Source organism: Eleginops maclovinus, chromosome 12 (genome assembly GCF_036324505.1).
Source record: "Eleginops maclovinus isolate JMC-PN-2008 ecotype Puerto Natales chromosome 12, JC_Emac_rtc_rv5, whole genome shotgun sequence".
Taxonomy (NCBI): domain Eukaryota; kingdom Metazoa; phylum Chordata; class Actinopteri; order Perciformes; family Eleginopidae; genus Eleginops; species Eleginops maclovinus.
This window is the reverse complement of record NC_086360.1, coordinates 3,779,030-3,851,118: the sequence shown is the minus strand read 5'-3', so window position 1 is coordinate 3,851,118 and position 72,089 is coordinate 3,779,030. Positions and strand designations below refer to the sequence as shown.

The following is a 72,089-nucleotide window of genomic DNA, read 5'->3' as shown; positions in this document are numbered from 1 at the left end:
CTTTCCGCTTCAGTTCCAAAACAGCTTGTTTTCTCTCTTCTCCCTCTGGATATTTTTCAGCAAAGGCAGTGTGTTTAATTTGGAAATGTCTTGCGACATTTGATCTTTTATTGTTGGCAAGTTTCTCACCACAAATTAGGCATACTGGTAAGCCACTCTCGTCTGAGGTAAATGCAAATGAATCTGCCCAGGCATCATTAAATATTCTATTTTCTTCAGATATTTTTCTCTTCTTAGATTTCTCCATAGCCTACCTGGGGTTGAAAGTCTCGATAGATGCACAGCGTTTGGGCGGGCTAATAGGCTTCCGACTTCCGTGCGTGACGCATATTTTGAGCAACGAAAACTAAAAATAATAATAATAATGTAGTGAATGTAATATACATAATTCACCTCCTTCTTAAGTGTGGTTCTACACACTGTTGTTTCATGCCTGTAAGTATGACCGTTGGTATATGCTTGAAAGTACGACTGTAAAAAGGGATCGTGGTCCCTTTAATTAATCTGTGTTTACGATGACGTGAAGCCCCATGCTTGTTGGTTTACAGGACAGCGCCATCTTGTTTTTGTTCATTTTTACTGTGGGATTAAACGAGACACGCATTCGTGTGCTCAACTGTAATGAACGTCTCCTGCGTTTCAATACGATCTCCACAATAACATATTAATACAATAAAATAATTTTATTTGAATATTTCACGATCACAATAATGTTCAAATTTAGAACTACAATAAAAACGGACTAACAAAAATAAAATGCACTTCAAGCCGCACAGAGCCGCAGCATAAGGATGAAAGAGCCGCATGCGGCTCGGGAGCCGCGGGTTGCCGACCCCTGCGCTACGTATAGCGAAGGCAGGCAAACCCAATAACATCGGCGAAACATTGCTACTCCCTGCAGCTAGAGATATGTGTTGAGTGATACTGGGAGAAGCAGCTGCTGCTAAACTTGACGTGATCCTTATCTCTGACAATACCATCCAGGGACGAATATCAGACATGACTTGTGATGTCAAAGAGCAGGTCCTGGACGGTGTTCGTGAAAGCCCCTTTCACGCTATTCAACTAGATGAGTCCACTGACGTCGCACACTGTGCTCAATTGATGGTGACGTTCGGTTTATCAAAGAGCTCAGGGTGCAGGAAGATTTTTTGTTTTGCGTTCCTCTACCCGCCCGCACAACAGCTAATCCCCTTCACCGCCACCTACTTGTGTGAGTTTCGGTTTTCCACACTGACCCTGATAAAAAACAAATACAGATCAAGGCTGCAGGTGGAGGACGACTTGCGTTTGTTTCTCTCGGCAGCGCAGCCCCGCATCGAACACCTCTGCGCATCAAAAGCGCGGCCTCATTGTTCCCACTGATATGGACGATTAAATTGAAACTCAAAGTTGTGTTGTCTTGAATGCATAAATTGGTTGGGCCATTGGGCCTTGTAGCGCAAATGACGTGAATGGCGTCATTTTGTTTGTTGGTTAAATCTGAGGCTGTTATGTGGCTGAAAACGTAAAAAAATGTGATGAACATATGAATCTGCTCGATCTGATAACATGCCCTCAATGCAGTTGACTGCTAAATGTCATGTGTTCCGTGAACAACCAGCATTGTCGTTCATTGATCAGAGAGCTGTCAATTGTGCTGATTTTGTTCAAGAGGCGCATCTCCTTCAAATGTGCCCTTAAATATTTTCATTTGATCAGTTTTGAATGAAACTCGTCATTGCCTGGAACACACACAAGATGGCATTTACTGCAGAGGTGTGTGTGGGTTAGGGCAGGCGGACGGGATTTTGGGGAAGGTGGGCCTCGGTTGTCCTTTCCTATTCTAGGGGAGGCTCACATTCACAATTTGAAAACCCTGTTCTATGGAGTATTTTGTATCAGCTGACTTCCTTCTTCGCTGCTGTCATAATATTTCCAGTCACTAGAGGTCAGTGTAGTCTTCCTCTATCACTTCTTCTGGTGCTCAACTGTGTGTAAGTTTGATAAAACCTTCTAGTATGGAGGAGGCCCCTTCTGACCTAAATCTATGAGACTTTAACCAGTAATAACTGTCATTTATTTGGCTGGTAATATCAGGACCAGGAATTCAGTGACAAGAACCAGTTCCCAACCACATTCATACATATTTAGTTGGAGAAGCAATTCTCACATGCACTGATGAAAGAAATATGTTTGGTTGAATTGAAAAAAGCTAATCTAGAGAGATGCTCTTTAATATTGATTCCAAATAGGTTCAGAATGCTCAAAAAACCCTCATTCAGAGAAGCAAAGACAGCAAAGAAGCCTCAAAGGGGTCTAAAGAACAGAGTTAGTTGGAAAAGGGTCACAATCTACTTCTATCCATCTCTATTAAAAGGGCATCATCACACTGAGGGGTGTAGAAACTTCTCTGAACTTATAATAAGTAGTTACTCCATACTCCCAGCACAACATGTGATCTTGATAACCTTAAATAAATAAATAAAATACAGATAAAAAGTTGTGACATTCAGCTAAAATAAATGGAAATAGTGTGTTACTGCGGATATTTCACCTTACTTTATGTTGATTTAAGAATTAGCTATCCATTTTCCAATGCTCAACAAATGAAATACAGGTTCATTCTATTGAAGTTAGGTTTTTTGTACAGTTTAGGTGCTGTGGAGTTCGTGGTGAAGCAGACTGGAAGGGTGACACTCCAATTTCTTGTTGTACCGAGGACCCATGTAACACCCTCAATCCCGCCAACTGGCAAGAGGTAAACCAAGCGTCAACTGTCGCTGTATATCACATGAACTGTATTATCACTGAATAACAGCTGCCTCTCCAAAGGGTCTCAAGATAGAAACACAATAAGGTGTTGCAGTAATGACATATTTTATTAGGAGTTAAGATTGTAAGAAGTCCCTTTACAAAAAGCAATGGGTTTTTCCCCTTGGATTTTGGATTATTGCAGAAAATAAGATCACAGGTTTTTTTCAGCTTCACATATTAAAACCACTTTTTATGATTTTTAATGCAGTAATTGACAGAAGTAAAAAGCCAACGTTAGGCTATAAACCATTTAAATAATTTGCATAACTGTGCATCACCACCGTTAAGCTAAAAGCCGCTAACGTTAAGTATTCATTTAGTCACTTGTTTTGTTGTGTATATATAGAAGCTTCAGACATTCATGAGTATAGTATTTATTCATGTTTTGACTTAAAACAAACATGTACATTTCTTCAACTTGCGCTGACTACAGATCTTATTCCAGGCATCTAACAAAAAAACCTTGACCTCGAGACAGGTGCTCAGGATGTGGTCATCTGCTAACTAATTTCTGACTTTTAAGACCTGTTCCTGCACCCTATAGGCCTCCTCTCTGTAAGCACTGTGTTGCTGTAAATACTACGCCAATTGACTTTGTATTGACTCTTTTGTCTTGCAGGGTTGTTTTGTGAAACTGAGGGACTGGTTTGCCAGAAACTATGTCAGCACGGGCGCAGGCGTTGTCACCCTGTTTATCATACAGGTACGGTACATTCAGTCTTCCTCAGTATGGACAATGACTGCCATATTAGAAGCAGTAAGCTCTGTACATTAATATCTAGAAGCTGCTTAATACTCTATGTGTATGAGAAATATTCATTTCAAGCAGGCTTCACTGAAAAAATGGAAACATTGACTTTAATTAAATGTATTATGTCAACAGATTTCACATAACTGTAGTAGGTTAGTTAAAAGCAATAATATTAGGTTTAAATAACAAATATTTGGCTCAACGTAATATTATTGCTTTCAAATAACCTAATGGGAAATCTGTTTATACATTACATTTAATTTAAGTCAATGTTTCAGTTTTTCTTTAGTGGTTTTCTTTGCTGATATCCTCTCTAAGCCATCCATCTCTTTTGCTTTGGCGGACATGCTAGCAAACAGTTAGCATTCATTTAGACTCATGTCTCTTTTTGCTTAATGCTCAGCTATGTTCACAAGCTAGTGTTAGACTGTTAATGCCTCCTGTTTTTGCTAGGCAAAAGGTTTACTGACTTTATCAGAGATTCCAGTTATATGATGTTGACGAGAACAGAAAGACTGAACCGAAACAGTTTGCTGAAAGACACTAAAATGCTCTATACAGATGAGAGGAACTGCTGCTTTATAATTATCGGTGTCACTTAAAATGCAATATAATCACACATAATAATGTGATCTATTGTCAAAATAAAATATTAAAGAGAGCAGATTTAAGGGTTCACATTTGCACAGTGCCTAATGTTCTCTTATCCACAAAAGAGTCTACAGTATAATTCTTCCTAGTTTTCTTTTTAGCTTTTCATGTTTGGTGCCTTGTAGTTCAACTGTTTTTTCTTTGTCTTCCTTGCTTACAGTTTATTTGCCTGTCCATCACCATACCTCTCTTTTGCCACATCAGTCGAAGTGGATTGGGATACAAGTGAAAAGAGGCAGTAAATACTTTTACAATTTACAGTGACTTTCTGCATGTCAACCCGTTGTTTTTCTTCTCTATACACTTTTAATTAATTAGTTGCCAACAGAATAAAAAAGCCATAGTCCTTGAACAGGGATAAGCTGAAGGGTGGAAGCTTATCAAACATATTGACAATGTCCTATGAGGTGACAGAGCATTGAGTGTGATATATATGAAAGCAGGAATATATATACATTTATTAATGTAATGCCATGATTTTGCTTGACTTGTTCGCACACTGAAGAAACTGAAACGTTGACTTTATTTAAATGTATTATGTCAGCAAATGTCACATACCTATGAGGTTGGTTAAAAGCAATACTATTAAGTGTAAATAAAAAATATTACGTTCAACTTAATATTATTGCTTTTAACTAACCTCATAGTTATGTGACATTCGCTGACATAATACATTTAATTAAAGTCAACGTTTCAGTATTTACAAGAATACAAATATGTTCCCCTAATTTATGCTAGATTCTATTTTATTCACCACTTTGGACACATGTCCTTTGTAGAGCATTTTAAGCTATGGACTTAAGCTCAGACATGTCTTGGACATTTTGAACTCTAGAACATTCTGCACTTTATTGCCTATTTTTCACTCACCAGCAAACCCTTTTATCAACTTTTGAGTTTCAACATTTCTTACAATGTTTTTGATTATCTGCTTTCACTTGTTTTGAGGATCTGGAAGACAGTTAAACTTTTTCAGCCCTGATTTTCTCTGCTTAATCAATCACATACTGATTAAAGGTGTTTCCATTTTTCTGATGTTCAATCTTTGTTCTCTCTGTTCCAAACATCTTCTCAATGTAAGAAAGTCCTAGCATTAGGGTACGCTATTAAGCACAGGTCAATTTGTAGTGGCAGAGAACTGATTTAAAAAATGTTTTGTTCAATTGGTCTTTCATAGATAGATAGATAGTCAGACAGACAGACAGACCGACAGACAGACAGACAGACAGACAGGCAGGCAGGCAGACAGACAGACAGACAGACAGACAGACAGACAGACAGACAGACAGACAGACAGACAGACAGACAGACAGACAGACAGGCAGGCAGGCAGGCAGGCAGGCAGGCAGGCAGACAGACAGACAGACAGACAGACAGACAGACAGACAGACAGACAGACAGACAGACAGACAGACAGATAGATAGACAGATAGATAGATTTGCCCCGTTTGCTTGTTTCAAATAAAAAATAATATTACATCTAAAGATTTTCCCTTACATCTTTTTGCAGTGTATGCAGGGAAAGTCAAACACAAAAAACGGAAACCTTAATTAAATGTATTATGTATTAAATTTCACATAACAAAAATATAAAGTTTTAGTTATAATTATTATGTTCAACTTAATATTATTGCTTTCAACTGAGTCGTACAGTTATGTGAAATTTGTTGACATAATACATTTAATTAAAGTCAACGTTTCAGTTTTTTTCAGTGTACACAGATTCAGTGCAAGCATCTCCCCAGTTAAGCCACAGAGTTACGTCAAGCCAGATACATAGATCTCTGTGCCGATTATTCTCCATCTTTGCATTTGTCTTGCTAGGTTTTTCAGGGCCTCTGTGTCCTCCACTTTCAGGTGAAACAAAGCAGGTCTCATGGGTAAGTAGGCCATTGCACAGCTGCCTTCAGAACATCAGAACATAGCTGTGCACTGTGGATGTTGCCACTGGGCCAATTGTTCCCTTAAGATATCAGACATGTGCAAACATAGGACGTGTCTCAACAGGAAATTGGATCAATGAGCAGGTGAGCACTTTCGTCATCATATTTATTATCTGGTATCTTGTTTTTGTTGGCCTCATTCCTGCCTACTTCCTGCATACTTTAACATTTTAGCATTAGCTTTAAGAATATAAACACAAAACTCTTGCGATCTCTGAGTTCTGAGTATTGATAGCCCTGTACTTGAATGATAAACTTCTTTTACATATCTACTGGAGACTGATATTAACCAAGCCCCCATGGAAGTGGACCGGCTGATGATGCACATTTTCGTAGTGGCCAAAGGGTGGTGCTACAACTTCTGTTCTTGTCAGTGTCGCCATTTGGGCCCAAAAACCCTTTCGCCAATTCACTTACATTGGGAAACAGATGTCTACGTTAGTGCTCTTTAGCTAGATCAAATGTGAAATGATTTTATAGCCCTTATTTAAACAATTAGGGTCTTATAGTTGTTAAATGGGCTGAAAGCCAAAGTTATTTTCCCTCTCCTATCATTTGACTGAGCCAAGAGCGGGAGATGCTTTTTGGCCCCGCATGTGGTACTTTTGAATCTGCAGTCCCTCCACCTTTAGCTTCATGCGGCAGTGAGCAACTTTCAAAAGAATGAATGGGCCCAGCCTCCGACGAAGTATCCAGTTCTCTTTATACATCCTTGATATTTACAGAAGTAAAGATATCTCTGTCTGTGATGGGTTGTTCTTTTGTCACGTGACAGTTCGGAACAATGTTGAAAAGTTTAACTACCCACCTTTTCAAGAAATGAGCGCACCTTAAATGTGGCATGTGCACAGCAAACTAACAAGATGCAACATTGTGAATATCTATAAAGGAACTTTAATTTTCAACCCAAGATATCAATACTACAAGTTCAAATAATGACATATTATTTAAGTTTGAGAACCAAACTCCTTCTTTTTAAATTGTACAAATCACCTGATTGTAAGGAGAAGCAACATTGTCATTATGAACACATTGGGAGTATTCAGCTAAAAAATAAACACTGCTGAGAGCGAGGAATATACAGTATGTTGTTGATGCAGCGTCCAGGTGGACAGCACTGATTGAAATACATGGTAATTAGAACAGATTTACATAGTAATAAGCCAACTCACTCTCTATACCCACAGGCACTTTGGCCAAATGATCTCTTGATTGACAGGTGGATATATGACGGTGGGCAGTTGAGGGTTTTTTTTAACTTGAAAACTGCCCCCGCTGAATCACATCAGAGATTTATGTGTATATGAAATCTGATTATATTCAGAACAGGGCTGACATTGTATATGTATATACCTTTATTTAATGAGGTTGGAAATACAAATTATTTTTACATAAAAAATCCAATGCTAATCAAAGATGAATTTTCAAAAATGTAAGTCAGGGGTTTTGATGACTGTTAGCCAACATTCATCACCACCAGATGTTTCTTAACTATTTATATACTTTAATACAGGGTGCATTTTCCTTTTTAGTAACCCATCAGATGTGTTAGCAGCACACAGGAGATACAAAACATGACCTGAGAATATGTGGCGGTTTTGGGGAGCAATTACTGTGTGTGTGTGTGTGTGTGTGTGTGTGTGTGTGTGTGTGTGTGTGTGTGTGTGTGTGTGTGTGTGTGTGTGTGTGTGTGTGTGTGTGTGTGTGTGTGTGTGTGTGTGTGTGTGTGTGTGTGTGTGTGTGTGTGTGTGTGTGTGTGTGTGTGTGTGTGTGTCTTTCAGAGCAATGCTTTGCTTGATGCATTCAAATAGCTTCTGGGTCAGACTACCTGTCTGCTTCCTATGTTTGACTTACAGAAACAACACTGAAAATTCAATCATAAAGACAAAAGTATTGTAATGAAAGAGAGGAAGTTCAATATAACAAAATAAAACAAATACGTATACTTATTCTCACATATGAACATACTTAATGCTAATTTACCCATCTACATTTGGAGTTTTGTTTAGGTATGACCTATTTGCAGAAGTTAATATTATCATGTACAAATAACAAAGAGAAGAAAATAGTTTAATTAAATAGAATTTATGTTTCTGATTGAGAGTCAACCTGTAAGATCATTACAACTACTGGTTAATTAAAAAGAGTCCGTACGTAAAAGTCCATGAAAGTATGTGCAGTTTATATTTATATATGCAGTATATACAGTATAAGGATTATATAGTAAGAAATTGAGCTTCCAGAGTTAAGTGGGGTGTTTAAATGGTTTGTCCAAGAAACCATTTGTAAAATTAAGTAATTTTGCCAATATGTTTAATTTCTTTTTATCTGGGCTGTCCTCATGGCTCATGTTTTTATTAAATCATTATTTCAGGAGGCCCTACGGGGGGGGTGCTCTTTATGTGTCACCCTCTCGTCAGAGATCTAAAAACAGAAACAGAAACACGTGAAGGATCACCGTCACCTCCACCTACTTTTAATATTACTTCCAGATTACGCAGAAAGCATTCAGGGTAAACAACAGATGAATGCTGTTCAGTTCAGATTGGATTCTATTTCATCGAGTCAAGCGTGTGTTATTACATCAATATCTTCAAAATGACAAGGAAATCAGTGCAATTGACTGGAAATAATGAAGACGTATGAGAACAGGCTCTAATGTCTTACAATCTGACAGCTTTAATTAAAATGCTTGGCCAAAACAGAAAATGCACATTACCAGCAAATAAAAGAATGCAAGAATCCATTTATTCTGCCAAACTCTCTTTGGTGCTTCTTATTTCACTGACTCACAGGCTGGCCATAAATATACAGTATCTACCTGGATTCTTTTTCATCTGTATGTATTCCCTGTTTCTTTTCCCTATAGTTCCTCTACCCAAGTTTGCTGCGTTGCAGCGGTGAGGTTCAGACAAGGTGCAGCTGGAGGAGGAAGCGCTCATTTTAAAACTGTCTTTTGTGTTCTGGGACAGTGGTGGAATTTTGTTAGCCCCATAGGGCCACCTAAGGGGTTGGGCAGAATACATGGGGTTTTGTCCGAGATTGAATGTCCATGAGGGGAGGTAAATGTGTAAGTATTTGTCTGTAGCTGCAGTGGCCTTTGTTGCTTTGTTTTTGTGATTGAATGTGTGGTTGTTGCTGTTTGTTTAGTTGGGCATTTGATTGTTTCACCAACTTGCAATTTAAGGTTTGAGCGTCCTGACTTGTTAAAGATCTTGACACTTATTTAATTTGCCTTTCTTATTTTTGGTGGTAATCCTGAGTGGGGGTGTGCTTCGTTGTATTTCTGTAGGCTATATCTATGGTCTTCGGTGATTCACTGAGTTCAGCGTTTAAAGTCGCCTCGAGCTCGGCAAGCCACTGAAGACTAGCTAGGTAAGTTAGCCATGTCCATCAGCAGTCAGGGTTGGGGTGCTTCACTAATGCTTGTTTTTCCAGTTTTTGCACAACAACTTGTGACTGTTCTTTTTGATTCTGCCATTCTGTGTAGCTATAATAAATGCACGTACAGTAACTTGTTGTTTGTGACATTTAAGGAAACTTCACTCCACATTTGTTGGGTCACGTTTGGATTGCTGATTAGGTATCAGTGGGCAACATTTGTGTATAGTTTACTACATTGTGACCATATGTGTTATGGTTGTTGCAGTCCACTTTTTGGTGGTCACTTGTGTGGTGTTGCTGTCATGTATTTAATTGTAACAAATTAGTAGTTGGGTGTGCTCATGCCCGGTTTGTCAAGTAAGCTTGTGTTGCAGGTTTCCTTCCTCCATCAGTAACTTGTTGGAATTCCAAGTTTTTTAAGGTGAATCAACTTCACAGTTTGAATACTTGAATGGCCATTTTTTAAATCATTACGTGCTATAGGTTGAATCATTTGCTAAAAATCAGAATCCCAAGGCAAGCCAACTAAGCCAAGACCGAACATGACGCTGCAGATTGGAGGCGGAGCTTACAGAAGAAAAGAATGTGGGTATTTGTGTGAGCCATTCTGGCTTCAAGCGCCTCTGAGCAACTTTCATACACTGAAAAAACTGAAACATTAACTTTGATTAAATGTATTATGTCAACAAATTTCACATAACTGAAGTAGGTTTGTGGGCAGCAATAATATTAAGTTGAACCTACTTTTTTAAATTCAACTTAATATTATTGCTTTCAAATAAATTCAGTTTTTTCAGAGCAGGAATGGCACTGTAACCAGTTTTTTTTTACTTCCATTGTCTACATTCCAATAACAGAGACCCTATACCTAAAGATTGAAATGGACATCACAGCTGTTAATATCTGCCTGCTAGAGTAATTCTTACATGAAAAGCACATTCAAATACCAAAACATGAATAAAATCTAAGGTTTGAATATACTTATTTAAGTATTTATTTATAGATAGGAATTAATTCAGGGAATTTGTAATGTGCGGGATTTTAAAGAGCGTCTTAGAAGGTTCTTTAAAATCTGGGGGTTTTACAGGAAGGGTATTTCATCATGTTCAAAGAAAAGTTATTTGAAAGACAACCAACCACAGGCCTGTTATTGTTTAGATGTCACCAATAAGTGACTTGTGTTGTTATTTCTGTATGAGGACATTTTGAAAGGACTATCAGAATGAATTAAGCTTTGGAGGTTGTTTAAAGTCATTCTGAGAAATGTAATACATTTTAATGGCCAGCTCAAGGAGACACCATCTATTTCACCAATAAATCCAACCCCATTACTGGATAGTATCAAAGTCTTTCTCCTTTATTATCAATGAAGGGCAAACACATTTCCTTCAGACAGCCGGACGGATTACATAAAATAGAGAATAGCCAAGCAATGCTAAATAAGCACTTTGGTAGGTCTCCTACAAAATAATGATCTGATGATACACAGGAACAATCAGTACTTATTCATTTTACACTTTTTTAACAATATATACTGTATAAAGTGTTGGGTGTAACGCACTACAAAAGTAACAGAGTTACAGTAATGTATTACTTTTTGCTGTAACGCAGTAATATAACGAATTACTTCTGAAATGTGGGTAATATAATACCCGTTACAATTCTCAGTAACGCAGTTACAACACATTTTAACCCGACATGATGTGGTGTTTTGTTTCTAAGAATTCACAAACAACGCGAGACATTCCGTCACCAGAGGAATAATTGTGAGGGTACAATAGTAACTCAGTAAGCCTGTTTACTATTGGTTAAGAGGGCTGCAGAAACAGATTCACAATGCAGAGCTACAGGCTCACAATGCAGAGCTGCAGGCTCACAATGCAGAGCTGCAGGCTCACAATGCAGAGCTACAGGCTCACAATGCAGAGCTACAGGCTCACAATGCAGAGCTGCAGCTCAGAGAAGAGAACAGAGAAAGACAGGAGTGCGCGCAGGCCAAAGCAACAGAAGGTCACTTTCTCTGGGTCTGCTGCTTGAACCCCGAGAAGTTAAGAGAGTGTTGAAGATATGCAGCCTCTGTCTTCTGTGGAATCACCGGCTTTTAGAAAGCTTGTCAGCCAAATCCCTGTTAACACACCAATGACCAGGTGAGCTAACGTTGAATAGAGACTCGTTCATATACCGCAGGTCACAGGGCCGTGCAGAGGCTCCACTAACATGTTATTAATAACACACAGAGACGTCATGTTACCGCTGTCACATATTATTCAGCACACTTAAACGGAGCATGAGTTTAATCTCTAGCTCTTTTCCTAATGTTCAGCATGTACTGCCAGATAGATAGATAGCTTTAATTAATGAGCTGCAATAAACTACATTTCAGCATTTAAAGCCCTACTTTAGAGGTTATTTTGGTGAAAGTAACTCAAAGTAACGCAAAAGTAGTGTAACGCATTACAGTTCAGAGACAGTAATAACGTAATGCAACTTATTACTTTAAAAAGACAGTAATAAGTAATATGTACTGTATTACATTTTGGAAGTAACTCCCCCAACACTGACTGTATATCAGTATGTAAATCAGGGAGTTAGCCATCTCCATCAGCAGTCAGGGTTAGGGTGCTTCACTACTGCTTGTTTTTCCAGTTTTTGCACAGCAACTTGTGACTCTTCTTTTTGATTTGGCCCTTCTGTGTAGCTATAATAAATGCAGAGGGAGTTTGGAGGGAGAAACATTGACCTTCCATGAGTACATTTTCCGTTTGTTAAGAGCCATGGTCCAACGTTTATACTCATCTACAACACCAGCAGAGAGACAATAAAAAAATGTAAAATGACATACCTGATTTTTTAAAAAGCTTTATTGCACATAAAAAACAATGCAAATCCAGCCCAAAATTCCTGAAATTTCAGGTAAGATTGAGTTTCCTTCCTATGCTGATATTTACTGTGCAAAATTATAGAAAACATCAAATCAAAGCTAAGAGCTGTGTAAATGTGTCCAGTAGAGTTTCCTGTCAAAGCTGAGTTTTAATGTGTGTAGTCCACAGCTCGCGTTAAATCAGCTGGACTTCTTTCTGCAGATTTATATGACTGCACCTTAGCAACGGTTATGTTATTGTTAGTGGGGTTGTGTTAGCAAGTATTATTACATGGTTTAGTTGAATACTCGATTCTGATTGGTCAATTCAGAACATGTGACATGTTGTTAATCCAGTAGAACAGACCGCTGTCAAGGAGGATCAAGAAAGAGAAAGGAAAAGAGGTTAAAAGACTTGACGTCAGATAAATCACCAGAAGAAGACAGACAGGACGTATATACTAACAGGAACACGGTATGGGCTCTGCAGGTTTGACGGACTTGTTAGTGGATCAGCAACTGTGAACAGACTTGAACAGTTACAGAAAACCTCGATCAGTGCTGCCGTAAAGTTGTTGTTGTTATCGCTGTTCATTTTTTCTTAGCGGAAGAAATACGATAATTTTTCAGTCAATAAAATAATTTCAATTAATATTGGGAGTCGAGCCGTTAGTTTGTTTAGTATCTGGTCGTGTAATAAGCGGGATAATGTGCAGACAGGCGGTCATTATGTGGAAAACAACACCCGAAAGGCTGATCAGGGAGCCCGACGCAAAAGCTGCACATTATCCCTTATCAACCTCTTAAATGTCCAAATTGACCCATCTGAATTAAGTATTCAACTAAACCGTATACAAATTTACATGAACGAGATGTGGTAAAAATAAAATAAAAACAAGGAAATCAGAAACAGCACAAAGGAAGGAAGGCATGAACGTGTGCATGAGAGACTAAAAGAAGTGAGTGAGAGTAAGAACTAATGGGTAAGAGAGAGAGAGATGAGTGAGTGAGTGAGTGAGTGAGTGAGTGAGTGAGTGAGTGAGTGAGTGAGTGAGTGAGTGAGTGAGTGAGTGGATTTGATCGGTGACACTGACTACACTGAACATGATAACATGGTCATGTAGCATCCTGCATCTAAGTTCTATCAGTTTGTGTGTGTGTGTTGTTCCTCCACACATAATTCTTCTCCCACCATCCCCCTGCTGTCTTTCCCCTTCCCCCACCACTTCTCACCATCCCTCCTTCCAATCACACTGCTCGCCCTGACTGGTAAATGGTAACAAACTATAAGTGTTGTAGGAACGTGTCTTGGAAGTCAGTGGGGTCCAATCCATCACCAGGTGTTGGAGGAGGCGGTGGAGAAGGATGGGCTTGGGGGAAAGGGATGGTGCTCATAATGTTTGGGTGGCTTAAAGAGATTGGATTGGAAAAATGTGTACTTGAGCAAGGTCAGAATTGTGACGAGCCTGGTAATAAAAGTATAATTTATGTGCAGATCAGAAGGCATCAGCACATTGGTAACATGGATCTTTCATCATGATATTATTTTGCTCTGGAGTAATGGTGATTCTTGAGGAACAAGTGATAAGCATGGTGGAGGATTTTGGCAGGCTTTGTTTTGAGAGGTTGTTCAGGGAAGATTTATTAACACATGCTAATACATCAATCACACTGAAAAAATTGAAAAATGGACTTTAATTAAATGTATTATGTTAACAGATTTCACATAACTGTACGAGGTTAGTGGAAAGCAGTAATATTAAGTAAAAATAAAATAAAATATAACGTTCACCTTAATATTATTGCTTTCCACCAACCTCATACAGTTATCTGTAATCTGTTGACATTTAATTCAACGTTTCATTGTTTTTTCATTGCAATCAATCAAAAATACTTTTACTATCCCAAGGTGAAATTAGTTTGTGACAGTTGCAACATATTAGCATAAAATAGATAACTCTTAAAAGTTATTACACATAAAAAATGCTATTAAAGTCCTTGTAGCCTTGTCCCTGTACCCAGTTTATCACTCTACTCCTATAGTCAGTATTCAGGCATGCAACCTCGGGTGCCCCTTTCTGTCTTTGAGAATAGTTCTCTAAAATTATATAAATAGGGTGAGAGAGCTTCAGAATTGGACGGGCAGGAGCCGTATCACTTTGTTGATGCAGCCAATGTCTTCGTAAATTCTCAGGCATATACTTCCAATAAGTCTTCAGAAACTGACATCAGTTCTCCAGGGTTCCCCTTGTGTTCTGACTCCTTGTTCCAGAGATTTCATTTACAGTAGCCACTGGGAGAGAGCGTCTGAGGAACAGGAACCAGGCAGGGCGTCCTCCACAGCGCAGAGACCCTCTGAAGATTCAGACTCATGGTGAAGACATGATGAAGCTCTAGGTGTAATCTTTGATGAAAACGTTGATGGAAAAGTTGCCCGAAACAGTCTGGAAGCCATCGATGGTTTGTAAGACATATTGGGATACAGCCATGTTTCCATGAAGCACATTTAACTCAAGGCCCCAGGAAGTGTGCTGGCTGTTGAAGCATATTTTTCGGAATGGCCTTAGTGCAACAGGATGCATGCACGGTTGGCATATTAATTGATTTTGATTCCCAAGAGTAATACACAAAAAAAGAGAGTGTATTGGTGCAGAGACCAGCAAATGTCACCCTTTACAAATTTAAACCCCCTAGGAGGGATTTGGCAGACATTGGAGGGATCATAACCCACTAGGGCCATACTTATGGCTCGGAGAAGAATGAAACAAGGGTGAGAGTAGTGTTCTTTTTTCTCTGAATCAAAGGTCCCCTATTATGCTATATTTGAACAATATATTGTAGGGCCATATCTATACAAAAAGGTGTTTTGCTCAGAATACCAAACACATTGTAGCATGCCTCATCCCCCTCTATTTCAGCCCTGTTCCTGAAGTGCTGATTCTGTGACTGTAGCTTTAATGAACTACCTGCTGCTGGCCACGCCCCTTTGGAGCTGCTGCTGGCCACGCCCCTTTAGTGCATCATGATCTCTCCTCTGAAAAGAGTTTTCTACCAGGAGAAACTCAGCTAAACGCTGCTGTGATTAAACGCCATATTATATAAAAGCCATATGTAGCAGTAAGATCCTCATGAAAGCTTGGATCTTAGGTTATTAGCAAAACTTTTTTTTTAGCTCTTATTCGCATTGCCCTGTGAACACTGCCGGAACCTTGACTTTTTACATGAAACTGTATTATTTGTTGTGTACCAGCTTTCCTCTCCGGTTGGAGTATGGAGAGGAGGAGGGGAACTGTATACTGTATATAACTTGCAGTTGGGCTTGTGTGGTTGTATGTCATTTGTTATCTATAATATACAGCAAATGTGAAACCATGCAAAAACAAGCAGGAACCCTTTCCTGAGCAGGAAAAGGGTATGGGGAAATATGTGACGCAAATGTAAAAATGGTTAGCCTCAAAAAGCCATGTTTTTACAATGAGTTTGTGTAGAGGAACTCATGTCATGCCGGCTGCACACTACATGCGGGAAATGACTCCGGTGGCCGGAATACGCCATCTAGTGGACACCGTACTACCTAAAAAAATAATCCGTACAAGTCGAGGCTCCGGTAAAAAAATAAAAAAAACATGGCGGACGGGTCTGAGAAAATCATCCTGGCGGTTTCAGGGCACCGGGTGCTGTACGACCTGTCCGCAGAGGGATACAGAAATATAAACATCAAAGCTATGGCGTGGGAGGATGTAGCACGCACGGCAGGCAAGACAGGTCAGTTCAAATCTTTTGGTTGGTTTATTATGACGCCGATGTCACGATAGCATAGCTAGCGCTAGCGCAGCATAGCTATCGTTTTAGCTGTCAATACAGTAGCATTTAATTTACACTTCAAATTATGAATGAAAAATATTCACAATTACACTTGTAATGTTGTTTTTATTATTATAACAGCAAAGTAATTTACGTTTGTTTATTGGCACCATAGCAACAACAACTTCCGGTCCTACCAGCCGTACGGTCGAGCTTTGCGGTTGACCGGAGGAGTTCAATATTTTTAACGTATGCGGAGGGCCTCGGATGCGGTGTTTCTTCCGCACCGCTCTCGACCGGAGCTGATCGCATACGGAGTGCGGATCTCCATTGACATTGAATGACTTCCGGTCAAATCGGATACGTATTACCGCATGTAGTGTGCAGCCGGCATCAGTACCCTAACATAAAGCAATAAAAGGAAGGTCACTCCGTTTAATGAAAGGGTTTGGTGTTGCACTAGCTGATTTTGTTGAAGTATTACACAAATAATTGATTAAATGACAACATAGCATTTTTTTGCAGGATGGAGTGCATCCCCAATCTTTTTCCATCATGATTTCCCATGTACACAGCCTATACATTCAGGGGCTCTCATTACTGTCCTCTCCCCCACGAGCATCGTATTTTACAGCCCCATATACCTCCACAGCAGCAGCAGCTATAAACTTGTTTCAGCCTGGGACAGAGTTGTTCATGGCCACAGAGCGCACACACACACACACACACACACACACACACACACACACACACACACACACACACACACACACACACACACACACACACACACACACACACACACAATTCAATGTATATGATGATTTTGCCTCTATTTTATTGCCTCTATGGGATTTTATATGTAGTTGCTTCCAATGCTGATGTTATATGTTCCTACAATGAATGCAGTGTTACTGTAAGTTGCTGCCTGCCTTCCAGCGTCCACGTTGCAACAACACAACGCTGGTTGAAAATCCACCTGCACGTGGCTATAACAGTGTTTTTACACCTTTAACTTTCTTTTTAAATGCACAATTTACAAGCTGGAATAATGTGACACACGGAATCAGAGGGGTGCATGGGTAAATTTCATTTGCTGAATGAAGAGTTCACTGCGATGGGCAGTGTGGCAGCATAATTGGTCATATTTATAGGCAGGCAGCAACTTACTGTAACAATTATTAATATAAACATCATAGAATATGCATCAATGTGCATTATGTGTCATAAAGTACTTTTATAACTTATTTATGATGATTATGGTGTTCATTTTACAGACTATCTATCACTGATGTACTGCTGCAAAGCCTGCACAGCATGGGGGACACAATGTACTGGGTGCTGTACACGTTTGTGTGTGTACATGTGTGCTGATGGTGACATCATGTCATGACGTCACTATCACAACCATAAATAAGAACAACAATGGTTGACTGCTGTGCTCATGTTGCTCTTATTCTAAGAAAGCCAGGTTGAATTGAAAACTTCTCCCGTTTTATACTGACCTGCAGACAGCTGTGGATAACAAACTTGCCACAATGATTAAGCTGCGCTTTTGCCATTCTTGGTTGCAAATGGGAAATAGTTTTCAGGGACAAGAGTCAACACCGCTGTATTGGCTCGAATTTGGTGACGGCTCTGAACCAGCCCTGGTATCGCTTTAGTGCAGCCCATCATCCCTTTTCTCTTCCACTGGTTTCCCATTTAAGTCCCACATCACCTATAAACTGTGTTGGGGTGGTTACTCAAAAAAGGAATACATTACAAATGACAAAAAAAAAGTAATGCCTTACTTTATTACAATACTCACTGCTGAAAGCCATTAGTTAAACCAGGGGTCTTCAACGTTTTTCAGACCAGGGACCCCCAAACTGATGGAGAGTTGGAGCAGGGACCCCCTACTATTAATATGGCATACAATTGTGTTTATATTAAACGGGGCCTAGTGCAGTGTGTAAACATAGATACTGTTATTGTACATTCAATACTAAGCTATTCAAATAATACACAGGTTAATATATTCATGTTTTTATTTTAAACAAGTGCAAGGTACAGTGTGGCCGTACCACTGCCATTTATGAACATATATCTTGCACACAACACAGGGCTATTAAAATAAATCACAATAAAAGTTTGAACTTTAAACAAGAGCAAGGTGCAGAGTGGCTGTGCCACTGTCATTTATAAACAAACACTGAGCTATGAGATTTTAACACTAAACATGCATGTAGATGGGACAATGAATCCTCAAACCATCTGTGGATGGCACACGTACTCTCACATCAGTGAGATGTCTGACCCTGATGAGCAGCACACAGCTGATCCAGCCTTGGACGGATGGAGGTTGTCAGGCAGAGGGTCATATCAGCCTCAGGCTGCAGCCTTGACCTGTATTTGTTTTTCAAGTAAGTCAGTGAGGAAAATCCACTTTCGCAAAGATAGGTTGTGGCAAAGGGCAAAAGGCTCATCATGGCTTTTCCTGCCAATTGCGGAAAGTCTTTCTGGCAAGAGATCCAGAACTGGGTGAGTGGTTTTGTGTCATATATGTGTCTGAACGTACTGTCAGTGGATAGTTCGATTAGCTGATCCTCCTCCGTCACTGTCAGGTGTGTGCCGTCTGCTGCGTTGTCTGTGAATGGAAACAGTATCCATGTCTTGTCCCTGCGCCAGGAGTCAGCCTCAGAAAAGTAGTGCCCAAATTGTCCCTCGAGCGCCTCCAAATGCGCAAGAATTGCGCGTGTAATGGGGGGCGAGAGCACAGCAGAATCTCCCAGCTCATCCACTGATGGAAACATGGAAAATATTTCCTCCCCGATGCGCTCCCTCCACCTTTTGATTTTTTTTAGAAAGCCTTCCATTTTGTCATACAGTTGAATGGCATGGGTATTGCGGCCTTGCATTGAACTGTTCAGTTTGTTCAGCTCAGCGAAAACATCAGCAAGATAGGCAAGTTTGGTGACCCAAACATTGTCACTGAAAAGTGCAGCCAGCTCTGTGCGCTTTTGGAGAAGTAAAAACTCCCGAATAGACTTGCGCAATTCCAGCACACGTGACAACACTGTTCCACGTGAAAGCCACCGAACCTCGGAATGGTAGAGTAGCGCAGTGTGTTCTTCTCCCTCAGCAGCACAGAGATTCGAGAAGAGACGTGTTTGCAATGCGCTCTTCTTGACTAGGTTGACTACTTTCACTACCGAGTCCATGACATCTGCCAATTCAGCGCTCATATCTTTGGCAACAAGTGACTCCCTGTGTAGCATGCAGTGCGTCCAAATCACTTGCGGAGACACATCCCTTACAAGCGCGATTAGTCCACTTTTTAAACCAGCCATGGCTCTTGCACCGTCAGTGCACAGCGCAATACATTTTGTCCACGGAATGTCATTCTCTCTGAAAAAAACATCGATCACTTTGAAGATTTCAGAACTAGTTGTGCGTTGAGGGAGGCACTTACAAAACAAAAATTCCTCCTGCATTTCCTTATCATCGACAAAGCGCACAAACGCCAGAAGCTGGGCGTCCTTCGACACATCTGTTGACTCGTCTAATTGTAACGCAAATGCATCTGCCAACCTCAGCTTCTCTATCAGTTGCATCCTCACATCAGATGCCATCTCGTCTATACGGCGAGCTATGGTTGTGTCCGACACTGGAATGGTTTTCAGTTTATTAATGTCAATATCATTTCCATACATGGTTTTACACATATCGGTTGCTGAAGGCAATATTAAATCCTCTGCAAGTGTGTATGGCTGTTTCTTCTGGGCAATCCGAAGAGCAATTTGATAAGAGCATTTCAAAGCTAGCTCCCCAACTTTGGCTGATTTTCTGATCAATGTCTGTTGACCTTGGAGGGATTTGAGGCTAGCTTGGAAGTATTCAACAGGTTTGTCTTTTAAGTGGCTGTGTGTTGTCTCCAAGTGACGCTGCAGCTTTGATGGCTTCATAGATTCATTTGAAAGAACAGTAGAGCAAATGACACACATTAGAAACTCAATGCCATCTGTCTCCTTAAAGGTAAACCCGAACTTCAGATAATGATCTGAATATTTTCGTGTCTTCTCCCTTTTGCGCTTACCCTTATTAGCTGCAACATCTGCAGGCGCAGCAGGTTCTGCCTCGTCACTTGCATGTTCACTGGTGGATGGTATCTCGCTTGTGCTTGTTGATTTTTTCGCTCGAGTTACAAAACGATCCATTTTATATGTATGGTCTTCTCAATAATGTCGCTGCGTGCATCCCTGTGTCTGGGTCTTCAGTAAACTGGGGCCTGAATAGGCTCTCGTCCAATCACGGGGAACCTGACAGAGCCAGCGCATAGACATAATATTATGTCTATGAGCCAGCGTGTGTCACACGGCCTCGTGATTGGCACATCTGCCTCCATTTTTCCGTTCGCTATAATATTTTGGATTTGTGTTGTGCATTTAAAGACATTGCAATTTGTGGGAAAAAACGGTTTGTAAAAAAAAAATATATATATAAAAAATTGTCTAATCAACCAAAGATTTCGCGACCCCCCTGCAGTACCTCCGCGGACCCCCTGGGGGTCGCGACCCCCCTGTTGAAGACCTCTGAGTTAAACCATAACGTTTGGTCTACCCTTTAACATCCCCTGAGAAGCACCTTAAATGAAATGACAAATACCAATACAAAGTTAAACCTCATGTATGCCCAGATCAGCACAAAGTTTATTTGTAGATGTCTTTAACTGGGCCACAACACCCACTGGAATAACATTGTATCTGTTGAAAGCAATCATATTAAGTTTGAATAAAAACATTAGGTTCAACTTAATATTATTGCTTTCAACCAACCTAATGGGGCGAAGCCTGCGAGCTAGTTCAGGCAGTCAACCCGACTGCCTGAACCAGCACCAATTCGCACATAACGCCCCTGGCTACTTTTGCAACCAACCAAACATAGTCTCCTAATCTGGCGCTTTATTTAAACTGTCAGATCTCCTGACCTCTGCCTCGCTAATGCTGCTGCTACTACTGCTGTTTCCACGCTGCTGCTGCTGCTGCTGCTGCTGCTGCTGCTGCTGCTGCTGCGTTCACATTGGCGATGCTTGCCTGCCCCACCACCACCTGCTTCCACCTGTAGGACCGGGGGGTTAGTTTTCTAATCATCCCTCAATGTTCTATGTACATCGGTGGAGTGATGAGGCCCGAGCCTAGACGCCAAAATCAAACTAAATACTGCTTGTAATAAACATATTAATGAAACACGTGAGTTGTCTGACTGAAATCCATTTCAAATGTATTGACATAATACATTTCATTAAAGTCAACATTTCAGTTTTTCAGAGTGCAGGACTTTTGCTTGTAATGAAGCATTTCGACATTAATGTGTTGGTACTTTTGTTCAAATAAAAGTATGTGAATACGTTTTCCACTACTGGCTTTTATTTATACATTTGTTTATTTGGGACAGCGCCCACGGGAACAACCTGGCACTGTGTTGCTTGATAAGTGATGATATGCTGCTAGATAACTTAGGGGCTCAAGTGTCCACAACACACATCCAACAAACACCACTATAATAAGCGTGCGTATGTGCTGCTGCTCCTTTTATGGTCTCAGACACTGTTTCCTGGGAGCTCCGGTGAGCCGTTTGTGTGTGTGTGTGTGTGTGTGTGTGTGTGTGTGTGTGTGTGTGTGTGTGTGTGTGTGTGTGTGTGTGTGTGTGTGTGGTGAGTACAGAGAGCAGAGGGAGCACACTAACACTTTCCTCCAGCCACCAGCAGCGCGGCTGTGCTCCACCTCATCCGGAGAAATGATGATAATCTGAACATATTACAGTCGCCTCTCGTCGGATCCGCGAGGAGGTTCCTCTTTCTCTCCCGTTGTCCGCTCAGTTTGTGGAATGCTCCGCGTTTTCTCCCCGGGGTCGTTTCCACTTCAGCATGGGAACTGCAGTGTCCAAAAGGAAGAATCTGAGGAGTGATGCGATATCTTCCGTGACCGCAAAAGTTAGGTGAGTGTACAGGGAGGGGGACGTGGTGGCGGGGGAGGCAGCGCGCTGCAGCCGCGCGGAGGCAGAGAACCGCTGATGTCCTACAGCTGTACTTCGATGATGTTAGACACATTACAAGAGGATGTGAAAGTAGCCTACCAGAAATAAATAATAATAATAATGAAAATGCATGCATTGCGTAAATAAACGTATTCATAGTCTTATTTAAAAATGTCAAAAAGCACGTTTTTTTAATTTCATACTAGGAATAGAGCTAAAGATTAATATCCTTCTTCTTGTATCCATTGTATTTGTCTCAAACAAACCATTTTTTTTGTTAGTCCCAACATGTGTCGCCATTATGAAGTATTATGAAGTTAAGTAAAATAGTTATTACAATAACTTGGAAATTCAATGTGATATGTTATTTCCACTTCAGGAAAATCTTCTGTTGGCGATTAAGTCATTCAGAGTTGAATGTACTGTTCATTGGACAGTGGACTGAAGCCAATATAGCCAGTAGAAGGGGGGGCTTAATTCACATGCTGTGACTCCCCATTCGCAAGAGCCCAAAATTGATCAAATTAACCTTTAATTATTGAAATACATATCAGAGAAAAAGGAAAAAGAACCTAATTATTACAATCAGAAATAAGGTTGTTTTTTTGGTAAAGAATATTAAGTGACGACCACCACTGCAGCCTGTGAATGTATTCCCTTGCTTTCCTTATACGAAGTTCCAGCTGGGCAGTGTGACGGACTAATTCTCATGACATTTAGCCCTGCATGTATGAGTCATGAAAGGTCTCGGTGTCAGGGATGTCAGATCAGTGTGTTCTCGGTCCGAATGCGGCGGGATGACTAATGCTCTGCAGTCTGTGCGCCCACCTGCTGACCTCAGAAGCCTTCTGCTCTCAGTCATGTGCACACACCTACGTGCTGATCCTAAGCATAAGCCACTCTGCAGTACAACAAACACACATATGCTGAAAAGGTGGAAGAAGTACTGAGATTATTTACTTCAGTAAAAGTAGAAATACTACAGTGTAAAAATACTCAGTTACAAGTAAAAGTCCGGCATTCAAAATTGTACTTGCTTAAAAGTAAAAAAGTATTAGCATCAACATATACCTTGAGTACCAAAAGTAAAAGTACTCATTATGCACAACAGCACATTTAAACATCTTATATTATTTAATGATTTTATGAAAGTTATCCATGCATTAATGTGGTCATCAGTTTAATGTTGTACTTGGGAAAGGTAGATTTATATTTTGTATTAACCTAAATCTGCAAAGTAACTAGTAAAAAGTATAAGTACAACCTTTGCCAACAAAATGTATTGAGTAAAAATATAAAGTGGTGTGAAAATGCTCAAGTAAGGTACCTACATTTTTTACTTAAATACAGTTTTTGAGTAAATGTATTTAGTTATATTACACCACTGCATATGCTCAAAGGTGAAGGTGGTCACCATATCGATACAGGCGATTGGTCAAAATGTTATATTTGACTTTCCTCAACGTGAATAACTTACAGCATCAACTATGGGTATCTGTTTCTTGCCACTGCTGTTGTCCATGTCCATCTTTTCTATCAATGCACTGTGTCATGAGTTTGACTTTTACTGCGTGAACAATATCAGGACTTAATGTTGCAAAATTGATCATTGGGCTGGAGTTGGCCCGCCCTTTAAGTGGGCCTGACTGTGATGGGCACTCAACCACACTCCCTTATGCACACATTGTCTAAATCACTGTCTCTACCTTCCTTCTGCTGTTGATCATTTGATTCCTTCCCTCGGCCTTGTCTTTTTCAAAATGTCTCTATAAATTACTTGCAGAAACACATACTCTCTGCACACAGAGACATTTACCAACTGTCTACAAAGACTTATTTTCTTGTTTTGAAATCTTTATACATTGTTTTTACATTTTTTAATTATCGCACACTTCAAAAACTGAAACGTTGACTTTAATTAAATGTATTGTGTCAACAAATTTCACATAACTGTATAAGGTTAGTTGAACGCAATAATATTAAGTTTAACAACATTTTTTCAAATTTAAACTTAATATTATTGCTTTCAACTAATTTAATACAGTTATGTGAAATCTATTGACTTACTAAGTTTATTTAAAATCAACGTTTCAGTTTCTTCAGTGCTCATGTATGAACAGTCTCAACACTGGTTCAGTTTTAATTCTCCGAGAGGATTGCACAAAGGTAAACAAGGTTGATAATGTATTTTATTTTGCACTGCATTGTGTGAAAATGAGTTTGATGTAGTTAGTGATGGCCCAAACTGCCTCCCTGTCCCATATATGACAGCACACATCAAACCACGCTTGAGGAAAGATTATGAAAACTGTACAGAAGGGGTTTTAATGAGCAAATCTCAGAGGAGCAGCTTGTCACTAAAACCCCTTTTCCACTAAAAAGACTACCATTTGAGTTCAGTACTGGGGCTAGTTAGGTTCCAAGTTGGTTTAACTTGTGAACCACTTAAGAACCAGTTTGCTTTTCCGCCAACCAAATCCCGAGAATAGCTACACGTCACCATTTACGTTGGTAAAGCATTACGTTGCTATTATGCACGTTGATACCCCTGTGGCTGTGCTCATGTTGCTATTAGCCTTAATAAGCCAGACTGAATAGCATTCACAAGTTCTCCAGCTTTATACTTTCCTCCAGAGTGACTTGGCTAATGGAATACCACTTTTTTCATACTGCCAATACTGCATTCTACATCGTACTCGCCATGAACTGTTATTCCTCAAGCAAATCCCGTCAAGCTTCTGACCTAGGCAGCTCGCGCTCTTGATGTCAGGCAGATTGTTGGTGCCCAAGTTGAAACTATTTTCTAGGCCGAGAGTCGCGATGCTGCAGTTGAAACAGGCACTGGCATGGACAGCTCTGGAACCGCAGCTGTCAAACAAGTGGTATGAATGAGAACAGCCGGTCCACCTTAAAGTTCTGTCAATCTTAAGGTGGACTATGTATTGTTGGCCGTTACCTGCATACACTTGAACATAAATGATGGATTCATGCATTGGTTATCATTGTTGCGTGGTCAGTGACGCTGCTAGATTCAATATTATGCTACAGGAAACAAAAATATCACGATTATGTAAAAGTAAAAAATTAATGTTTTTATTTTGAAAAGTAAAAAGTTGAAAATAAAAATTATTAATTTACTACGTCAGTGTTGCAGTGTTGCAATAGTCCTTCACCAGGGGGTGCTGCAGCACCCTCAGCACCCCTACATCCAGCGTCCCTGGGCGTGGTGAAGCTGGACGGCTTGATGCCACTTAAACGACATCACCCTTGTATTGGTATGGTCGGTATGTAATTTAAGATTAGTTAACAATAGTGAGCCATCTGAAAACAAATATTCTCAGTTAGCATGTGAAACTCACACTAAAAACCAGCTAAATGCATTTTCCTGCAGTTTTGTTGATAACGTTCTTGCAGTGGCTCTGGATTAAGATGCTCTATAAATGACAGAAAGGACTTTGTAACATGAGAAAGCTAAACGCAGTTAGCGGTCTTCTCTAGAACTACCATTACCTTTAATATTTTAACAGTAATTATTTCATGTTTGAAAGGAATTGCACAGCACAACCATTTTCTGATGTTAATAGATTCCACTCCAGTGAAAAATGTGATTGTGTGGCCTCTTTCATGCAACACTAGCAATGCAAAACATATGGCCCCCTCTAAAACACAAACCAGTCACAAACACTGTGTCTGAGGTGTAATTATGGTTCAGCATGTTGGCCATCTTACAGCAGATCATTATTATTTCATGCAGTGAAGAGCAATTCTCTAAAGACATCGGCTCCTATCGTCTTTTGCTAACCACTATTTTTTGACCTTAGGAAAAAACGTCAAGCGGTTAGGGAAAGATGATAGGAGAATTCATCAGGACTAAGGAAAAGACAACTAAAGACAAGAGAATCGGACTGCATTTACACGTGATGATAAACCACCAGCAGATGTTATTATGTCCGTCTGCCGTACCGAGGACTACTGTAAGAGCACCTAAATACTTCTCCCCATGCACTCTGATGGTGTTGTTTTTTGCAGTCTTTTATATATAAAATGAATTATTCATTACCAAGGATTGAAATAAAAACATGAACGTAAAAATATTAATTTTTTTGCTCGCACTCACCCTCTGGTCCACGCGTATTAATCAACATGAAACTCCAACAGTATGAATGTATGATATAGGATATTTCAAATAAGTCCATTTTATGCATAACTTCTAAACCTTCACATCTGTCAACATTCAAACAGAAACCCAAAACAACTCAGTTAACACTATGAAATGTGGACTTTATTCATTTTACAGTCATAAACGTAACGCTCATATTTCACCTTTTGATTCAAAACAAAGCACTTTGGCGAGTTACAGCTTATGTTGTAAAATGCTTAATAAGCACCGTAACTTTAATGATCCGCATGTGGCCATCGAAAGGAATTGTGGGACGGCATTTTCTCCTTTCCTTTCGTAAAGGATGGTGCGATGTTTCCTCAGCTAGCGGAGATTATAAAGGATATTTTGAAGCGCCTTTCCTACCGTTTACAGAATCCGAACAGCTCTTATCATGGCTGCCACTGAGGTACTTTCACTCCGTTAGGAACCTTCCTAAGCTAAACTGAAAATTCCACGTTGTTTCCATTCCCATTTTGCATTCAGGATGTCCCACATTTTTTAAAGTGGGGTTGAGATTGGGATTTTAATACCATCCCTACAGTTCATTAGAGCTTGATATAGCAATGCTAAATTCACTTTTGTTGTGTTTTTATGCGTGCAATATTTACCTGTCAGCTGAGGGTGCCATGCTGTCCTCTCAAAAGACTGTATCCTCATTCCTGTATCCTACTGTCCACTAACTGCAACACATAAAAGTGAAACAGCCGCAAACCACCCCCATTATGCATGACAGTCTACAGTGTTCTCAGCGTTGCATGCCTAAAATATTTTTATCTGGTTGGCATAAAAATATTGATAAGCAGCGGATCAAATCCCATAACGTTGTATTATTTGTATGGCCATATCAATCCTGTATTTGATAGCAGACAGCAAACAAGGGGGGAGGGTGGAATCAGAAACAACAGAGACCCTCAGGTTTTACTGCTCTCATTGTAAATCTTTTGGTGGGCGGATAATAAAAACAATACAGCTTCTTCCTGAATACAGAAAACTGCTCCTGTCTTGTAAATATCTGGTATAACTGAGCCTGGTGTAGTCCCTTCAGCTCCCTTGTGCTGTCACAGGCCAGTTTTTCCTGAGGACAGTGAGGATGTGTAATAAAATTATCCATGTTTCAGTAGCACCTACATTGTGTGTCTAAACTGATGTAAATTCCTAGTGAGGTTATAGAGCTCATGGTGGTGGATGTTTATGAAGGTTGTACACCTTTCATGCAAGGTACTATACATTGTTTCTCGTTTCAGATTTTGCAATGTTCTTCACTTTTTTTTTGAAACTGTAACCACACTCTACACATTTAATCAGTGTTTTAGTTGCCATATGTTTTTCAAGAGGCTGCCATGATGGAATTATTTTAATGGCATTGATCGTAAACCTTTGCCCCCGGTTTTAATAAAGGTTCTGCAGAATTATCCAGTATTGCATTACAACATTTGTTTCTGGCAATAGGGTTGCGCCCATGTTCAATGCTGAATTTTCCATAAGACCTAAATATTGATAACCTCCAACAACTCAATTCCGGGTTTTCGGACTTGTTCCTGCACCACTCTATTGCAAGTTGTCCAGAAATAAAAGCAATTGGGCAAATCAAGGTAAAAACCAAAAAAACAGAACGACTAACAGAAGTCGGACAAGACACAGCTGGGGAGGGGAGGCAATCAAAAGGAACCCAGGTGAACCGAATCAGGTAATCAAACACAGAGACATAGACCAACAAAAAATATTTGGACGGTGCCTCTGCTCCTAATTATTTCTTATGATCGATTCCTTTGCTCTTGCACTTTGTTGTTATTTTATTCACTTGTGGCCCTATTTATTGTAATGTATTTGTATCTTGTATGTTGATGACGTGTGCTGCTGCCTTCTTGGCCAGGCCACCCTTGAAAATGAGATCACGATCTCAATGGGTCTTTTACCTGGTCCCCCATAAATAAAGGTTAAATAAAATAAATCAAAAATATTTACAGCTCAAAAGGAATCTCACAATCTGAACAGCATACCATACCTTCAGTCATCAGACCTTGGTCCCCTATTATACTATATTTGAACAATATATTGTAGGGCCATATCTATACAAAACAATTCTGAAATGTTTTGCTCAAAATAGCAAACAGATCCCCCATTGCAGCATGCCTCATCCCCCTCTATCTCAGCCCTGTTCCTGAAGTGCTGATTCTGTGACTGTAGCTTTAAATGAACTAGCTGCTGCTGGCCACGCCCCTTTGGAGCGTCCTCATGCAAGCATTGAGCGCTGCAAAGAGAAAGCTATCAAAATGTCTACTGGCAGAAACTCAGCTAAAGCCATATGTTCCAAACCACATCCAGCATTATTTCTGAAACAGTATGGAGCTCAAACGTTTTTCTCTCGGTTTACCACAAGGACAGGACCTTTATATTACACACAGTCTCTCAAGTACAGTGTTAACTCTGAGTGTTAGCGCTGCTTGCTAATGTAAACACAGACCATAATACTCCCAAAACACGTGGCGCATTGTTTCTGATACAGCACATAGCTTGTTCTTTCTCCAGTGGAACAGTGCCATTATATGTATCATATATAACAACTTTACTTTAAGTCCCTCCCTTAGACATCCTGCTGACACATGGGGAGGGGATTCATGTAAGAGGGTGGGCAGGGGCTTATCATGGTTGGTTGTTCCTAATGCCGTACAAACCATAAAATGACGTCAGAGATGAACTTCATGTAATTTATGAACCTGTATTAAAGACATTAAAAAGTGCATTTTGCATTGTAGGGGACCTTTAAGTTGAACCTAATATTTTGTATTCAAACTTAATATTATTGCTTCTACTAACCTAATACAGATATGTGAAATCTGTTGACATAATACATTTAATTAAAGTCAACCTTTCCTTTTTTTAGGTGCATTTAGAGAAGGATTGTGTTGTATTTTCTATTGTTTTGCGCGACACATTAATGATAAACTTGACACTTTTGTTCAACAGTCTGATTTAATAACAGCTCATGGGTCCCTGTTAAAGACAGATGAGCCGTGAGTGGCCGGCAGTCCCCCTATTGTTCTGACTAATTGTGGTTTGTTTCCCCTATCACCCCCAAGTGAGCGGATGGAGCGTGGAGGGCACAGCAGGGTCGACCCTAACCACCTCCATCAGCTAGAGCTCATCACGGTGACTCATGCAGTCACACACTTAATGACAACACAGCCCTTACTCATAATAATGCTCCGAATACAACACTGACATAACCCTAACCCCCATATTAACATTTATATTTATAACATAAGCATGCACAGTTTTCACTTCACAGTATGTGTCATCATTTCACAGCCTGACACCTCTATACTACACCCTGCACCACCTCTATCACCACCTCTATATCTGTACCCTGCACCACTTCTATGTCTACACTCTGCACACAACTATATCTGTACCCTGCAACCCCCCTACAACTACATCTTGCATCATCCCCTAAATATAGACCTGCAAAACCAGCAAATCTTCACCCTGCTCACCCTTTAAACCTACACCCTACAACACCATATACACATCTGCACCACCTTTATGTCTGTATCTTGCACAACTTTTCCATCCACACCTGCATCACCACTATATCGACACTATCTACATGCTGCATCAACCCATATCTACACCCTGTTCAACCTTTAGGCCTACACCACGCACCACCTCTTCATCTACACCCTGAAGCACCACTGCATATAGAACCTGCACAACCTATACATGCTGCACCAACTCTACATCTGTACCCTGCAACACCTGCACCACTTGTTCATATACACCTGCACCATACTGTACATCCTGCATCCGCACTACATCCACACCCGGCACCACCTCTATATTCAGACTGAAGGAGTGTTTTTGGATCATATGTCCTCTGTCTTACACTCTCCTCTTTCAATATTGGTTCTTTACTTGTTATGCTCCATTTCCTCATCATCCTCCCCTCCCAATCCCTACTTTCTATTTTGGTCTTGTAAACATGTCTCCCTCATGTCATCACCCCCCCACACAAACACACCCTCCCCCCCGACCCTTCCCCCTCCCTCTCACCATGTCTCATGGCGATAAACATGCAGCATGGAAACAGACTGCAATGTGGCCATGGTTCTACAGCGATGTATAATTCATGTTCTCAAAATCCCTGATACACAGTGTGACATGTTCTGTGTTAAAAACTCTTCTGTATGGATGCATTTAAAAACTGAAGTGACTGCAGGAATAACACTTATCTGATATTTAATGTGGCATATCGAGCTCTCACTGGGAGGATGGATGTGTGTGTGTGGTGAGTGTGGTCTAAATCTTTTATGACATGGGTAGTATGTGGATGTATCAGCAGGAAAAATCTATTGTCCACCATCAAAAATAGAATTTCCTGATTTGACATATTTCGTGCCAGTAACACAGCAATTAAGAGTTTGGAAGTTATTGTGTAAGGAAATAAAAAAACGACTGTATAGAGGTAATGCAGCTTGAAATGATTTTGACTGAATATTTAGATGGTTCTAAAGGTTTAACCACGTTAATGGCCTCAAATAAAGAACTTGTGTTCAGGGAATACAATTATGTTTCCTTGTATTTCTCTCCAACTTATGGTTTCTGCAGTGTAGCAAACAAAACAAAGGAATACATCTTTGTCATCAAATAATACAGCAAATAAGCAAGTGGTAGATAAAGTGAAAAAAAAAAATCTATTTCAGTGCGACTTTTGCTTCAGGATTCAGTTACTCATGTTCTGGGTGCCCAGTGTGCAGGGCTTGGTCCTTGACAATGGCCCGGTTTGGTTCAATTATAAAACAAAGATGAAATGCAGGGGAACATTATTATTTAATTTTTTCCTTGCATCCTGTCACAATCCTGGCTGCGATCAACTTCTGGAATCAGTAAAAGTCTGGGTCCGACATACATGTGTTTAAACAATCCTCTTAATATTCGGATCATTTCACTGTAACTATTTGAAAGGCCTGGCTGTAGCACTGCAAGATGTTACAGTGCACAGCACAGCACATCAATCAAAATACTTTATGAACTCCAGGGGGAATTACAGTTCCATGACTGTTGCTCCATATTGTACAATAGATAAATATTTGTATAAACTTTAGCTTAATTTACCATAAGTAAAAATGTGCAAAAAGGACACAGGACAACGTAGTATGTCCTCCACAGAACCGAGAACCAAAGACACAAAGACATGATGAAGACTCAGAGTGAAGACTCAGGCTCATGATGAAGGCATGATGAAGACTCAGAGTGAAGATTCAGGCTCATGATGAAGGTATGATGAAGACTCAGGCTCATGATGAAGACTCAGGCTCATGATGAAGACTCAGGCTCATGGTGAAGACATGATGAAGACTCAGGCTCATGGGGAAGACATGATGAAGACTCAGGCTCATGATGAAGACTCAGGCTCATGATGAAGGCATGATGAAGACTCAGGCTCATGCTGAAGACATGATGAAGACCCAGGCTCATGATGAAGACTCAGGCTCATGGTGAAGACATGATGAAGACTCAGGCTCATGGTGAAGACATGATGAAGACTCAGGCTCATGGTGAAGACATGATGAAGACTCAGGCTCATGATGAAGACTCAGGCTCATGGGGAAGACATGATGAAGACTCAGGCTCATGATAAAGTCAAGAGGAAGACTCAGACTCATGAGGATGACTCAGACTCATGATGAAGACTCAGGCTCATGATGAAGACTCAGGCTCATGGTGAAGACATGATGAAGACTCAGGCTCATGGTGAAGACATGATGAAGACTCAGACTCATGATAAAGTCAAGAGGAAGACTCAGACTCATGAGGATGACTCAGACTCATGATGAAGACTCAGGCTCATGATGAAAACATGAGGAAGACTCAGACTCATGAGGAAGACTCAGACTCATGATGAAGACATGATGAAAACTCAGGCTCATGGTGAAGACATGATGAAGACTCAGACTCATGATGAAGACTCAGGCTCATGATGAAGACATGATGAAGACTCAGGCTCATGGTGAAGACATGATGAAGACTCAGACTCATGATGAAGACTCAGGCTCATGATGAAGACATGATGAAGACTCAGACTCATGATAAAGTCAAGAGGAAGACTCAGGCTCATGATGAAGACTCAGGCTCATGATGAAGACTCAGGCTCATGATGAAAACATGAGGAAGACTCAGACTCATGATGAAGACTCAGGCTCATGATGAAGACTATGGCTCATGGTGAAGACATGATGAAGACTCAGGCTCATGGTGAAGACATAATGAAGACTCAGGCTCATGATGAAAACATGAGGAAGACTCAGACTCATGATGAAGACTCAGGCTCATGAGGAAGACTCAGACTCATGAGGAAGACTCAGACTCATGATGAAGACTCAGACTCATGATGAAGACTCAGGCTCATGAGGAAGACTCAGACTCATGAGGAAGACTCAGACTCATGATGAAGACTCAGGCTCATGATGAAGACATGATGAAGACTCAGGCTCATGAGGAAGACTCAGGCTCATGATGAAGGCATGATGAAGACTCAGGCTCATGCTGAAGACATGATGAAGACCCAGGCTCATGATGAAGACTCAGGCTCATGGTCAAAACATGATGAAGACTCAGGCTCATGGTGAAGACATGATGAAGACTCAGAGTGAAGACTCAGGCTCATGATGAAGAGTCAGGCTCATGGTGAAGACATGATGAAGACTCAGGCTCATGATGAAGACATGATGAAGACTCAGGTTCATGGTGAAGACATGATTAAGACTCAGGCTCATGATGAAGACTCAGGCTCACGATGAAGACTCAGGCTCATGATGAAGACTCGGGCTCATGATGAAGACTCAGGCTCATGATAAAAACATGAGGAAGACTCAGGCTCATGATAAAATCAAGAGGAAAACTCAGGCTCATGATGAAGACTCAGGCTCATGATGAAAACTCAGGCTCATGAGGAAGACTAAGACTCATGATGAAGACTCAGGCTTATGATAAAAACATGAGGAAGACTCAGACTCATGATGAAAACATGAGGAAGACTCAGACTCATGAGGAAGACTCAGTCTCATGAGGAAGACTCAGACTCATGATGAAGACTCAGGCTCATGATGAAGACTCACGCTCATAGTGAAGACTCAGGCTCATGATGAAGACATGATGAAGACTCAAGCTCATGATGAAGACTATGGCTCATGGTGAAGACATGATGAAGACTCAGGCTCATGATGAAAACATGAGGAAGACTCAGACTCATGATGAAGACTCAGGCTCATGAGGAAGACTCAGACTCATGAGGAAGACTCAGACTCATGATGAAGACTCAGGCTCATGATGAAGACTCAGGCTCATGATGAAGACTCAGACTCATGATGAAGACTCAGGCTCATAGTGAATACTTGATGAAGCTCTCGGTGCAATCCCGAACATTCCAAACTATTAAGGGGCATGTTGACATGGATGCACAACACCAGCAACTCGACGGCAAAAAGTTAAGACAGGTCACAGCTTAATAACTTACTCATAAATAATATTTACAGAAAAATAACAAGATGAGTATTGATAGCTAAAAGCTGAAAATACATCAGCAGCAGTATGCCCGGTTGGTTCATATGCACTAGACTTTTCACACTGTGAAACAAGCCTTTAAATCTCTTTTCAAAAAGGGTCATTGAGATGTTGAAACCTGGCTACATCGTGACAGCAGGAGGATCTTTATAAGGAGTCCTCCCTTTACTCGAGACAGCCTGCCCCATAGATTGTCTGCGCACCAGCTCCTTGCTGTTCCTGCCAAAGTATGCGCGCCTGCATTTATTTCCTGGCAAGCTGTAGCTCTGTTTTCCCAGGGCCTGTCAGCATATAAGAACACACTGTACAGAGCATAAATTGAGGACACTGGCACTCTAACGCTGACTATTTATTTGCAGAGAACCTTGACTCTTTGTGAGACAATTTTGTTCAATATGGCTCTGGTTTAACTGCTGCACCTGCTTTTTCTCTACAGAGCTGCCAGAGCATTTGGAGAGTACCTGTCGAACACCCATCCAGAAAACCACAACGGAGCAGGTAGGGCAAACACTTCATTCATCAAACTGAACATCAACAACACAGCAAAAACTGAAGTGTTGACTTTAATTAAATGTATTATGTCAACACAGTTCACATAACTGTATTAGGTTAGTTGAAAGCAATAATATTAAGTTGAACCTAATATTTTTTAATCAAACTTAATATTATTGCTTTCAACTAACCTTATACCTACAGTTATGTGAACTGTGTTGACATAATACATTAGGTTTAATTTGTTGTCTAAAATATCCAACCTTCTCCTGAGTTTGTCCTATTATCATATCATTATCGGTGACTGGATATTTGCTAGTGAACACCTTGGCGACGCACGCGGGCTTTTACATTTTCTCAGCCTGTCTCGAGGAAGTTCTATGATGAATGAGATGCAGAGCAAATTTGCATTCCATTCCTATAACTCAAAGCCACTGTACTTAATCAAGAAAACTGCAGCAAAATGCATTAAGCTTCTTGTTAGTGTCAGTTTTGATCGACTGAAGGTAGAAATAACCTATATGTCAAAGCATCCTAACTCATCGGATAACCCTTAAGTATTACCCTCACATTTGACCACTAGCATCGAATACCATACAAACAGTTATCGATCAAGAGTGCTCATTTACACTTAAAGTGTATGGAAAAATGTTTGATAATTGGCCCTGTTACGTGAGTGAAACCCCAGTTTCACTCTGCAACATGCATTTCCCAGACTTGTTTATCCACAGCACAGATGGCTTGAAAAAACTTAGCTTACTCTGAAAGAAGGAGCCTTTATCCACAAAGTGGCTCTGTTTGTTGTTCTGAACAAGCTCATTTCTAAATCTTTCATATTTTCTATGCTGCTCTCATCTTTCACTCGGCCACGTCCTCACCACTCTGCTGTTAAAGCTATGAATCCCATAGTGCAACACACAACCTCTCTGTTATTTACATTTTGGGTATTTATCTGTACAAATTACAGACAACACAATTTATTGGTTGTTTCGTTTGTGTTGTAACCTTTGTTTTTTTCGTTTCTTGTTTTATTTTGAAGTTTTCTCTATCATGTCTGGTGTTCTTTGATTGTTTTTCATGGCCTTATTAGTTGCACTTGTTCCCCATCAGCCCTGCAATCAACTGACTTCCTGTATACCTGCAGTTGTTCCTCTCATTAGGTGATTGGCGTTGTTTGTAGTGATCGGGAAGTTCGGTCCTGTTTTGATATTTCTGTTAAATGCTCCTGTTTCCCCACTTACCCATGACAGATTGCTTTCTCTCTGTGCAGATCGTCTGTTGTCTGACACCTTCCCCAGCCAGGACTGCGAGTCTCCAGCCGTCAGCCGCCTACATAACAACAATCTGACACCTCAGAGCCACTGCTTACCCAAAGCTAAACCCAACCAGTGCAGCCAATCTAATCCTAGCATTCACCATCAGTCTCAGCCTCAGGTCAACACCCTCCAAGCTCAAGCACCTTCGTGCCCCTCGAAACGTTGCCTCTCTGCTGAACGCAGCCTCTCCATTGACGAACCACCAGCTGCCAAAGGCCCGCAGAAGAGTGTGGTGGTGAAGCCAGCTAGGGTGTACACAATCACCAGGGAAGGAGGGATGACCCTGGGGGGCCGTGGCAGTGAGGAGAGCCTGGAGCTGGAGGTGCTGAAAGCCCCTGCCTCTGCCAACCACAACCCATCCTGCACCATCCAGCCCCCCGCTGCTGCCGCCCGCGGTAGCCATCCCAGCAATAGCCATCATCGCAGCAGTCACCACCATGCTAGCCAACAACATGGAGGCTCAACGTCAATATCACAGCCGTTGAAGAGCTCGGGGAGCACCAACAACATCCGGGACTGGGGGATGAGGAGAGGCGGGTCGCGGGACGACTACACCCCAGATTGCGTTGCCTGTATTCGGGCTCCGTGTCAGAGCCAGCGCTCCCTGGACCTTGATACCTCACCACGGGATGGAGGGAAGTCCCGCAAGAAACTGGAGAGGATGTACAGTGAGGACAAAGCGTCCACAGATGACCGGGGTAGAGATACTTTTCATGGTGCACTGAAAAAAAAGTCAACCTTTCAGTTTTTTCAGCGTGTTTCATTTAATTGAGAACCAATAGAATACAACAGTAAAACACAGTGTGTTTCTAAGACGGTTGACAGGTGCAAGGTTCCAGGAAGCTCAAAACACAACGAAAACCAGGGGAGACTAAAAGGTGATGCAAGCACCTGGGACCGGAGCGCAGTTCAGGGATTATAAAGCTGGCCAACTGTCACTGTTGGCATGGTTAACCTGTTTCATCATTGTGAAATAATTAAAAGTATTCTGTCAGTGTATTTGAAATGACTAGGTTAGCTGGTTAGCTAGCTAGCAGATCAGCAGTGACAGTGACAGTTTGCCAACTTCATGATCCCCGAACATCAACAAGTGCTCTGGTCCCAGCTGTGTGCATCATTTTTTAGTGTCCCCTGGTTTCCGTTGTGTTTTAAACTTCTTGCAGCATTTTGCGTTTGCAGCGTTTCGTTTATGCAGCTCTTTCAGTAACACTGCGCTGATTCGCCAAGTTAATGAATGTTTTCTAAATGCTGCGCATCTGTTGTCAGGTTGGTGAAGATGTTTCTTCATTTGCATGTGTTTTGACACATTTGTGTTTTTATATTTGCAACCTTATTTCAAACTGCAGTGTGTTTCTCCAAATGAAAGTGTTTTGGGCCGTTGCATCACGTTTGCACCTGTCGGCCACCGTTTATTTCGCCCCCTCTCCGATCTCTTATCATCATGCATTTACAAGCCTCCTCTGCTAATTATATAGAACCCCATATAGCTGATTCAATGCCATGCTTTTATTCTCTGTGTTTGCAGAGGAACATCCTAATAGCTGGTTCCCTAAAGAGAATATGTTCAGCTTTCAGACAGCGACCACCACCATGCAGGCGTGAGTATGGCATGGAACTGCGCCTTCACTCCCACTCTGCTCATGACTTACTGATTTGGCAGGATATGACTCAGCATTTTCAACTATCACAACCCAAATGGAGTTTACTACTATAAACATTTTCACTTATTGCTTTCACCATGAAACCAATGCTTCTGTCATTAACCTTTTGTTCATCTCAGAGCTATGGAAGTCCTTGGCAGATAAAACCTAAATTACTTTTTTTTAATGTTCCATTTGATTAGGCTTTATAAATACAGAAACCAAAAAACATACAGAGTTTCAAACTAGAAAATTACTATTCTTACTGAAAACAGGTCAAACTGATATATTACATATATTGATATTTAAGCGTTTCATCGCCATAATGAAAAGAAAATGATGTTAAATTGATTTTTAAAACAGATTTCAAATTGTTAGAAGTATTTTGATCACAAATAAGACCGACTTAAGATCCAAACATCACTTTCTGACAAGAATCTAGGGATTCCCCAAGAAAAAAGATCATTTGTGTTTCGTGCATACTCCAAGACACACGCACGCACGCACGCACGCACGCACGCACGCACACACACACACACACACACACACACACACACACACACACACACACACACACACACAGCTCCACTCGTCGTGACTAGTTAATTATCACCTTTCACCCAGATCTGATAATTATGAGCCTCACACAAAGAAAAAGCTCTCCCACCATGATCATCCTCTCATCTCTCCCACGCACTCTTTTCTCTCTAGTAAGGCTAAGTACCTGTCTTTATTCCTTTTGTCCATCAGTTTATGTCCATCCGTGTCACTATTAGGGACAGACTGATATATAGACCCGGCACTAGCCTTCTATTAAAGATCTTGAACAAGCGGTGTCTTGCACATGCCGCTCTTATTTGGTTTGTTGCTGTTGAAGAGGCTGCCCCGGAAGTTAGCATCACAAGAGCTCCCTCAACAACAAGAAAATAAATGTTGTGCTAAACAAGCATTTATGACAGTTACACGTTTTGTTAAGCAGCGTAATCTCACAAATTAACACCAGTTTTGGGATTTTTGAAGCGTAAATGCAATCTGCAGAGGTGAAAACTACGTTTGGCTATTAACAAACTACATGGTTGCATGGCTGCCCAGCACCACCGCGAAGCTAAAGCTGCTAATGTTCACCGTGATGATCGGCAGAATCATTTAAGCTTTTGTTAGGATCCGCTGTTTTTATGACACAAAGAAGATCGTGTTATGTACATACCTTATTTTAATCATCTTACCAAAAACCCATATTAAAAATGATGATTGACTTTGAGACGGCGGGACCAGAGGTTTTAAATGCTAATTAATTTCCAGTTTAGGATTCATTCCTACACAACCTATTAATTATAAACTATTTGTGTCCTTCATCTACACTCTTATGAACAGAAAAGTGATCCGATCAGGTGGGATATTCAATTTATCATCTGTCTCATACTGTTCCTTACTTAATTCCCAGCATATATGTCATTAGACTGATAAGGATTCCGTTCTCACGTACTGAAATTTACAGTAAAGGTCAGGAGTTTTCCTCTCATGGTGAATATCATTGGTGAAAGTGAGAACGGTAGCATAAAGTGCTCTCTGGTGTGTGAGTGGAATATTTCATAGGTTGTGTTGCTGACTCATTTTTTCATTTTTTCCTCTCTTCTTCCCATGCTCTCTACATGGCGGCTTTCCAAACCACGACTTAAGAATATCGTGAGTAACTCTTTCAACCGCCCCCACTGTTCTTCCTTGTTGCTGTTCCTTCCTGAGTTTTTCGGTTAGATAATATATCTTACACTCTTTGCCTCATGTGGCTTTGTGATATTCAGTCTGCTGTGTCCTTAACCCCCTGACCCTCAGTGTCTGCTGGACTGGCTGTTGTACATTTTACATTCAGTTAACTTTAACACTTAAAGAGCCGTATTATGCTTTTAGATGTTTTTCCTTTCCTTTAGTGTTCTATAGGTTTTTGTGCATGTAAATGGTCTGCAAAGGCTACAAACCCTGTGTTTCTTCCAGAGGGAATTTCTTTCCCACATATTCAACACCATCACCACCCAAATGTGGACTGCATACTATTTTCGTTTTAGCTAGTTGCTAGCTACATTTACAAAGAAGCTAATAACTAAATCTGTGGAATTCATGTAGTGGAGAAAAATGTACATTTGCATTAAAAACATAGTGGATTCATAAACTAGCATGAAACCAAATATTCAGTACCTCAAATTGTACGGTAGTGCTGTACTTGAGACAGTTGAAGTGTCTTCCCTGTATCACAAAGGACACTCACTCAATGTCAACCGAAAGCTGTCAGCTAATTCAACCATCATGAAAAGCATATCAGTCAAAGACAAGCGTTGCTTCCAGCTAAACCATGTCTATTGTGCTTACTTCTAAAGATAGTCACGCAGGGAGCTGATGAATAGGACAAGTAACAATAGGTATTCATACTATATCTCATAATAGTGTCGCATTAGTATGATAAAAGAGAGGAGTCCATCAAACTAGACACACAGAATCAGATGAGCAATAAATACATCCAAACATGATTCATTTTGAATCCAAAGCAGTTTAAAAATGTAAAATTTATGATGTCAAATAATATATTTTCGAGCAGTAATGGGAGCTTGAGCTGGCAGCTGTGATAATGGAGTTAGCTTTCACCAGAAAACTCACTAAGCTGTTAAGAATGTCAAAACTCTTGGCTGTTATCTGTCTTCTATATCAGCAGGAACATGTTTCTGTTGGATTTCTTTAAGTCATTAAACGACTACAAATTTGAAGCATTTCATTGTTAACATCACAAAAGTATTACCCTATGATTCGGTTAACGCCAAACCATAACTATACATATAAGTCCATTTACCAATTACCGTTTATTTCCCTAACGACGACTATGAATTTGGCGGGAAATCTGATGGATTGATTTATGGTACCAAAGAGGAAGGTGGAGTTTCTGGCAATGGCAGATTGGGGGAAAAGTCATCTCTAACATGGCCAGGTTTTTCAGGGAGAACATTGTGATGACTTGCAGAGGCAGAGCTGCGGAGGCTTTTGGATAAGAAGCAGTACTGTTCCCCCTGACCTCAGCCCATGGTTTGTCAATCCGTATGTCAGTCCGAGTGAGGCTGCAGGACATGACTTCTTTGTGACAAAGGTTGTCAGATAGGATTCTCATTATGTCTGACATCTTGTCAGAGCCATTACTGTCCCCACGCTGACCAACTTTCACACAGGCAGAATGATGGGTAATGATTGAAAAGTCAATCTGAAATGGAATGATGCTAGAGACTCAGAGATGAAAGCACGAGCTGATTGGCTAATGCTGCTATTTATATTGTTACTCAAAACCTATATATTGTATGCAGGGTCTGTGTCCTGGTTACTCCTCAGTGTCTGTTCTTGTAGATCCCTAGCTTGCATTGTGGTCCTATGTGTGTGTGTGTGTGTGTGTGTGTGTGTGTGTGTGTGTGTGTGTGTGTGTGTGTGTGTGTGTGTGTGTGTGTGCTACAGTACTTGAGAATATCCACATGTCTTCTGCCTCTGGTGGTTCCTGTGCTGCTCACTCTTACCAAACCCCTCACTAACCTCTACGTATAATAACTTCTTCACCTTGAACCCCTTAATTGTTGCCCCATCTACCCAAACCACAACTTTATATTTGTGCCAGAACCCAACCAGACCCAAAGGGCTTGCATCAATTCCTTTTTTTCTCAACTTAGTTGCCTTTCAGTCAAGCCTAGCTTTAAAAAAAAAAAAAGGTGTTCACATACTTTGTGTCTTGGCGCTATTTTCCCATTTGGGTCAGTTTGGGTTCCGACAGAGCTTAGGTTCTTAACCATTTGACGTCCTGGCAGGGCTTTCCGAGGCATTGCTGAGAGAAAGAGGCGGAAAAGAGAGCAGGAGGCAGCCAGCGTGATGGAGAGGTACTGTGTCGTGGCTGTCCTGTCCCGTCCTGTGTGCTGTTACGAAGAACAACCCTTTTTCTCAATGGATCACTGGGCTGATTAACCAGATGTCCACATGGGTTGTATTAATCATAGTGACTGGGCTTCTATTCACCTTAAAAGCAGGAAAACAGATGGTCAATGTAACACTCACGCTTTAATTGGCTAGTACTCCAACACATTTGTACGGGATAGGCTAATGTGGGACTTACTGTATCTAAGCGGTTGACCAACCACGACAGAGCCAGGCAGCTAACCGATCAGAGTGGACTGGGCTCTGGTTTCAGACAGAGGGTGAAAAGAGATGCTGCAGCACAGGCAGTATGAGTAAAATAAAGAGCTTTTTGAACATTAAAGCATGGAGACATGTCACAGGAGAGACACTTAATACAAATATGAAGCTGAAAATGTGCACAATAGGTCCTCTTTAATAATATACTGACGTAAATTGTGGAACTTTTACAAAGGATTTTGAACAGTGGATTTATGTAAAGTTGAATGTAGAAAACAGAAAACAAATTTAAGTACATCCTACTTCCAAAAATACTGTTGGAAAGCCACACAGAGAGGGAATTCCTTCAGATATGTATGATTAACTGGAATACACAATATGCATTGTGTGTGTGTGTGTGTGTGTGTGTGTGTGTGTGTGTGTGTGTGTGTGTGTGTGTGTGTGTGTGTGTGTGTGTGTGTGTGTGTGTGTGTGTGTGTGTGTGTGTGTGTGTGTGTGTGTGTGTGTGCTGGCTGCAGGTTTAACCAATGATTTTCACTGAACACTGAAGTGTAAAAGTGAAGTTAATCAATACCGTGCTGCGGCTCACTGCTTTGTGTCCTCACATCCACCTAGCTGTGAGACATGCCGTGTGTGTGTGTGTGTGTGTGTGTGTGTGTGTGTGTGTGTGTGTGTGTGTGTGTGTGTGTGTGTGTGTGTGTGTGTGTGTGAGTGTGTGTGTGTGTGTGTATTTGCAAGAATAGTTATTTTTCTCTATGTGTTTGCATGTGCAGGGCCGTGTCAAATACCTTCTGATTAATAGAAAGGATCATCACAAACAGAGTTATGGAGTAATGCATGTTTTTTTCACGCATTTTGAAAGGTCACAGCAGGATTGAGAAGGCTGGTCGAAGATAGTTGCACAAACACGTATCAAGCACTTCTGAATTTGAGTGTCAGGGATTTTAGAAGCTGCTTTTCATCAGTTTAAAAATACAGTGATGGCAGAGTGATGTCAACCCTCTATTTTAAGCTCTGACCTCACAGTTCTTATCAATGCTGACATGTGAACATTGTCTTATGAGATGTCTCCAAACTGCATAGAATATAGCTTGTGTAAAAACACACTTTAAGTACCCTGCTGCTGTTTGGTTAGAGTTACATTAGTTTAGCATGTATTAACTTAATAATGCATGAACATAACCTCCAGAGGTGTAAGTATTACTGTAGTACTCTTCAGTGCAGTTGAGAAGAATTGGAGTCTTTACAGGTAAACACTGACACTGGAGGGACCAGAGTTTGATGCAAAGTCAATTATTTTACTTTTCTAATTCCAATATATTTTAGTTGTCTTCCAGTCAAGTGCAATTTGTGTGGATGTTTATAAAGCACATTATATAAATCATCACCCAAATTAGTAATAATTAGTGTTAGAACTCATTTCATTAAAACTTAACCAAATATTTGAGTGAACAAAAGGCAGAACATTGACTGGGGTTGAGATAACTTTAAATACAAAAAACATAATATAATAGTAGTAATGATAATTCATACAATTCCTGCAAGGAATGTAAGATGAATACATCCAGTAAGATAAAATAACTCCTTCATCACAACATAAAAACATTTGTAAACGGTCAAATTTGATCCGAGGAAAAAATGAAACCAAGAGGTGGCTATTATCTATAATAAGGGTTCATCTTATCTTATTGACAACCAGACTGAAGAACAAAGGCTGAAATGCAGATAAACTGAAACGTTGACTTTAATTCAACATATTATGTCAACTGATTTCACACAACTGTATTAGGTTAGTTGAAAGCAATAATATTAAGTTTAAATAAAAAAATATTAAGTTGAACTTAATATTTTTTTATTTAAACTTAATATTATTGCTTTCAACTAACCTGATACAGTTCTGTTGACATAATACATTTAATTAAAGACAACATTTCAGTTTTTCAGTGTAGGTTTTTAAAGTAATAAAGGTCCTGCCCCTCCTTTTCTAAATATTGCCGTTACCAGTATAACTTATATTCATGCTTTCCAGTTTGAGTCATATGCAACTCATGAGTAGCATAAAATGAAATCAGAATGAGGTCAACATGAAGTCAGAATATAGTCCGAATGAGGTCGTTCTGATGTCAGACTATAGTGTCAGAATGAAGTCTACAAACACTCCTGTCCCTTCACACACATTTAATGGTTGTCTCAGTGTGACCTAGTTTGTTAAACACACACATCTGCTGCAGCAACTGGGCTGACACACCTTACCATTTCTGCATTCAATATACTTTCCGAATAGAGAGCTCTTCTGTCAGGAAAGCTCACGGTTTCACCCGTCTGGTGTATGACATCACAGGGCTCATTTATTCTGACTTCACCATCATACAGTTGCTCTACCAGGGGTTAGAGTGGAGTGCCCTTAAATGAAATTCTATTTTAGCAACAAGGGAAGTGTGTGAGGAAGTGTGTTCTGGCTTCCGGAAGGTTTCATACTGTGACAAATAAAGAATAATATAACTTTATTTATTGATGTGCAGCAATTGCAGTACAACACAAACATTGTGGTGAAGGCGAAAATAGGACTAAACAGATATCTGAAATGTACACATACATGCACTTTATATTTAGATATACTGTATATGGGAAATAGATGTACACGGTTCAGTGACTCAAAGGAGTGTGTGTGTGTTTGTGTGTGTGTGTGTGTGTGTGTGTGTGTGTGTGTGTGTGTGTGTGTGTGTGTGTGTGTGTATTTGTGTGTGTGTGTGTGTGTGTGTGTGTGTGTGTGTGTGTGTGTGTGTGTGTGTGTGTGTGTGTGTGTGTGTGTGTGTGTGTGTGTGTGTGTGTGTGTGTGGCCCGTTTTCACTACAGATAACCATTACAGTCAGACGAGCTTGATGAATAATACAAAGCACAATGTTCCAACTGCTACCACTTAAGGTTGTTTCTTTTCTTGTTCACTCTCTGTACGGTATAACTGTTTTTCCTCAGTGTGTGTGTGTGCATATGAATAAACCATAAGCCCCTACCATCGATTCATTAGGACCAAACATCAAACATAATGTTAAAACTAAAGAAAAGGTTTAATATCTTAGAGTGAAGGGTATTCATTTTTCATTATGTTATGTGATACTTAATAATACATGAGACTCAAACTGGGTGCTCTTATTGAAGAGCTGGAAACAATTGCTTGTAAAGCGCTTTGAGCACCAGGAAAAGCGCTTTATAAATTACGTGTATTATTATTCTGACCATTTTGCCACAGCTCTGGCTAGACTTTTGACTTTTTTTGCATTCGTCTTTCATTCTCTGTCTCTGTCTCCTTCCTCTCTTCCCTAAAATTGTAGAAACTTCCGCAAACAACTTAGGATGGTTGGCAGCCGCAGGGTGAAGGTCCAAAGTAAGTCTTTCTCTGTATGTATGTTTGTTTGCTGTATGCAGCAGGTATTCATGCATTCATGCTTTACGGTGTGTACCATAACATCAGCATGCATTTGCTCTTAATGCATGGAGCAACAGCACTGTGCATGTTCAGATATATAACCTTACAATCGTGTTGGTGGTGATCTGGTCTGGTGTGTGTATGTAAGTGTCTGTGACTGTACACACCAACATTTACTTTATAAAAATGATGCATTGTGCTTTGATTTGATTTTGATTACAAAGTATTAGGCAACTCTTGTACCATTTTGAATCCTTCACAAATCAAGTTTAAAAGACAATTCCTCTCTATGCAAAATGTAGATTTTGTCTTATTTGGTTAATAGATTGTTAAGTTATCCTATAACCCAAAACCATCTGTGCCCACATATTTGACACTAAGCTTTCTGGAAACATGTCAATATGCCATCAGTATAATTTAAAATCGATCACATCATTTTATTCATATGACTGTTTTTAAATAAATATAATATTGAAATTAAAAAATTAAGAAATCAGCCCTTGAGTGCAGTTTGGTCACCTGGGTTTGGTGCTTTTTCTGTTGTGATATTGTCCAACTAAAGTTTAATTTAATGATCACATGTTGCAGTGGTGGTTAGGTCTGCGCTTTGTTCAGGGGAGTTTACTTTAAAAATGTATTCCTTTACAATGACTAGCATCTGCCTTTCATGAAGCATATTCAGGCAGCAGCCTATACAGCAACACTGAAACACATGAGCACATACTAGAGTTTAATAAGCAGGAATACAATCTGAGCTGACAGAAAATACTCCGTTTTAGTTTAACACACACAGTTAATCTCACACACACTATTTAATGAACATATAGGTTCACCTGCTGAATTAAAAACAGAACAAATGAACCAAAGAAAGTGAAACCATAAAGCAGATTCAGGCAGTAGGCGTACAGATTCACTCTTACAGAACAGAACAGCTGACAGGAGAGAGAACGTCTGATCCTTTACAACAAACACTGTATGCTCTTTTTTACTAACCTTGTAATCCTGCTAGTAATCCACATTTTGAGACATGTAACAGTAATCTGATAACGTCTTTTTTCATGTAAGGAAATTCTGTTACTTTTTTTTGTATCCTGTTACATGTAATCCATTACTCCCCAAGCATGATGTTGAAGCACAGCCAACCACAGGGACTAAAAGCATTTTATCACAACAATATTTTATTTCAAATCAGTTTATTTTTCAATGAAAATTGAACCACAACATAGACCTAAGTAAACATAAAGCTACTTAGGCCGGTTATCTGTAAAGCACATACACTGAATAAACTGAAACATTTACTTTAATTAAACATATTATCTCAACAAATATCACATAACAGGATTAGTTTAAGTGAAAGCAATGATATTAAGTTGAACCTAAACATTTTAATTTCAACGTAATATTATTTCTTTCAACTAACTTAATAGAGTCAGGTGAAATCTGTTGACATAATACATTTAATTGAAGTCCTGGTTTCAGTTTTTTTAGTGCACACTTGGTCAACAAGACAGAACCTTTGAATTCTGGGGTTAGGGTCAAAGTGTATGTGTGGGTGAGTGTGTTTGTATGAGAGAGTGACTTTCTTCCCGCCTAACTCCATCAGCCTATGCCGACCGCCGGGCCAGGAGTTTCAGCCGCTCGTGGAGTGACCCCACCCCTGTCAAGCCTGAGTCCCTGCATGGCTCAAGAGACAGTGAGTAGACGCTCTCTCACACACTCTCACAAACCAACAGAAGCAAAGATACTTACTCTACACTGAAATAACTGAAACGTTGACTTTAATTAATTGTATTATATCACCAGAATTCACACAACAGTATTAGGTAAGTTGAAAGCAATAATATTAAGTTTAAATAGAAAATATTTGGTTCAACGTAATATTATTGATTTCATCTACCTAATACAATTATGTGAACACACTAAACATTTTTTACACTCATACTCAAAATATTCTTTGACGTAGTTTCCATATTCTGCCACTAAGGGCATCCTGAAGCTGTTTTGGACAAGAAAGGCGTAACATAGCCAGTGACGGGGACAGGTTGGCGAACCATTGCCTTACCCAATCCACGTGTTGATTAATGGCAGTGATGTTAAATAACTTAGTACATTTACTCAAGTACAATTTTGAGGGACTTGTACTTTACTTGAGTATTTAAATGTTTTGCTACTTTGTACTTCTACCCATTACAATTCAGAGGTAAATGGTTTACTTTTACTCCACTACATGTATTTAATCCCTTTAGTTACTCTACAGATCTGGATTAATGATGGTAAATATAATCAGCCCTTAAATCAGACTGTAGTTCACCTGCAGTAAATCCAGCAGCTACCCTGCAGTATACAAAGCCATTCAAACTAGCTGCACCTTTACCAGCTCTGAGAACACTTTAATGATCAATCATTATAAAACATATCAGAGATATTATTCTGAAATGGACCAATCAAACAATGACTACTTTTACTGTCGCTACTTTAAGTACATTTAGATGAGAGTACTTTCTACTTTTACTGGAGGAACATTTAGAATGCAGGACTTTTACTGTCACAGAGTATTCATACACTCTGGTACTTCTACTTTTACTCAAGTACAAGATCTGGGTACTCTTTTACTCAAGTACAAGATCTGAGTACTTCTACTTTTACTCAAGTACAAGTTTGGGTACTTCTCCTTTTACTCAAGTACAAGATCTGAGTACTTCTCCCACCTGTGATTAATTGACATAGATAGGGGCATTGGTGATCAGTGTACTTAGACACACACACAGACTGACACATGCAAACACTGGCACTCTCGTATTGTACTTCTTGACCATCATTGTGTGTCTACAGGTTATCTTGATATCCTTTGCTTTGTGTGTCTACTCAGCCATCCTCATCGATCACCCAGTTGTCCATCTGCCTGTTGCTTTGTGTAGTAGCTGTCTGTATGTGGCTGCTTCATAAGCAGAGTGTTTTTGTGTTGTGTTGATGTCTGTTTTGAACTCCTCCACTCCTCCCCTTCGCTGCTGCAAAAACAGGTGCAACGTTTTTAAATGGAGCACCTTCATCTCTAATCTTGTTTGTGTGTTATCCTTTCATCTCGCCCTTTGTTCCTGTGTGTGTGTGTGTGTGTGTGTGTGTGTGTGTGTGTGTGTGTGTGTGTGTGTGTGTGTGTGTGTGTGTGTGTGTGTGTGTGTGTGTGTGTGTGTGTGTGTGTGTGTGTGTGTGTGTGCCAGGTGGGGAGCTTCAGACCTCCACAGGGACACTAGATGAAGGGTTGGACGAGTATTCCGATTGGGAGGAGGAGAGGGAGTTGGAGAGAGTGGCTTGTGAGGGAGAGGACTTCTTGCCTCCTAAAGTCATGGTGAGGATCTTGGTAATCAACGTAATTTACCTTTGCAGTTAAACACAAAGTATCTCTCTTGCAGCTAATGTTTCTCTTTTTTTCCCACAGCTGATATCCTCCAAGGTCCCAAAGGCTGAATATGTTCCCAACATTATTCGTAGGGACGACCCCTCCATCATCCCCATTCTTTATGTGAGTAGTAGCCATGAATAGCTTCACACTTAACACTTATCCTATTTTGTGCACTATTCATTTAAGTGTCCAAATTACGAAACAAAAAGCAACCTTAAGGGATGAATGAAAAATGGTCCAAGGTGGATTTTCATCAGAATGTAGAAGTGTCAATCAAGAAATGATTTAGCTCATTAGCTATTTACAGAGTTAGAGCAGCCTTGTTTTGATGGTCTGTTATGTGGTACATTGTTCTTTTATCTGTTCAGATGGAAATAGAAAGATCATCTTCTGCTGTTTTTATAAAGGAATAAGTACTAGTAGTTTGTTGTGGTATGCAAAATGTGAGTGTTAGCATTGGGCAGGAATTATCAATCAGTGGTTTCCAACCATTTTAGCAAGCTAAATATGGCACCGTTGTTAGTCTGGAAGTGTCTCTTGCTTTTCCAACGAAAGTGGTTTAGATTTGATTATGGCCACTTCCACGTAAGGAAAAAAGCACGAACCAGCGTCATAGCGAACCCGTGGCTTTTTAATTCTGTAAAATATGAACTTGACAGCTTCAGTTGCTTATATAGAGTATCTTTTTTTAGGTAGACCAATACAAATAATGTGTTTTTTGAATATGACTGACGATCACATTTATGTAGAGATGAGGTAATGTTATGACATCTTTTTTATATTAATTCACTTTAGGATTTAAGAAGAATAAAATATCAGACAACCTGTAACCAAGCGAAAAAAGAAGGTGCGTTCTCTCTAAGAAGCAGGAAGTGAGAAAAAAAGCTGAAACGTTGACTTTAATAAATGTGTTATGTCAACAGATTTCACAGAACTGTATCAGGTTAGTTGAAAGCAACAATATTACGTTTAAATAATAAATATTAGGTTCGACTTAATATTATTGCTTTAAGCCAACCTAATACAGTTATGTGAAATCTGTTGACATAATACATTTAATTAATTTCAGTGTTTCAGTTTTTGCACTGCAGTACATTTATCAAATTTTGACCGCCATATCATTTTAAAACATTTTTTTAGATGGGGACATTATGTGAACAAGAAAAATCATGTCTTATGTCTAAATGAATTGTGATTTTACTAATTGCTGTAAATGAACTAACGTTTTGTGAAGAAAATCAGTGGCTCACTTAACTTGGTTATATTTCTGGTCACTTGACGAAGCAATAATGATTGTTTCATTTTCTATTTAAAGGACCATGAACATGCCACGTTTGATGATATCCTCGGTGAGTGTGATACGTGTGGAGCTTTTCGCTGTCAAGTGAAAATGAGTCTCCCAGTGTAAATATGGAACAGATGAGGGTGGAATGAGTTTCAGCTCGCCGTGGCAGAGATGACTCATTGTTTTCATAGTCGTGTTGGTTAGCGTGCATGCGTCTCTCTCGAGGGACAGCCAATTTATATATATCACCACCATGGATCTGTGTGAAAAGTGACACATCTCTCTCTGTGTTTGTCCCTGTCCCAGATGAGATAGAGAAGAAGCTGACTGCCTACAGAAAAGGCTGTAAAATCTGGAACATGCTCATTTTCTGCCAAGTGAGTGACAGGAGGAACGGAAATATTGCGACATTATTGTCACCGTGTCATTGAATCAGGGATGGCTTATAAATCTGATTAGTACTCTCTAACTATTATGGATTGAGGGATGATGTTTATATCATATCATATATATATCACCTGTTAAAAACATCAGTATACATCATTAATTTAAAAATACATTTAGATTTCTATATCATATTTTGTCGATATATTTGCTTTTTTTCTGAAGAAAAAGCTTGAGTGGAACTACAGGAAAACAGAAATAGTTGTTAATGGACTCAAAACCTTTTTGCTTGCGTTCTATTCAGAATAAAATGTACTTTTGTCAAGAAGACCTTTGCAGTGATCTTAAATATAACCTAGCGAAAAAGGACGGGTTGTTTATGGTGAAAATTTTGCATTTTCATGTCGTTCATTTAAGTAGTTTCATATTTGAGCTCATTTATAACCGATGTTTGATTTGTGGTTTTAGCTAACAGGAGCTAACTGGCTGAATCAGACATAGTAAAATAAAAAGTGACATTATGAAATAAAAAGTGACATCATTTAATAGAAAGAGACATAATAAAATAAGTGACATTATGTAATAAAAAGTGACACTTGTGATACTCAACTAATCAGCTAATGAAAAATGTGTCAACAAATATTTTTTTGTCCGACTAACAATTAGTCGACTAATCTGGGCAGCCCTACATATTTAAAATAAAAATGTGACAAAATGGAAAATAAGGGACATTATGAAAAAAAAGGGACATGATGAAATTAAAAGTAAATTAATGAAACATTAAGTGACATTCTGAGATACAAGGTAACATAATGAAATGACTCTTTCCACAGGGAGGCCCGGGACATTTGTACCTGCTGAAGAACAAAGTTGCCACCTTTGCAAAGGTGGAGAAGGAAGAAGACATGATCCAGTAGGAATTCATTTTGATGCTTAGACCAGAAACTTTTATCATCATGATACAGAGCAAACCGATGACATTATTCATGCAAACAAAGCTGTTTCAGCATATTATAACAGGGAGGAGGTGATGATATGTTGCTGGACATTCGTCAAATGTTCAACATACTGTACAGTGAAAAGACTGAAACGTTGACTTTAATTAAATGTGTCATGTCGAGAAATGTAACATCAAGTATTACTGTATTAGGTTAGTTGAAAGCAAAAATATTAGGTTGAACCTAATATTTTTTTATTGCCTTCAACTAACCTAATACAGTAATGTAAAATCTTTCTGTGTAAATAACCGACAAAAAATAAACTCATACTGTTCATACAAAGATTTCCTAACAGTCCTGTCACAACAAACATCACCATCAACATTTTATATCGAGCATACATTTTACATTTGAAAAGATCAGGTGGTTTGAATAGTTGTGATGGAAAACTCCAAAGTGTGAATATTCTGTGGTTAATCTCCTCTGCTGCCCCCACCCCTCTACTGTTGACTTTCATAACCCCCGCCTCCCCTGTGTCCAGATTCTGGCGGCGGCTCAGCCGACTGATGAGTAAACTGAACCCCAAGCCCAACCTCGTCCACATCATGGGCTGCTACGTGCTGGGCAGCACTAATGGAGAAAAGGTACAGAAAAAAGAAGACTTCTACACTCATACACATTTTCAAAAAAGACATGTTGACACTAATTAAATGTTTTATGTAAATGAAGCAAAAACTGAGGCTTATATGAAAAAATGACTTAATAGGCCTTGACATAAATAGTGAATTACACAACAAAGGTGCATCCCTGGTATAAATAAACCTCCAACAGTCCTTTTTTTCTGCCTTGTGCTTTCACATTTTTTTTATTATAAATTATTTGTGTTACATCTATGACATGGTGGTGGCTGCTTGTGTGCATGCAGCTTCAAACCATAGAGCTTTGCTGCTCATGCCTCATACCTTGAGGTAAAGAAGTAACAGCAGTGGTGACATTACACATCTCCTCCACATGAGTCCGAACGTTTTCCCTGCTGCTGCACGCTCAGCTGGAGAGCCACTATTAATAGACTGACTGACTACCTTCAGATGATGCTCGCTCCACTTCTCCCAGCATCCCTCTATAAGCCATCTTGCACTGCGAATATATACATAAAAAAATGATCTGAGCTGTTGTTTTTTAAAAAAGAGTTTGACTTCATGTGGTCACCAGCAGTACGTGTCTTTGTCTATGTAGACACAAAGCCCTGAAGCTGCTGCTACAGCTCCTGTAAAGCAATGTTTGTCCTCTCATTAAAAGTAGAAAGCACTGATCCAGGTTTCAACTCCAGGCAAGGTAGCATCGCAAAGGCTCCCTGTACCAAAAGAAATTGAATTTTCCCCTGCTCTACATATTACCACCACTTTATGATTTCTTTAAATGTGAAAAGGAGGTTGTAGAAACTTGTGTCTGCTAAACATGTTATTTGAAAACTTTCAGCCGAATGTGTTCACAGTTTCATCATGGTAACTTCTGTAAATGATTGGTGTAGATGATACCATGTATTTAAAATCAATCGGGACATTCACATGATCTGTCCCAGTTAACAACAGCTGCCTTCAATATGGCTGGCCATGGCGTTCTCAGCAAGCCATAAACACCGGGAGCAAACACTGTGGCTAAATTAACGTGTTCGGTGTGTGATGCTGAGCCAATGATGTGTACTGTGTGGTCATTGGGTTGCTCTAGGGCCTAGAGCAACCGATGTTACATTTCAAACACACTTCTTCAGACAGAGAATCTTGTCCCCAGAAAGTAATTATTCCAGAACTTTGCTGCTTGTGTCGGAGCCAGATCCAGCACCTTTCAGAAGTCTTTTTAAAGTTTTTGATGTGGGAAACCCATTCCAACCTAAATAACAAGCACTAATGTATATATAAAATATGTCCAGATGGGGATACGGGTGAATCATTTCAGAGCAGCAGTAGTAACATTTTTACTTGTAATGTTAAACATTACCAATAAGTTTAATTCTTCTAGTTATGTTTCTAGCATTAGCATTTTTACCCTCTTTAACCCAGCTTGTCTTACTTTACTATAGCTGGCTTATCTTTACCATAGCTTGACCCTAGCTTGGAGTGCTTAAACTAATTAAGAATGCTGGCTCTGTCAACTGCATCAAACTGGACAATTTTGAGGCTGTGGAGGAGACGAGGACTCTCAACAAACTGTTGTCCATCATGGATAACCCCACCCACTCGCTCCACCTGCAGCTGAACAGACAGCGGAGCTCCTTCTCCAACAGACTGCTCCATCTCCGCTGTCACAAGGACAGGTACAGGAGAACATTCCTGCCCACTGCAATAACTCTGTAGTAATTCCCCTCTGGCTGGCAGAAAACTCACTGCTCCATAGCCTCTCTGTTAACTGGACATAACATGCACACCTTGACATTTGTATATTTCTCATTTTTATTTTTAGTTCTAATTTTTTGTTATGCTTTTTCTTTTTGTATTTCGCTGCTGCAATGAAAAAAATGTCCCAGTTTGGGATTTATAAAGCATTTCTGATTCTGATTCTTATTCTGAATAGCTTGACCCTAGCGTTGATAGCTTGACACTAGCTTGGATAGCTTTAACCTAGTGTGGAGGGCTTTATCCTAGCTGTACCCTAGCTTGGAGAGCTTCACCCTCACCTTAGCTTGGATAAATCCTGGACTTTTGATGCCTGCCTCTGTTAGTCTCTAAAATGTGGAGGTCATGCACCAGAGCAGGTCACTTTAGTGAAACATGAAGTCTCTGGTATGCTGCGTGACCTTTCTGCCCAGCTATCCTCAACACCTCTGCCTGCTCCACATTTACAGTTGGTTTCCCACAAACTATTTTTTGATCTCTCATCTGGTTTATTTATGGCTTGAACATATTTTATCCTCAATATGTCAAGAGCATTGTATGAAATACCCCTCAATATTCGGGGGGCCCATCTCCCGATTGTTGCGCAATACCGATCTAAATTCTCTCCATATGCAATAGGACTACATAACATTACAATGAAAGTGTTCGGGAGGGTGTCTTTCTCTTTCATCTGGGCTATTTCCACTGACCTTGAGTGGGCCTGGCTGTCCCTGTCTGTATATCTGCTTTCATAGCCTCTTTGCTTCAGAGCTAGTAACCTCACTGTTGATCCATTCTTCTTTGAGGTGTAAACCCGGTCCCTTTTCTGAGAGTAGCAACGTTTTTTTTGCTTTTCTACACACTTATCACCCCAATTTTCCTGCCTTAATGTCAAGCCACGGGTTGTGGTCTTTCCATTCGCCCACCTGCTTCGTTGTCCAAGATGACCAACCAGCCGGCAAGTCGCTTGTGCTAGCAGCAGTAGCAGCTAGTGCTAACATAACCTCAGCACCTTCTGCGTCTTCGGAGCACTTGGCCTCAACTTCACGTTGTTCTTCTGGGGAGTCACTGGGTGGGAGAGGATCCTCTGTTCTGGTAGCGAGTGGGCCCACTGTGCTAGCTGCACCAGCATCTTCTTTCGGTGCATCTTCATCTCTGAGTGCCACCTTTTTGGATGTGACCCAAAGTGTGTGAGTGATACACTCTGGTTTTGCTTTTGCTTGCTAGCCATTTTTAGTATGACTTCTCAACGTTTCATCTTTAATCTGTTTGGCGCACATGGCTAATGTGCTTTCGTGCACAGGACTGACTGTCTCCTCTTGGCAAACATATTTGGACATGGTGAGCTTAAAAACATTTTAGTGACCATTAGTGACAATAAAATATATATATATATATATATATATATATATATATATATATATATATATATATATTTTGACAAAATGTATTTATTTATTTTTTTGACTCAATCTGGGACCCCCTTCAAATTTTGCTTTTGAGGCTTTCAGGAGGTCACATGGGTTAAGCAAGGGGGTCGAGCCCCCCCAGACCACACTGGTCCAGAGATACAAAATTATAAAGACAGGGACCAGTTGGATGTCTGGCAACGTCAAAATGACGAAAAGACAAGAAATATAAAAATGAACTGTAAACCACTACAGCTGAAACAAGTGAGCCTTAAAGCTGCTGCCAGGCTTTTATGTGCTAAGCTAACCAGCTGTAGGCTTTAGATTCATATTTACAGTGATATAAATCTTCTCATCTCTTGAAAAAAAGATTGTTGACGCAAGAAGTTTGATCGTCTAACTTTCTTATTTTTTGTTGTAAATGCATCTTCCTCTAAAAACATGCCATAGTCCGTATACAGTTTTATGAAGAAACACTATTTATAGAACAAAATAAGAAGTGTGTAGAGATGTAACCTGAAGAAGCCATTTGGTTGCCTGGCGGCCATGGTGATGGTACAGCAGTTGGTATGGAGCAGACTCCGGGGACAAGAGCAGGCAGTAAAAGTGTGGAGAGTGCCATCAGGGCTGACAGACTTCCACATAAACACATGCAATGGAAGGGTAACATCCATGTGTTCACTCTGCAGGAACAAATTAATATATTGAAGTGAACAAGACACAGTGAGGTGGCTGAGGATTTGGGATCACACAGCATGGTGTGTCCTATTTAAGGGACGTTTCAAACTGTACATTTTAGTTTATTTAACAGGGTCGGTGCATATTATTCAACTTTTCATGTGGAGAGTCTGCAACTGTTCAAGTCTGCTCACATTTATTTTCCATTAACCAGTCTTTAAACACTACCACAGCCCATCCTGTGTTCCTGTTAGTGTTTAGGCCTACTTCCTGTCTGTCTTTTTCTGCTGATTTCTCTGTTGTCCAGTTCTCTGAGTCTTTAACCTCTTTCTCTATTTTTTGTATAACTGGGGAAAGTTAAACTATTTTAAAACCAGAGTTTCCTGTTCTAAACAAATATAAAAAACAACATTTTTTTTAAAATGAATCCATGCTGTTTTCTGATAGAGGGAAACGTGTGTTTTTGGGCCTCAGCCGACAAGTTGACCAGGCTGCTTTCTGCTGACTTTTATTATGATTGACTGGTCGCTTGAGCAGAGCCTCCTTTGCAGCAGTCTGCTATCATTAAACACTGCTTAGTGTCTAAATTGACCAATCAGAAAGAAGTATTCAACTAAGCCATGGGGTGACATTGGCTGTGAGCTTGTCTGGTCATCCAACAATTAGAAGGTTGTGGGTTCTATCTCAGCCCCAGCTGTCAACATGTCCATGTGTCCTTGGCAAGATACTTAACACCATGCCATCCCCATGGCATGTGTCTGAATATTAGTGTGAATGTCACCCCTGCCTCTGCATGAATGTTTGTGAACGGGCCTTGAGGGGTCTGCAATAGCTAGTAAAATCCTAGTTCCTTGCAAAAGTATTGGCATTCATCCAATTTTATTGCACTTTAACCTGTAAATTAAATTGATTTTTTTTGTATTTTACAAAATGGGCAAACACAAAATAGTCCAAATTGTTGAAATGAAATAAAACAAGATCTTTCAAAACTGAAAGGCAGTTTGCATATGTATACGCCCTCTTTCCTGTGACGCCCAGACTATGGCCTTCAGAGCGAAATAATTGGTTAAATAAAGTCCACCGGTGTGCGATCTAAGTGTCACATTATCTCTGATAGATAAGTACATTATCTGTATATCTATATACAGTGGGGCAAAAAAGTATTTAGTCAGCCACCAATTGTGCAAGTTCTCCCATTTAAAAAGATGAGAGAGGCCTGTAATTTTTATCACAGGTATACTTCAACTATGAGAGACAGAATGAGAAAAAAAAATCCAGGAAATCACATTGAAGGATTTTTAAAGAATTTATTTTCAAATTATTGAGGAAAATAAGTATTTGGTCAATAACAAAAGTTCATCTCAATACTTTGTTATATACCCTTTGTTGGCAATGACAGAGGTCAAACGTTTTCTGTAAGTCTTCACAAGGTTTTCACACACTGTTGCTGGTATTTTGGCCCATTCCTCCATGCAGATCTCCTCTAAAGCAGTGATGTTTTGGGGCTGTCGCTGGGCAACACGGACTTTCAACTCCCTCCAAAGATTTTCTATGGGGTCGAGATCTGGAGACTGGCTAGGCCACTCCAGGACCTTGAAATGCTTCTTACGAAGCCACTCCTTCGTTGCCCTGGCGGTGTGTTTGGGATCATTGTCATGCTGAAAGACCCAACCACGCTTCATCTTCAGTGCCCTTGCTGATGGAAGGAGGTTTTCACTCAAAATCTCACGATACATGGCCCCATTCATTCTTTCCTTTACACGGATCAGTCGTCCTGGTCCCTTTGCAGAAAAACAGCCCCAAAGCATGATGTTTCCACCCCCATGCTTCACAGTAGGTATGGTGTTCTTTGGATGCAACTCTGCATTCTTTCTCCTCCAAACACGACGAGCTGAGTTTTTACCAAAAAGTTCTATTTTGGTTTCATCTGACCATATGACATTCTCCCAATCCTCTTCTGGATCATCCAAATGCACTCTAGCAAACTTCAGACGGGCCTGGACATGTACTGGCTTAAGCAGGGGGACACGTCTGGAACTGCAGGATTTAAGTCCCTGGCGGCATAGTGTGTTACTGATGGTAGCCTCTGTTACTTTGGTCCCAGCTCTCTGCAGGTCATTCACTAGGTCCCCCCGTGTGGTTCTGGGATTTTTGCTCACCGTTCTTGTGATCATTTTGACCCCACGGGGTGAGATCTTGCGTGGAGCCCCAGATGGAGGGAGATTAGCAGTGGTCTTGTATGTCTTCCATTTTCTAATAATTGCTCCCACAGTTGATTTCTTCACACCAAGCTGCTTACCTATTGCAGATTCAGTTTTCCCAGCCTGGTGCAGGTCTACAATTTTGTCTCTGGTCTCCTTTGACAGCTCTTTGGTCTTGGCCATAGTGGAGTTTGGAGTATGACTGTTTGAGGTTGTGGACAGGTGTCTTTTATACTGATAACGAGTTCAAAAAGGTGCCATTAATACAGGTAACGAGTGGAGGACAGAGGAGCCTCTTAAAGAAGAAGTTACAGGTCTGTGAGAGCCAGAAATCTTGCTTGTTTGTAGGTGACCCAATACTTATTTTACCGAGGAATTTACCAATTAATTCTTTAAAAATCCTACAATGTGATTTCCTGAATTGTTTCCCCATTCTGTCTCTCATAGTTGAGGTATACCTATGATGAAAATTACAGGCCTCTCTCATCTTTTTAAATGGGAAAACTTGCACAATTGGTGGCTGACTAAATACTTTTTTGCCCCACTGTATATATTGTATATATATATATATATACAATATATAGCCGTCTCACAATGACCAAATATTACCCTGAAGGAGCTGGTAAGCTCCACAGCATAGATTGGAGGTTCTGACCATAGCAACACTTTATGCCATGCACTCCACAGAGCGTGGCTTTATGGGGGAGTGTCCAGAGAAATGCCATTGATAAAAAAAAATATGGCTATTGCTAAAAGGCATGTGAAAAAAATAACTATTTTCAGATGGGACTAACATTTTGCTTTTTTTCCATCAAGTTAAACACTATGTATGGCACAACCACACCACCCCTTACCCCCCTGACAACACCATCTCCACAGTGAAGCATGGTGGGGGCAAAAACATGATTATTATATTATCCCCAGGGACTGGGAAACATATTAGAATTAAAGGAATGATTAATACAACTAAATACAGCAAAATTCTAGAGGAAAATGTTCAAAGGTTCAAAGGTTTTATTGGTCATATGCACAGCAGATACAGTGCATATGTTGGCAATGAAAATCTTATATCCCAGGCTCCTCCAACAACTCAACATACGTAGTGCAAATAAGATAAATAAAATAGTGCAAAATGTTGCAGTCTTCCAGAGATTTGAGGCTGGGATGAGGTTCACCTTCCATCAGGACAATGACCCAAACCATGATTCTAGAGCAACACTTGAGTGGTTTACGATGAAACATTTGAATTTCTTGGAATGGCCTGGTCAAAGCACTTCAACCTTACAGAGAATCTGTGGTATGACTTATTGACTGCTGATCACTAGCGGAACTCCTCCAACTTGAATGAGCTGGAGTACTTTGGGCTAAAAATCTCATTGGATATACAGTATGTGCCAAGCTTATAGAGACATACCCATAGAGACGTGCAGCTGTAACTGCTGCAAAAGGTGGCTCTACAGGTGGATGACTCTGGGGGTTGAATACTTTTACTCACATTATATTATTATTTTCTGTTCGTTTATAAATAAATAAATATTTTGCATCTTTAAAGTGGTAGCATGTTGTGTACATCAAATACTACAATCCCTCGGAAAAAACAACTTAAAAAACGGTCTTTTATGCAATGAAATAAAACAAGGGGGTGAATACTTTCGCCATGATACCTCTCAATCCCCCCTAACCAGCTGTGTTGTACAGAGTTGTTTGATACAAATCTTCTTTAAAAAATCCTTCATTTTAACATATTTTTCAATGGTAATGTGAAGAAGTGTTTGTCTATGGACAGAAAGCATTGCCATGTGTGTATTTTACTTTAGTCTTGTTTCAGTTGCACATCTTCATATGCAGAACACTCTGCTGCTGTGTCCTCCTCTCTGCATACACTAATATTGCTGCAGCATTATTACTGTTTGTCTTCATTTCTGAAGTATTCCTCTCTGTGGCTCTTCCTCTTTGCCCCCCATCCCCTGCAGCTGATTCAGACTCTTAAGAGGCTGATGAGACCGGCTGTAGTGGAGTTCAAGTCCCCACTGGAGCTGTCTGCAGAGGGTGAGAGCACTGCACACACACATGACTCATTTGCTGCTGGCTTTACACAAATATGTTTATTCTTCTCATGCCACAAAAGAGTTGCATGCACAACACGAAACATATATATAGTATGTGTATTGATTCTGTTCTGTTGGCATTACCTGTTCACTCTCTTGAGTGTTAACATAGGACATTATTCAACAGCAGTAAGCGGCTCAGTTATGAGCGGCTTATCTTCAGGGAACATGCAGGGCTGAACGCTGCTCAGCCCTCAACGCACCCTCATCAGTCATTTTCCCGACATCAATGCAATGCTAATTATTTTCACCTCTGTGTTTTCCATCCCTCTATTCTCCGGACTTCCTCCCTTTCCTCTCCATACACTCGGCCTGTGCTGTGAAGAAGCATTCAGAGCAAAGTGTGTTTTATTCACATGACTTTACTGAGGACAAATTATGATCAGTCTTTGGGAGTAACGGATTACATAATAATGTAATCAGAATAAAAAAATGTTGATGACTAGCAGGATTAAAATGTTACAATATGTTTTTGAATTGATATATCATAGGTGGACATTCTACCTTCTTTTTTTACATGCAGTAGCTGGACCCCTGATTTGTCATGTTTGCTTTTAATTCATATATTAAATGTTATTCTGTGGGTTATAATTCACACAAAATATCACAGTTCAGATACTAAATATCTTGGTTTCTTTTTTTCTAAGGTTACATTGTTCTGTTGTTTTTTGTCATTAAGATTTTTATTACATTTAAAACCAATAATGGAAATCTTTCACTTGATAAGACAGAAAAGGTCAATTGACAGTCAAAGTGAGAAGTGGTGGACCAACCTGCGATACCAAAATGAAACTTAATAGATAAAAAAGCATTACAAAGATATAGTTTCCTAAGAGAGTTGCAATTTCTAAACAAACTAAGTCAACATGGCTTTAGAATACAGGATGTTGTCAGTCATTTCTTGTTGGGAGAGTAGTTAACCTCCTAAAAGTCCTTTGACAGAAAATACCAATGCAATGAGTGTTTACACCATGATCTAAACCCTGCTCCTCACAGTGCACACAAGCAGCAAAATGCATGATATGTACACTGAAAAACCTGAAAGGTTGACTTGAATTAAATGTATTATGTAAACACCTAACACATAACTGTATTAGGTTAGTTGAAAGCAATAATATTAAGTTGAACCTAATATGTTTTATTTAAACCTAGTATGATTACTTTCAACTAACCTAATACAATAATGTCTTAGGTGTTTACATAATACATTTAATAGAAGTCAAAGGTTCAGTGTTTCCAGTGAGGAAGGCAGATAAATACTTTGAAATGGAACCACTAGCAGTGTGCATGGTTCAATCGTGAAAAACCCCCCCACAGATATGGTCATTTAAAGGTCCCCTATTATGCAAAATGCACTTTTTGATGTCTTAAGCATAAATATGTGTCCCCGGTGTGTAAGGAGACTCACAAAGTGTCAGCAAATACAACCTCAAATACACATCTCTTTTCCTCCTTACCCACATGTCTAAAAATGGGGGTACAAACGAGCTCATCCAGATTTGCTGCCGATATGACATCATAACCGAAATGTGGGCTGGCTTAACATTGAACAATGTAACCGCCTACATGACACGTCCCAACCCATCGTCCGCAATATACAGTTGGAGCTGAATCCCCTGCCCAGCACCTCTGTGTGTCTGTGTATTCAGCAGGATGTCTGCAGGAGGGACTTAAGGTCGATATGGTTCAACGTCGACGTAACGCAACGACCCTCAGACGCGTGGACGCAGCCGTGATAATTTATAGTTCTGCGTCGGGGTTTACGTGACGCAATGCAATTCATCGCCACAATGGTAGGGGGCGCACATTTTTTTGTAAAGACTGACCAAGATTCTTTTGGCGTCTATCACCGTCTCGTCGCTCGTTGTATTTGTTCACCAAACGTTCTTCTGCTTGCTCCATTCTAGGTTTTTTTTTAAATGGCGGTCTTTGTGGATTGTAGGAATTGAAAACCGGGGAAAAGCAAAATGACGGAAATGACGTTTGTTGTTTTAGCGGACCAATTACAGCCCTTACGGCTGGGTCGCCTCGACGCAAGGTTACAATTTTTGTGAGGTGCACGGAACGACACAACGGGTCCGTAAGGTACCTTGCGTTGCGTCGACGTTGAACCATAAATAAGCCTTTAGAGTTGTTGTATATATAATACATATGGTGTCTCTGTTGTAGTGGGAAACACTGAGAAGTGTTTCAGAAATAATGCTGGATGTGGTTTTGAACATGATATGGCGTTTAATCACAGCAGCATTTAGCTCAGTTTCTCCGTTAGAAACTTCTCTCTTCAGAGGAGAGATCATGACGCTCCAAAGGGGTGTGTCCAGCTTCAGCTCAAATTTAAAGCTACAGTCACAGAATCAGCACTTCAGGAACAGGGCTGAAATAGAGGGGGATGAGGCATGCTACAATGGGTGATCTGTTTGATATTTTGAGCAAAACACTTCACATATGGATGCATTGTATAGATAACGCCCTACAATATATTGTTCAAATATAGTATAATAGGAGACCTTTAAGAAACTCACTACTACCGGTAATGCATCATGCAAGGTCAAGATTTTAAAAGTTGCCCTGAAAAACTGAAACGTGGATTTTAATTAAAGGTATTGTGTCAATAAATGTTACATAACTATATTAGGTTAGATGAAAGCAATAATAATAAGTTGAACAGTTTTGTGAAATCTGTTGACATAATACATGCAATTAAAGTCAACATTTCAGTGTGTCGTATAAAGTTCACTCATGTAATCATGTTTGTCCTTGGTCGTCTTGTGTCTGCAGGCAAAGAGATGATCGAGATGTACTTTGACTTTCGTCTATTCCGCCTGTGGAAAAGCCGCCAACACTCCAAGCTGCTGGACTACGAAGACCTCTTGTGATTTGTTCCACGTTGCGTTGGCTTGTGGGCCGGTTATCTCTTGTGGGCCGGTTATCTCTTGTGTGAGCCTGCTGCAGGGCGACAGGGCTGAAGGGCCCGAGATGCTCTGTGCAGAGCTGGAGCATTGGCACAGCTGGATATTTTTTCCTCTGAAGCAACAGGGTGGCCCTGTAGATTCAGTCTAGCAGTGTACCTTCTCTCCCTTATCAATTTTCACTTTCTACCTATCTCTCAGAGAAAAGAGAAAGAGGAGGACAAGTAAAAGGAGGAGATGCGAGGGACTCATCATCCTCGCCTCAAGAAGATGCTTACTGCAGTTACATTCCTGAAGATGTTGAGCGTAACGAGTGACAGCTGAGAACAGAAAGAACTCCTTCCTGAGTTTTCTCGCTTAGCCAACTTATCCGCTGCTTTAAGATGGAGGCGTATAAGGATGCTGGTGTTTCCTTTATCAGGTGTGTGCTTACTGCAGCCTTAGAAAGTAGATTTCCAGCATCTCTCGCTATGTGAAAATCTTGACGTTAGTCTAACTAATTAATTAAAAGTTGTGTTTTCAACACATCTTTAAATAAATGTATCAGTATTCCGTACAGACTGTTTTATTAACTCAGGTTAAACCCCTTGTTTGATACTGAAAATTGTACTCACTGTTGGCACATACTGTAGATCCTTTATACTTCACACAGAGTCATCCCCAGTGAACGCTGTGACTGTCAGGGATGTCATATTTAGCCTTGAGTGAAAAGTACTTGTTTCCTTTTCTTTAAGTCTTTCAAGGGAACCATGCATTCATATTTGAACACTTTACTCCATCACATTAGACCAACACAGCCTACCGTTTGGGTTGCATGTGTGTGCTCTTGAATTGATTTATTTTATGCTGGTTTGTGTACAAAGAGTGATAAGAAACCACGAACACTTCCTGCTGCTCCTTTGATTTAGATTAAAGTTGAGGGACGATTCAGGGGAGGAGTTCAGTTATAATGTATATTCTTATTATATCTACTATTACTATTATTTAATATGTGCTATTCATTCACATATGCTTCCACTTTTAAATGTAAGCGTCCCTGCACGCTGTAAATGGCTGACTGAGTAACAGAGGACATACAATAATATTTCTTAAGGACATTTTTACTCCTAAATAGTACATTAAAGTAATTGAGCATTATATCCTCATTGCCACTGAGGATATAATACAGACCATTAGATATTATTGAAGTTATTAATCGCTGCTTTGGAAGTGTGTCTAATGAAGGTAGCCAGACTGAACCCTTTACCTACCCTTAAATGTATTAGGTCAGTTAAAAGCATAATATTACGTTTAAATTTTAAAAATGTAAGGTTCAACTTAATATTATTACTTTCAACGAGCTTAATACAGTTCAAATTTGTTGACATAATACATTTAATTAAAGTCAACGGTTCAGTTTTTTCAGTGCAGATTTCAGGACCAGGCTACATTGGTATTGTCCTTTGTGATATCCGGTTCCTATCATCAGCCGGGTTCTGTTTTATTCTGTATTTGAATGATTGGTTTAATATCATGATTAAGGTTGTGTTGCATAAAAATGCTTAAACTTTAATACTGCAGCCAGCTCACAAAGTAGCATGTATGAGAGAATACTGATACTGTATACAACTAAGAGCGTTTTGGTATACAATTTGTCGGAAAGGCTGGTTAACTTTTAGAGCCCAATTGCAGCACAGATTTTATAATGACCAACGTAGAACACAGCTGCTATTTTTAATTTCCTGCTTATTATAGCAAGGAGTCTTATTACCACAAAATCCAAGCTTTATTTTATATATGATATGTCTACTGCACTCTGCTGCTTCCAGTTCCTCTTATTTCATTTCAATTCCAATGGCTTCCACTTTGCCATTTTTTGTGTATGTGGTAAATATCCTTTTCTAAATGAAAATGTTTAAAAATATATTATTTGATTATTTCTTTTAATGTTTTTAAAATGATTTTTTTGGACAGATTTTTAAATCCGCCTTGGAAGTTTTTCACAAGTTTGGTTCAGCAGAATAACCTAAACATATGTAAACTACGTTTAGGATTTTGGAAGTTTAAAAGCTAACGTTAGGCTATAAACAAACTACAGGCTGCAGATGGTCACCGCTAAGCTAAAGATGGCTATTGTTTGTCGTGATGACGTTTAGTGGTATCATTTAGCTCCTTGTTAGCAACCTCCGTTTTTTTAAGACACATAGAAGCTTTAGACATTTATGAGTGGATTATTAACTGACGTATTTTATGTTTTAGAACAAAACGTGAAAATCTCCTCAGCTTTTGTTGATCACCATTCTTATATCAGGCTTTTAACCACAAACACGTTCAAAATGCCTTTGATGTTAAGATGAGGGAACAACTAGTGGTAAAATACTAACTCATTTATGTGTTTTAGGATTCCTGCACTCCTTTATTTAGCTACCGTCAATAAAAAAGGTCAACACCTCCTACATGACGGAATTAGTGCTGTGGAAATGTACTCTATGCTGAATGTGAAATCAATATCTTGGTAAAATCATGTGAAATGGTGAAGGTTTTCCCATCCATCCAAAGTATTCAGCCTTTTGTTTGTGCTGGCCATGAAATCTGCAATTATTGCAACACTGGCTTTTATTTCAAATGTTAGGGTAGTGTATATTTATTTCTTACATATTGCCAGTAGGTGCTCTTGATAGAATTGCTTGTTCACTAAATGTATAAAACACTTAAATATACATTCATGTTTAATTAAAAAGCACAGTCCTTTTTCTTTGGACTGGTCCATTGTAGCGCAGATGCTAACGTTTCCTGACTGCTCCTGTGCGAGAGAACCTATGCTGTGTTGTGTGCTCAGTGAACTCTTTGCCTAAAGGTAGGATCTGTCCACGTTATTGTGTGTACATTCAGAATGTTGCCTCATTCTGAAACAAGTGCTCCAAACCTTACTTCTGTAGCATTGTGTGAATATTTCTGGGTTTTTTAAAAATCGGTATAATATATAAGGTAGAGAACGTTGTTCAGGTATTGTATTAGTCTTTAAGATATGGAATTGAAAGTTTGTTGATGAACTGATGATGAACTGTAACAATGCCTGACTCAGCATATATAAATATATTGTTCTGCTTTCTCCACTGCCACAAATCCCCCGAGCCTAATGACATAGCTGCTCAATTCTGCTGCATCTTACTATGATGCCCTCCATCTGCTGCTGTGTTGGCTGTAAAAGCAAGTGGAGTTGGACAAAAAAATTGGGTGTTTTCATATACAAGCGAAAAACCTCAATATAGATTAGAGAAACGTAATTACTAATGCGTTCGTTGAGAGACACCCTCTTCAAAGCCAACTTTATTGTCAATTTTTCAGTTTGTGTGTACAGACAGAGAGACTGAAATATTGTTTCCCACAATCCCTAGGTATAAAAAAGTAAAAGAAATAGAAAAATATGTATAGAAATATGTATATAATGTACATACAAACCTGTACACCCAAATTTATAGTATATACAGCCCTAGAAAAAATTAAGAGACCACTTCAGAATGATCAGTTTCTCTGGTTTTAATTATTTATAGGTATGTCTTTAAGTTACATTATTTTTTTTCTTCTTTTTTTATATTGTATTCTATAAACTACTGAAAAGTTTTCTCTGTGTTGGAATTCAACACACACTGGAATGGCTGCCATACATGTAGAGATTGAGATTTGAGAACAATTTGGAGTGGTCTCTTATTTTTTTCCGGAGCTGTACATGCATAAATATATATACACACATGAAAAGGCATAAATAAAAGAAAAACAGTCTAAATATAACCATTTTAAAAAACAGTTACTTCAAAAGTATGCGGATATATTAAAGAAAATGTACATAGTGCAAAAGATTGTCCGTAGCAGCGTAAAGAAAGTCATACTTCAAAATGGTCATTTGATTCATTGTGATGACTACAGTATGAGTATTGGAGAAAGCAGAACAAAGTGATAGAGGAGTTGAGCAGGATAACCTCTGAGTCGTGAAAGGACCATCTAGGCAATATTTTCTCAATGCCGGCAACTTTGGGACAGCAGAGAACTACAGCCAGGAAGACATAACTAATATCTCAGAAGTCAACAGACTCTTTAATGAGGACTTGAATCCATACAAACGCAGGTTGAGCAAGCGAGCAATACGCAGTTTGACACTAAAACAGTCACAAACATAATTACACAAATCAAGACATTGATCTTTGAAATCATCCTGTTATTACCCAAATGAAACAGTGTGTCACCATTATGCAAAGAAGACATTTCCCCCAGTTTGATGGATTATTAATAAGCGTGGTTGTGACTTCCCTGCTGCTCTTGCTGGTTTTGTGAAACTTGCCTGGGCTCAGCTGGGAGCGTGATTGAGTTTCATGAGGGTGATGGATTGATTGCCCTGACACCTCCAGTCAAGCTGTGATTGTATTTTGGGAAGAGTGGCAAACAATGCATTTACGTAACGTCTGTTTCACTTTGCATCAACTTCTAAGTCTTTTAACCGAGCACTACATTTTGGAAAAACTTTCTTAGATTAACAGACTTTAGACAAGATAGTACATAAGGTTCAAAGGTTTGTCATCCATGTGTCTTTATATATAAAGCATTGTTTATTATGGAAGGTATAATAGCAATTAACATTACCGTGTATCTGGTGATTTTGATACTAGAAAAGTTAATAATAGTGTATGCTTCTTCCTCAGATAGACACTATAGATGGAACTTTAATCCAAATTCTGTCTGAACTACTTTCAGAGAATATTGTTGGTAATATTCTAAAAATATTGTGTTTTTTCCATTAAACTCTAACTCTAAACTGTATGTTTTATTGTGTGATTGATTGAGTGGTAACAGAATGTTAAGAGGTCTGCTTTCGCTTACATTGTACTTTATTATTATCTTTTACATTTAGTGTCATTAAGCCAATGCGTTTATCCAAATCGACAAACATTAAGTGCATTCAACCTTGAAGATACAAACAACTGTACATTAGCTTCACATATACTGAACCTTTTCCAATTAAGTGCTACACGATGGGTTTTAGCATACACAGTTTATTATTTCAACAAACCGGTTCATTTTGTGATTAGGAGGGTTTCCAAAGAACGACTTGACAGATACAACAATTCTTTTCATTTCAAAAATAAATAAATAATTTCAAACCTGGTGAAATACTTCTCACTGACATGCAGGAACACAGCAGCCCACAGGAGTCAGCATCCTTACAGTGTCCAGCATATGATGAATAATTTAAGAAAGGATGGAGCAAACCACAGCATCTGCTCAGGAACAAAGTTAGAGCTCCACACTCTGGGGACTGCAGACAGGAAGAGGCTGAGGAGTGAGTCCGGACCGTCAGATGTGTGCAGGAGAACCTCTGGGCAAGAGAGCAGGAGAGGGAAACGTTCTGACCATCATCTGTCTGGATTTTGCCACAAGGCTCTACACCTGTAAACCCTTTACATATACTGACACACTGACAAAGAATGATTTAAAAATGTGATCCTAGATATGTTTTATTGAGTGTAATGCACACTGTGATACCTCGTTAATCAAAGAGCCAAAACCTTTTCCTTTTTTTCACATATTCTTAATATTCGGACAGTGTCAGACCTAAAGCGCAATATTAACATTTGCAAATGATAAAGCAAATTTACATAACGTGGAGTTCAATTTTGGTAAAAAAAACAGCAACAGCCAATAGGTGTGTGTGTATGTGTGTTTGACTCAATGCCACTGCCTCCATTGGGTGACCTGGTACCAACAAGCCACAAGCGAGACAAAGAGCAGGTTTATGAGGGACATGTTTGGATCGAAAAGTCCTCCACCGGCTGCATCCTGGTAGTTTGTGCTGATTTGTGCCAGCAGGGCTTGAGATAGGCCACCGGGATGGTGACAGGTTGGCGAGCCCTTGACCCTACACATTGCGTGTGTTTATTGGTTGATATCTGACACAAGCAATGGTGATAGCCTTCTCTATCTTGTGAAGTATATCTTGTAGCGATGTTTGTGAAGATGATGAAGAAGTCTCAGGAGACACCAGCTTGTCTATAATAAGGTTTATTACAACAGCATAGTATCATACACCAACACGGGCAATACGATGTTCCCAGAGCCAATTGTGGAAGTCCCCTGAACAGTCTCTGTGCATGCCATTTATAGGAGAGAATGTGTGTGCGCATCCAAAGCATGTGTGCTCACCTGAGGTAATCATTAACAATGTGTGCCCCCCTAAGGGGACATAGGTCCGTATGCCAGATGTTGTTTTTCCCTCTCCTATTCCTCTTACCCAACCTATGACCTCAGACAGTATCTACCTTTGTATATCACCAGATTTAAAACACCACACTTGCTACACAGCCATTGAAAAACATCTTTTATTTTTTAATTTACTTTAGTTTTGTTAACTGTTTCTCTTTTTGCTATGTATTTCCTCTAAATGCAAAAGGTCTATACATATTCCCCCCTTTAAAACCCTTTGAGCCTTATTCAACACAACAAACAATATATTGAACCCATTGAACAGGCAAGTTTAAAAGGGCAGACATCGGCAGAGCTGTAAAGTAACTAAGTACATTCACTTAAGAACAGTACTTAAGTACAATTTTGAGAGACTTGCACTTTACTTGAGTATTTCAAGCTACTTTGTACTTTTACTCCACTACAATTGCAGATTTGGATTAATATTGTGAAATATAATCAGCCCTTAAATCAGACTTTAGTTCACCTGGAGTAAATTCAGCAGCTACCCTGCAGTATACAAAGCCATTCCTTTACCAGCTCTGAGAACACTTTAATGATCAATAATTATAAAACATATCAGAGATATTATTCTGAAATGGACCAATCAAACAATGACTACTTTTACTGTCGCTACTTTAAGTACATTTAGATGAGAGTACTTTCTACTTTTACTGGAGGAACATTTTGAATGCAGGACTTTTACTGTGACAGAGTATTCCTACACTCTGGTACTTCTACATTTACTCAAGTACAAGATCAGAGTACTTCTACTTTTACTCAAGTACAAGATCTGAGTACTTCTACTTTTACTCAAGTACAAGATCTGAGTACTTCTACTTTACTCAAGTACAAGACCCGAGTCCTTTTCCAACTCGGGATATCGGCTCAATTTGCGGAATGTGGGACTAGTAATCTAAATGCTGTGCAGTCCCACACAAAGCGGGAAACCTGGTCACCCTAGCTTCGATAGAATATGGTAATATGTCTACATTCATACAGGAAGCGCTTGTCTTGATGAATGTTGTCACATTGGAAATAAATGTTTGGATTGAGTGCTTTAGTGAGTGCAGTACATTTACAAATCAACATTATTAGCATTTTTCTGCTGAAGTTTTTCTCTTTCCTTATTTGCAGCAAGAGTCTTGAGTGAAATAACTTTTTCAGATTCTACTCAGGCCAAGTAAGCAGCAGAAGATCAATGACATAAGACTTACCCGAGTTCACAAGCAATCCGACACAGTCAGAATACACAACATTCGAAGATCGTGAACACATGACACAGGGAAATATTCACAATGACTTTACCTAACTGAAGTCGAAAAGTCTGGTAAAGGGGAGGGTGAATAAATACTTTTCTAAGTGTGCATAGTGAGTGTTTTATAGTAAAGTATTATAGAGTATGGAATTGGGACACTTCTTATTAAAATGGATGCTTGTGACGGGGGTCCCATCAGTCTGACACTTAAATGACAGCTGACAGCAGCAGAGAGGAGATCAGTTTCTAAAGTTTGACAGCAGTGAGACGATTGGTTCACAGAAGTTGCAGCAAATAGCATTTGTTGAAGCGAAAAATGTTTTTCAGCTGATCGAGTTAGGGTGATATACTTGTGTTAGCAGGAGGGCATATTTATTATACAGCAAACAAAGGAACTGCTCTTCCAGCCTTCATCATATTGGGAGCGGGCCAAGAGAAAAATCACGCGCAGAACATTCATATATATAGGGGGTGTGACGTCACCAATCATATTCATCTCATATAAAATCAATAGCACCCCCTTATGGTGTGGAGCAGGTAAGTAGTACAGAATACATCTCAGTCAATCATACACACATATGTCAACACTCCCACACACACACTTTATTAAGTCAGGCAGCACTAACCAGGCTCAGTGTGATGCCGTTTATTTTTTTTACCGTACTTTAATCACCATCCGTTCACTGTTGTTGATCATTGGGAAGAGCAGGCAGACGTTCTCCTGTTTTGTATTATTGTAGCTTTCGGCAGCTACCGGATGGAATCAATACATGGGCTACACAGGTTGCCATCAGAAGTAAAACCATAACGAAAACTACGCCGGTAAAATATGCCGGTAGAAAACGGCTAATGCCACAATAGGATAGCAGAGTAGTGAAGATAGTGTAGGAAGTGTTCTTTTATTTGAAGTCCAGGAGTCGATTCAAGAGAAATAAAGCAAACCTCCTCTTGTAAGTTTTAAAAGGAGTATTTAATAAAAGGATGCAGCAGTAGGTTTTACAAAAGTTTCATAGCTGTGGCTCAATAGCCCGGTAGGCCTAGGCTACACGCGTCCACAGGCCGCTGACTTAGTGGAGCTCATCAGTAGTTACTAGGGTGGCCAGACGTCCGGCTTTAGGCCGGACAGTCCGGCTTTTCAATGCCGAAGGAGGACAAATACTCGTCCGGACAGGGACTAAAGCCGGACGTCTGGCCACCCTACCTGGTCACCCTAGTAGTTACTGTCTGGCGGTCCGGAACAAAAGAGAGCTCGAATTCACAATACAAACATGTTTTGTAGAACCATCCCTTTCCGGCCATAAAATAAACAACTTCATAATAAGACGTGCTCCGCTCTCGTGCTCTCATTGGTTGGTAGTGGGGGGCTGGATCCTGTTGGCCGCTTGTCACATGGGGTTCTCCGGACTCTTCTATAGGGTGACGTCGTCGGGGGGGGGGGGGGGGGGGGGGGTCCTCTTATGACGTCACCGTCGCCATCTTGTTAGTGATGTCCTGGAGCTCTCAACTACGATATTCTATTATGCAATCCTTCTGAGGTTTATCAGTTACTAAACAGGCAATAGTATCATTGCAGCATCAATGAGTGAGAGGTAGAGGCGGTGTGTTTAGTATGTAACTCCACGTGTCCTTCTCCCTCTACTCATATACAATATTAGCTTTATCTGAGGCTAAAAACAACATCCGGTAATACTACCGGAATTGGACAAATATGATCCGTCCAGAAACAGTGAATTATCTTTTAATGTTCCGCTCCAATATATTGATTATTTCTAACAATAGCGAGAGTAGCTGCGCTTGCTATGCTAACATCACCTGTTTTATGCCAGTGACACTTTCATAACAGCGTTGTGATGCCAAACAGGGTCAATACAGACTGAAACTAATTCACTTATGGGGAGGGGGTATGCTGCTTGTGTGACAGTCAGACAGTGAATACTTTTCAGCGAAAACCGCCGTGAGTTAACGGGAGAATAAACGC

At 39.9% G+C, this 72,089-nt stretch overlaps 2 protein-coding genes across 2 annotated transcripts in view; both read left to right on the top strand.

Moving 5' to 3' along the window:
* Positions 1-5,228, top strand: part of LOC134873160 (leukocyte surface antigen CD53-like) — a 17,875-nt gene extending 12,647 nt beyond the window's left edge. The window contains exons 6-8 of the mRNA XM_063896608.1: positions 2,633-2,740; positions 3,416-3,499; positions 4,359-5,228. Coding sequence (XP_063752678.1) covers positions 2,633-2,740; positions 3,416-3,499; positions 4,359-4,427 — 261 coding nt within the window. The 3' untranslated portion in view covers positions 4,428-5,228. The remainder of the gene's footprint in view (positions 1-2,632; positions 2,741-3,415; positions 3,500-4,358) is intronic.
* Positions 5,229-21,959: 16,731 nt separating this feature from the next.
* On the top strand, positions 21,960-67,429 carry LOC134874212 (NMDA receptor synaptonuclear signaling and neuronal migration factor-like). The gene is made up of 16 exons (XM_063898260.1): positions 21,960-22,168; positions 34,366-34,427; positions 35,692-36,435; positions 37,263-37,335; positions 39,058-39,063; positions 41,208-41,276; positions 44,862-44,914; positions 46,560-46,649; positions 48,175-48,302; positions 48,393-48,476; positions 49,672-49,705; positions 49,948-50,018; positions 50,859-50,938; positions 51,505-51,607; positions 59,597-59,672; positions 62,510-67,429. Exons 1-16 carry the CDS (start codon positions 22,098-22,100, stop codon positions 62,605-62,607), a joined length of 1,842 nt encoding a protein of 613 aa, XP_063754330.1. The 5' UTR covers positions 21,960-22,097; the 3' UTR covers positions 62,608-67,429.
* Positions 67,430-72,089: the final 4,660 nt, after the last annotated feature.

Bases quoted from the DNA above. Each gene is read 5' to 3' on its own strand.
- LOC134874212 (XM_063898260.1), top strand. From the start codon at position 22,098: ATGGGAACTGCAGTGTCCAAAAGGAAGAATCTGAGGAGTGATGCGATA. The intron at 22,169-34,365 runs GTGAGTGTACAG...TTTTCTCTACAG, and splicing joins TCCGTGACCGCAAAAGTTAG to AGCTGCCAGAGCATTTGGAG. The intron at 59,673-62,509 runs GTGAGAGCACTG...TTGTGTCTGCAG, and splicing joins ACTGGAGCTGTCTGCAGAGG to GCAAAGAGATGATCGAGATG.